This window comes from Solea senegalensis, linkage group LG18, assembly GCF_019176455.1.
Source record: "Solea senegalensis isolate Sse05_10M linkage group LG18, IFAPA_SoseM_1, whole genome shotgun sequence".
NCBI lineage: Eukaryota > Metazoa > Chordata > Actinopteri > Pleuronectiformes > Soleidae > Solea > Solea senegalensis.
In genome coordinates, this window is record NC_058041.1 from 8380772 (window position 1) to 8452557 (window position 71786).

Sequence of the window (71786 nt, forward strand, 5' to 3'; positions counted from 1 at the left end):
CATCAGAGGACAGGCAGTGGGGCTGGAGGGAGCCATAGCGCTTGAGAGTTAGTTAGAGGTCTTGTGTGTGTGTATGTGTGTGTGTGTGCTCAGCACTACTGCACACAAGACACGGTCCGTCGTCGAAACGAAGCACGAGCAAAATGGTGATTTCACTTGAAAATCTTTACGTGTGGTTGTCAGTGTGGGAACACAAAGCTGAAACACTGAAAAGTTCAAATATTATGAGGCCACACTGTATCTGCAAGGGCAGCCAGTGAGATGTGTGACGGAGAGCAAGGAAAGGAGGCCAGCATGTGTGTGTATGTGTGTGTGTGTGTGTGTGTGTGTGGAAGACAAACAAGCGCTGCAACGTAGGCTACTGGCCCTCTCCTGCCCTCCTTTTTGCTGTGCGCTAACCCTGCTGCCTCTCCTCCTCTTCCTCCACCTCCTCAGCCTCCACAGAAGTTATATAATGGTGAACTCCTCAGCCTTTGTTATCTCACACCAACCACACACTATGCCTTGCCCACTTGATGAGAGACAGAGAAGCAGAGGAGGGAAGAGGAGTGAGAGCACAGGAGGCTGAGGAAAAGAGAAAGTGGAGCGGTTTCGGCAGAAACTGTCAAGAAAAAGATAGAAAGTCTGCGTGTGATTTTCCATTCTATACATTATTGTCATTATTGTAGTATTATCACAGTTGGACATGTTGATCTTGGGCCTGGGTGGTTGTGCACCATTCACCTTACAAGTGTGTGTTACATTTCAGACTCGCCCTCTCCACTCCAGCTGGTTTTGACTTCACAACGACAGGAGAAAGAAGTCAAATCCTTCCCCTCTTGACTTTGCAATGGAAAACGCACTCAAAGAGAGCAGCTACTCACATGTTCCTATGCCACCCTGCTGTGAGAAACACTCTCAGCACCTCTAAATTATCCAGTAGTATCAGCAATGAAGAAAACCCTATCTAGCGTTCAGTCAATCCTCCTTTATGTACACAGCCAGTTGAAGCTTGCAGGAATACACCCACTCAGGATTTGGGCACAAATGTATGTAATTCAAAGCCCCTTTGGAGTCATCTGTCTTGGTAAATGAAGCTCTGTTTGCATCCAGAATGGACTAATTGTGCAATCAGAGCTACACTAGCTGTCATACACTAGCGAGACATGACTTTTCCTTTGCACTGAATGAGGGGGGTTATGCCATCTGTTACATCACAAATGAGAGGGTGGAAGGGGCCAAGAGCTGAGTCATGACAGTCCCGCTCCTCACTGTTCTGCAGGAACCGTCTTGAATGAGGGGCAAAGTGAATGAGTGACGCGGCCTCTCGTTTCAGCATCACTGTCGTGATGTCCCGGAGCAGTGAGCCACTGCCCCCCAACTGCTCAGCATGTCAGTCATCACTGTGGCCAACGGCAGCATCTGAAATAAGAAATGGCAAGGTTTCAGACATCGCAGCAAAATCAGGAGGTAACATTTACTCTGAGTTTAGTCATCAACTCCTCTTGAGATTTGGGTAAACACACACACACACACACACACACACTTCATGAAACACTGGGGCCTCACATTTAGGTAACAAAATCATATTTGTGGGCACAGATTCTCCTTCATACTCGGAAACAAAGCTACAATTAATCAGACGAGCACAAGCCAGTTGCCACACATCAGTTTTAGTTCCAGAACCTCTGGGCTCCTGGGGTTTGTGGGCTACAGCGTGTGGTTTATTCCTTTTTCTGCACTTCACATGTTTGACTTGTGATGTGGGTATCATAATGCAGTGCACATCTCATCCCACAAGAGGTCAGTAAAGTGTGAGTATTGGGTGTCATTTTTCTCAAACCTCCCACAGAGTGACACAAAATACAGCCACTCTTAATGTTTGTAATGTTTCTGAACAAGGAATTAAGAAGGAAAGCAAAACAATTAATCAATTAACAGTCAATTGTTCATTAGCTGTAACAGTAAAATCATCAAATATGTTTTAATTTTAGTATTACATTGAGAAACCATCAGTAGGAGATATACTGTGGACCCAACATTAATGCTATATACACACACGTATGTACATACATAAATATTTACAGTAGGATTTACAGTATGATCCACTTCAGAGAACCATATTTATTTATGTTAAAAGAAACTAATTCAAAGCTTGTCCTGCGCCTGGAGGCAATAAAAACAGCCCATCACAAAATGGACTTTGCCTCCACCATCTGTCCAAGTGGCAAAGCTGCAGCATGGACGACAAGAGGAAGAAATGAGCTCGTTCATGCTGCAGTCATTTATTATAACTTGTGTAACTAGAATGACGATCAATGGGGACACACTCTGATAACAGTAACTATTTATGTGCCATTTAATTAACGATTTTGTGATTGTATCGTTTGCATTTGAAACCTAAATACTAATACAAACCTTCCCAAATGCTGCTGGTGCCACACACTGTAAATGGTTACTCACTGGTAACACAGGTGTTTGCAGACCTGCGTGGAACACAAAATGAACAGAAACACAAATTCTTACAGGCAGGTGAATTATTATTATTATTGTTGTAATGATAATGGAAAGGAGAAAGAAGATGGACAGTTGCAGCAAACGGTTGGAGCATGCTGTGTTCTCCTTTCTGATCCACACTGAAATTCAAAAGGGTTTCAATTTGGAATATTGGTGTTTTAAAATCTTGTGCCACTTCCCTGTCTTCTTTGTGGTGAAAAACCCCCCAAACAACTTTGTGAGGCGGCCTCTCAATCCCTGTCTTTAATGATCAGGTGAAAAATGTAAAGAAAATCAAAACAAATCTCAGCTTTAGATTGAATCTACAAATGCACTTGGACAAAAAGTGTTTGAAATGAATGCAACAAATGTACAGGAACACAACGACACTGTTCATTTTTGTCACAAATAACAAGATCATACAGATGTGACAGCTGCAGTTTATACCATGACGCGTTTGTGCCCTGTGCAGCAAACAGGAAGTACCTCCTTCCGGTTTTGTTACAATCACACAGTGAGGGGGAAAGGAAAGTAAAGGTTCTTTGTAAAAGTACCACACTGAAAGCAACCACTTTCTGTGTGTGAATCACAGTCATTAATCAGTCATTACTCAAACGTCTGCCGACGCAGGTATGTGTTTCCTTTTTACTTTTCTGTATCTGTGACTGAAAGTATGATGTTCTCCCTCTCATTTCCACTGCTCAGGTGAGGGCTGCTGGTGAGGACCATGGGTTGACCAAAGGAGGAACATGGGTTGACCAAAACCTTGTGAAGAAGAATGGAGCGAACGAGTGATGCCGACAAAACAGACGTGATCTCTCAAGGTAAGGATGTCAAATTCCAAAACCTCTCCAAAAGATGAGATCTGATGAGAGGGAAGACTACTGTATGTTGTAATAAGTAGAATGTCTTTGCTTCACTCATCACACACTGCAATTACACGTTTGTGGAACACAGTGTTGACGTTTAACGGTGTGGTCAGTTCCCCGTCTTCAGGCTTTGGTGGAACATTTGCATCCCACCATCACAGCTAAGAATGGAAGCAACGTGGTTGCTCCCGTCATCTATGGTCCTAATGCTGGCAACATAAACATCAATGTCACCTCAGTTTGTCACGGTAGGTACAGTACAGTATATATATGTATATATATGTATATATATATATATATATATATATAGTAAAGTCTAAATGACTGGTTCCCAAAGATTAGTTAAAGATTTATTTTGGGTCCTCCGCAACCTTTATGGTTTAAATAACATGCATAAAATGAAGTCGTAATACATTTACCAAACATCTCTTGGGAATGTATTTGTTTAGAAATGTGAAGTTATATTTAATTGTTACAGATGAGGCTGTAAATGAGTTTGCCATCTTCATAAAGTGGGTCCACTGGTCTGAATGGTGACACGGGTTTTGACTCTGCTTCTCTTTCCTCCTGTTTTGCAGAGTGCAAGGCTTCATCAAAAGATGACAGCTGTGCATCTCCGCAGCCTGAAAGTGAGCATTTCAAACAACCCATTACCCCAGAACGTAAGAATCAGACATGCTGATGGAGCGCCTCGGTTTTCACAAAGTCCAATTCCACTTTTTCCTCCTTCAGACACGACGGTTCCAGAATGTCAGATGAAACTCAGAGCTGCCCTGGTGAGGAATTTCAGCCACCTGGTTGAGGCGGATACAACTGAGGCAAAAAGGATATCTCTGGACAAAATCTACACGGAGCTCTACATCACAGAGGGAGGGAGCACTGAAGTCAATCAGGAGCATGAAGTGAGACAGATTGAGGCAACATCCAGGAAACACGTGCTGCAGGAAAAATCTGTCCACTGCAATCAACTTTTTGCTCCCCTGCCAGGACGAAACCACCAGGTAAGAACAGTGATGACGAGGGGAGTAGCCGGCATTGGGAAAACAGTGGCCACGAAAAAATTTACTCTGGATTGGGCCAAGGAGAGAGCAAACACCAACCTGGACTTTGTATTCCCGCTCTCTTTCCGAGAGCTGAATCTGATGAGGAAGAAAAATTACAACCTCGTGGCGCTTCTTGAAGACTTATTCCCTGACACAAAAGATACAGGAATCTTCACCCATGGTAAGAACAAAATGCTCTTCATCCTGGATGGTCTGGACGAGAGCCGCCTATCTTTGGACTTCCACAGATGTGAAATAATGCCCGATGTCACGCAGCCAGCCAGAATTGCCGTGCTCCTGATTAACCTCATCCGGGGAAGACTTCTTCCTTCGAGTCTTGTTTGGATAACTTCTCGGCCAGCAGCTTCCAGTCAGATCCCCGCGGAGCACATTGATCTCGTGACTGAGGTCCGCGGGTTCAACAACCAGCAGAAGGATGAGTATTTCCGGAAGAAAATTGATGACCAGAACTTAGCAAACAGAGTAATCATGCATGTGAAGTCCTGCAGGAGTCTTCACATCATGTGCCACATACCCGTCTTCTGCTGGATGGCGGCGAGAGTCCTTGAGAAGACGTTGGCATCAGCAGACACTAAAGACTCGCCGAGGACTCTCACAAAAATGTACATACAATTCTTGTCGTTGTATGTGGAGAGCACAAAGAAGAGGCTGCCGCAAAGAAGAGAGTCCAATGCCGACCGCATCCGAGCTAACCTCATCTCACTGGGTCAGCTGGCCTTCAAAGAACTTGAGAAGGGCCACTTGATCTTCTATGAGAAAGATCTGGCAAACCATGGTATAGCGGTCTCACAGGCTTCCATGTTCTCAGGACTCTACACACAGATCTTCAGTGAAGAGCTGACGCTGGGTGAGCAGATGTTCTGCTTTGTGCATCTGAGCATCCAGGAGTTCTTCGCCGCATTGTACGTCTTCCTCATGTTCAACAATGAAAACATCAACGTCCTGGTGAAGAAGCCGTCTGTTTCGAGACGTTTGTTTACCAGAGACTCTTCAGAGCTCATCCTCTGCCAAGAGGCGGTGGAGAAGGCGCTTCGATGTGAAAATGGTCACTTCGACATCTTCCTGCGCTTTCTTCTGGGCCTGTCCCTTGAGTCAAACCAAACTCTGCTGAAATATCTAATGACCAGCAACAGAACAAACAAAAGGACAAGGACAGAGATCATTAAACACATCAAGCAGAGGATACAGTCATGTCCATCATCGGATAGATGCCTCAATCTCTTTCACTGCCTGAATGAGCTGAACGACCGCTCCCTTGTGGAGGAGATCCAGAACTACCTGAGTTCAGGCAGTCTCAGAGAAGCCAAACTCTCACCTGCGCAGTGGTCCACCCTGGTCTTTGTGTTGTTGACGTCAGAGGAAGAACTGAGTGTGTTTGACCTGAGCAAATACACTCGCTCTGAGGAGGGACTTGTGAGGCTACTGCCTGTCGTTAAAACAGCCCAAGTGGCAAAGTAAGTGTTTATCTCAAAAGCAGATATTGCTCCTGAACGAATGAGGCAAGAACTTTGATGAAACCTCAGAGTGTGTGAACAGACAATCATTTCATGTACCTATAGGAGCAGTGATTTTACCTGGGTGCTAATACTTAATACTGTAATAGTTGGGCATTTTCAATCTGCAGGATATGGAGAATTAATATTATGGAGAATTAATATTTCAGTATATTAATACTGGTGTATTAATATACACCAGTGCCTTACAGTACAACAAGAGGGTCACCAGTCCATCACAGGGACACATATAGAGACAAACTCTCACACCTACAGTCAAATTAGAGTGTCCAATTTATCTAATGTGACTGTGGAGAGTTTCTGCAAACTGTTCTTCCCTCATAATGTTTTTTTTTTATTGTTCTATTGCAGTCTGAAAGCATGTAAACTGACTGTGACCTGCTGTGAACCGCTTGCATCTTGCATCAGTTCGTCCCACATCAGAGAGCTGGACTTGAGCAACAACAACCTGACTGACTCAGGAATGATGCTGCTTTCCGGCGGATTGAAGAACAGCAAATTGGAGACACTAAGGTCAGAATCCAAAACAATAATCCCCAACAGCCAATAAAGGTCAGATGTTCTCTGTTCATGTAGACTGAGGAGCTGCAGGATGACAGAGCACAGCTCCAAAGCCGTGGCTGAAATGATCAGCTCTGTTTCCTGCCAGCTGAAGGTGCTGGACCTCGCCGACAATGACTTTCAGGATGAAGGTGTTACGAGGATTTCCATTGGACTGGGGAGTCCGCTCTGCAAACTGGAAATACTCAAGTGAGTGCCCCAGAGTGAAATTCCATTCCAGATGAATTATTTAAAAGCAATATACAGTACAGAGCCAAACATGCAAACTCACTCGCCCCCGCCGTCATGACCTCGCTGTGGAGATGAGATGTCTTTGTGTCCTCTCTCCCAGTGTGTCCCTGTGCAGAGTGACAGAAATAGGCTGTGCTTTCCTGGCGTCGGCCTTGAACTCATCTTGTCTGAGGGAGCTGGACATGAGCTACAACCACCCGGGTACCTTAGGCCTGCAGCTGCTGTCTGCTCTGAAAGATGACCCACACTGCAGCCTGCAGAATCTCAGGTACCTGCGCTGCTCAAAAATGAATGAATAAATAAATAAGTGGAATGAATTATTTACCCGAATGATCATTTCACAGATAAAATGTCATACGTGTTGGCTGATAAAGACGTAAAGGGTGACACTTTTATATTACGGTACAGTGTGACAATATGAAATAGGGACACAATATTAAGTAGTAATAGTTCGGCAGTAACAGTGGAAAATGTGCATGGGACATAAGGGAGACTAAATATTACGTTTATAATATGGAAAGTGTACATTTTTATTCACAAGCATTTGTGTCCGTGTGACGGTAGATTACAGTTATTATCCTTTCAAAACCTTTACCTGAATATTACATAAATACTGTGGTATTAATGTAATGTTACTTCCTTATTGCCACACTATTACCATGTGGGAAACTGCACGAGACAGTACTACTATGATATTACGACAACATTAACATAACCTCCAAATAATCACAAAGGTTTTTCCACAACATTACCTAAAGTGAGATTAGCCACTATAAGTATAATTTTTCTGTAATATCAGCCTAAAAACAGTTATGTTACGTCGATGCTGTACTTCAGTTACCAAGCTACTCCTCTCATCTGCCTGATTTGATGAGAATTTAACATTAGAAAGAAAAACGATGTATTTGCAGCATCAATTAGATTTTTTATATAAATTGACAAGCAAAAAATAATCAAATTTGATTATGTTTTAGTGTTGAAGAGTGTGGTGAATCCAGGATTAAGCCAGGCCCAAAGAAATGTGAGTAACCAGAGTTTTGTACTTGCGCTGCTCAACATACAGTATTCACAGAGCAATAACTGGGTTTCATCAGACACCAGGAAACTCACCCTGGACCCAGACACCGCACACAAAGACCTTTCTCTCTCCGAGGGAAACACCAAAGCAAAGCGTTGGATGGCACAGCCTTATCCCGATCACCCAGACAGGTTTGATTACTGGAGACAGGTGTTGTGCGACGAGGGACTGACAGGACGGTGCTACTGGGAGGCAGAATGGTGTGGCAGAGCTTTCATAGGAGTTGCCTACAGAAGGATGAACAGAAAGGGAGAGGGTCACGACAGCTGGTTAGGCCGAAATGACTCCTCCTGGGGCCTGAACTGCGCTCAGGGCACTTACAGGACTTTGCACGGAGACACAAACACTGCGTTAACTGTCCCCATCAGCTCCAATAAAGTGGGGGTGCTTCTGGACTGGTCAGAGGGGACGCTGTCCTTCTACCAGGTCTCCAGTGGCTCACTCAGCCTCCTCCACACCTTTCACACGGCCTTTACAGAGCCTGTTTACCCAGGGTTTCAGCTTGGATGGGTGGACTCCACAATCCACCTGTGCTAAAAAATAACCCCCAGGACAGTGAACCACAGCACAATCCTACTGTTCCTGCTCTTTTGCTCATCATCAAAGTAACATGAGGGCAAATTTAGCCCTATTCTTTATCTGTGTGAAGACAGAAATGTGAAATACACGGTTTAAAAAGAAAAGACTTACTTCTCACAGTGTTTTGAGTCCAGAACTTGGTGGATGTTACATTATTTTGTTGTCAGAGAACTTTACAATTTATACCGGTAACGCAAAAAAGGGTTTCTCACTCTTCTACAACAATATGGAAGCAATCGGCGCAGCAATATAATAAAAATGTGTTTTGATGAAACATGTGTGAATGTAAATAAAGGTTTCCTTCAGTGAAGACGAAAGAGCAAAATGTGGCGTTTTACTTTTAACCTCATTTTTATTAGCAGTCCCAAGAGGCAATAAAAAACAAATCAACAAAAAAGGAACAGAAATTAAGATTACAGTGAAGACAATGGGGTCTATCAACATCTGTGAACATAAAGACGGAAGAGAGGGCACCACACACACACACCAGTCACTGCTAATAAAAAAGAAGAGTGTGAGATAATGAAGAGGACTGAAGTTTATGTCATGGGTGTGTGTGTGTGTGTGTGTGTGTGTGTGTGTGGTGGCTGATCCCTCTGTTCCTCAGGAGAAATTCACCAGGACCCACCTGACATTCACTCACACCTCTCTCTCGCACTCTCACACACACACAAACACAGACAGACAAAGATCACAAAGTCAGCCTTAGTCTCTCCAGTAAAAGCCATGATTTTATATTTCGGCTATTTGTGACAGAGAAACCAACCATCAACAAACCACAGCTGTCCAGGCAGTTCTTTAAAATCGTTATTTTCTATTAATTCTGTACAGATTATATATTTTATTTACACACCGGACATCGCCAGTGCGGAGACAACTTGAAAAGTTTGCAAACATTCGATCTGATGTCCATTTATCAGCCATCCGCTTAGATCTGTCTGCTGGAAATCGCATTTTCTAGACAACCATTGTTTTTCATTCATATGAAGTACGCAGCACTACACACCGTAAACAAACAGAGTCATCCACAGAAACGGATTTCCAATCTCTCAGGTGTCGGAAGTCCTTTGTCCTTCTTTCATCCTTCTAACTCTTTATTTATTCTGTAACCGACCTTTCAGTGCTGCAGACTTTAAGCTTTCACATCAGAGGAATCACATCAGCAGTTTGAAATGCACAAGTGGCTCATCCATGATTCAGAGGCAGATGTTCGCATCGACAAAGAAAGACGACTCAGCCAGAACCAATTTAAATCATCGTCCCAATTAGTGTAATAACTGCTTATCAGTGTTTCTTAATATTCAGTATATTTGCAACTGAGCTGACATTCAGATGCCTGAACCTGGAGCCACACCATCCATCGGGCAACTAATCCCCATCACATCTGGAAAGAAAAAAAATAATAATAAACAAAGGTCGGAGGAGTGCGGGGAAAGGATACCAAGGCCAGGATTAAATGGGGGCAAGAGACAGAAAGAACAGAATATATTTAATTCCACTTATATCTTGTAAGTCAAAGTCCTTCACTCTATTTGGATTCAATCATATAAAAAGTGTTTGCTTATGCACCCACAACAGCCTTTCAGTGCCGGTAACAGACAGCTGTTGCCATCACTCACTACGTCTGCTGCATACATGCAATTGTTCACTTGTGTATTTACACATGATTATACTCTCTCTCTCTCTCTCTCTCTCTCTCGTCAGTTATTTTGCTCCTGCTGTGATGGAGCAGTCGATTTGAGGCAGAGTAAAGCTCTGTTACCATCAGATCCTCTTTTTCTTTCTCTTTCTCTTTCTCTCTCTCTCTCACACACACACACTCACACAGACACACACAGTATCAATCACACCATGAGATCCACCAGCTGGTCTGTGGCAGACAGCAAAGAGAGCTTCAGTTTGTTAGATTTAAAATAAACAAACAAACAAGGTAAAGCGCTTTCTTTCGATTATGGGGGTGGGGGGGTGTCAACCAAGTAGGGTTCAGTGAAGGAGAGGGTCATACAAGTGACTAAAGGTAATTCTGGGGGGCCTAGCTGAGAAGCTGGCGAATCTCCTTGTGCATGTGACACAGGAAGTCCACATACGACGCCCCCCCACTGCAGCTCTTGTCCTCGACCAGGAAGTGTCTGAATATCAGCTCAGATCTGTCTTCTTGTTTCACCACCATCAGCTGCAAGCGAAAGCACAGAGAGAGCACCGTGAGAAAGACTATTTCAAACCAAAATATACACCACAGAGGAAATTAGCAAATGATTACATCTGGCAAACAAAATAATTAATTAACAGTCAATAGAGCTCCGGGAGCTGACAATGACATGCCATCCTGTTATTCAACACCAAAGCAATGCCATTTTGAGGGAAAACTTATCAGGAATTTGAAGATGCCAGGATACTGCAGGACCCTGAATAATGTCCGCACTGGCTGTTTCCCTATTCGTGAAAAGGACCCAGGAACATTATAAGGTTCAGACACATATATATATGTCTTATCTGCATGGATGACATATATATATATGTTCACAATGAACACTTGACAGCTTGAACCAGCACTGGGCCATTTTTCTTTTTACAGAAGCTGTTTGTGCCACAGTGTCGTGTCAACAAACTAAGTCATGTGACATCTGGAGATGACGGATGATTTAAGACATTTGGTCAATGAACAAAATAGGATTTCTGAAAAAAAAAAAACCTTTTTCCCATCAATACAGTTCCTCAGCTACAGGGATAAAAATAAGAAAGAGGAGCGAAAATTCATTTCTAACCAACAGAGGTAATAATAAAAGAGGAAAAGAGAAAACTTACCTTCATGTATCGTGATCGCTGTGCTCTGAAGGAGTCGATGATTTCTCGAAGTCTCTGTGAAAAGGGGTTGTCCAGCTCTGGTAGACTTGTCTGAAACACAGAGCAGAGAAATTCCGTAAGGACACTTAACACAGGCCTTAATCTGTATTACAACAACAACACAGATGTTCTTCTAATATCGATAAGCTCGAAATAAGGGGAAAAAAAGAGCACATTTACCACTGTGCTACCAGAAATACACGTGAAGGTAGGTTTATAAACAATAACGCTGAATTATCACCTTACACCAACTAAACAGTAAAAGTAAAAGAGGAGAACTGGGCAAACAAAACAAAAATAATGACATTACTGGAAAAGAATCAATCATAAAATATTCTTTGTATAGCTGCGTCACTACATTCCTACACTTGATTTCTTTTTTCCTTCCTCCTTGTATAGCCGACTATCTTCTTTAACATCTTCTGTTATTTTGATTTGATTTTGCATGTCTACCTACTACTGGTTCAAGAATTAGCCAATACAAAACAATGACATGTAAATAAATAAAAGTTCATTAAATATACGTAAGACAAGGTACTGACATGAAGGCATTAGGAACATGTCTGACACTAACACATAAAATATTAAAAGCACCATCAGGATGAGACAACAGAGGTCAACAATCACATGTGGTAAGAGTGTAAATCCATGTCTTCTCACCATGCTCGGATCGATCTGGCTGAAGCTCGGCGTGCCAAAGATGTTGACCAGCAGCTCCTGCTGAACGCTGGCTCCCACCCACAGGAAAAGGTGGAGACCCGTCTCCAGGAGGTAAACCCCTCCTTTCGACAGCCTCTCCTCCGAGTTCCTCACCGCTACTGGCAATGATCCGCTTTCAAGCTTCATCTGGAAAGTTGTGGGGCAGTAAAAACGTTAGATGAATATGTTCACCTCGAGGTTAGTGTCCGATCAGGTACACTACAAGTATGAGACCTCCACAGCTTGTTCTCACCAGTGGCAGCAGGCGGGGGTAGAAGAAGACGTGGGAGTCTGCAACGTCCATGCAGCTGATCATCTGCCTCAGGTAAGCCCGGTCGTCGAGGGAGACATCGGCTCCCGGCAGCAGCACGTCGCTCTTCAGCACACAGTTCAGATAGACCGGTAACAGCTTCATACACTCTGGCAGGATTAGCTGGAGGACAAACACGTACAAAGGTCACAGATCAAGGCGACCTCTTCAAATACCGTAATAGAGCTGTGATGACAATGTTTTAATGATCACTTAATCATGCACTTTGGTGCAGATAGACTGCAGTCTGTGCAGGCTTCGAGGTTTCAACATATAACAGTTTTAGCCTTTTTAAACTGGCTTCCAGAATGTTTTTAAATAGTCTGCCTGGCTCCTATAAACATTCTTTTATCCCAGTATAATCCTGTTTGTACCCTGAATTCCTCTGACAGACCTTTTAACTACTCAAACTTCAACATGGGAAAACAAAATGGGAAAGAAATTTTGAGGTGAGAGCCCCGAAACTTGAAGTCCCTGCCAGACGAATAACAGGCAGTCGTATGTATATATATGTATCTATACATATATACATATACACACACACATATATATATACACTTCATGCATGTGACCATTACTATGAGACAGTAAATGAGTCTTAAGAGCATGTATGGTCCATTCTTGATTCATGTAAAGGTTTATTTAAAACCAACGTCCAAAATGTGAATGAAAATAAAAATAAAGTTGTCTTTCAGAATTTTCTTAGGTATTTTACAGTCTTGATCATTCATTCATTTGTTGGTCAAATATTGGAGGAAATTGAAGAAAAATTTTTTTTCGTTTCACCCATCTATTATTCTCTATTTCATCAATTTTTTATTGAATAATTTATAGTTTATCCTTTATGAAAGAATTCAATAATCTCATTCGAGAGGCTTGGAAATGGCAAGACTTTGCAGAAGGCCTGACAAATATTATCCAAGAATAGATTGCTATCCAGCTGCAAAGCCTATAATTGGTAAGTTTTCAGAAAGCTGGAAAGTGAAACGAATTGCATTTTCTAATAAACCGTATGCAAGTGAGAGAGGTCTCTTTTGCAAGTATTGAACCTTTCACAAACACTGCGTAGATTATCTGAAAATCCAAACCACTTAAAACCAAAACAAAGGGTTGTGAATGTGACGTCCGCTGCGTCTGTATGTGACAGGTGTGTCGTGTTTTCAGTACCTGACCAGCTGACGAGGGGTTTGCACAGTTCTTCCTGTAGCAGGCCAGGATCTGAGCACACTGATTGATCAGAGTTTCTCTCACTGCTTTGGTGGGGTTGTTCAGGATACCACGGAAAGCTGCCACACACACAAACAAGTACAGTAAACATCACCAGAGCCATTTAGAAATCAACAGAATATTAAAAAGTACAGTAATAGAAATGGCTTTTTATAAGTAAAGTGTATTGCACTGAACAAATTGGACTTTGAGGAACTCCGTGCTGCACCGTGTGAGCCGTCCTCACCATATTTGGAGAAGAAGTTGATGATTGTGTCGGTCTCGCAATTGCGGTAGAGATCGGCCAGCTGAGAGCAGCAATTAACAGCCATGTTGTGAACCCGGAGACGCCGTTGTCCGCTGCAGCTGGTGTAAAGCACAGCACACTGCGGGGGGAAAAGGGAGGTATTTAATACAAATGAGTTAAACATGGTGAGTTTTCTCTATATGTTTTATTTACAAAATCTAGTTGCTGTTGAAACTTTCTAGGATAAAAAAACCTGTGGTGATTATAAAGATTGCTTTGGCTAGAAAGACAAATGTGCACACCTGCATGAGTGCCCCCGTTTCCTCGCTGAGCTTGTCGTCATGTTTGAACTCCACAGTGATGGCCTTGTCACAGTCCAGGCCCGCCAGCTCCACGTCTGTGGTGTTACTCATGAAGAAGGAGCCAAAGAAGTCGGTCGCCCGGATACCTTAAAGGAGCGGGGGGGGGACATTGTCACATTCCTCTCAATGCATTGATGACTGACTGACTGACTCATTTACTTATTTGGTGCAGGTCTCACCTGTGCTGGTTCGCACCCTCATGACGGCGTCGAACCCTACCGGGTTCTGAACATCTCGCCTGAGGTCGTTCAGGAAACGCTCCTGATCTGACTGGGCCTGAGAAGAACAAAAACAGCAGACACAGCTAGTTACAGTACACGACTACACTCGGTTAACACACGCAGGTCAAATAAACTCATGCAGGGGTAAAACCAGGAGTAGCTTCAATGAGAATGAAGGAGAAAAAACTCACCTGGAAATAGGTATATTTGTAGACTGAACCTCCAGTGGAGACAGGAACCACTGATAACGTGGCAACATCCACATACTGGCTCGGGAAGAGGAAAAGATCGACACAGCAGCCCTGAGCCACACACTCTTTAGCGAGAGTGTTGTAGAAATTCACCTGGGGTTGAAACAGCGACTGAGGATGACAGAAGAGGGAGAAGACTCAGAGTGTAGGCCTTTCATTTTTTGCCCCATTAAATAAATGTTACAAGTTGGTATACTCATATTTACCTTCTCCTTATCTGTCCCAATCAGCTTCTTGTCCTCTCTGTTTTTTAGTTTTCCAGGAGCCTCTGCGATGGGCAGCGAGGTGTGAAACACAAACAGCTTCCCAGCACAATCTGCAGCCTGACAAAATGACACACAGCATCATTCAAAGCGTTAGTCAGCCGCTCTGTATGTCACTCTTGCACTTTCATTTTCAAAACCTTTTGAACCTTTGCTGCATGAAAGATGTTGAATATGTTTGCCGTGTAGCAAGAACCTGTTGTCAAGTATCACAGAATAGGAAATCAATTTAATCCAAAATATTCCAGGAACTTTGCCAGAGCCAGTGATTAAAAAAAGAAGTGTAGATTCTATGCAAAGGCCATTAACAGAAAATAGTAAATAAATAAATAAATATTTTTATTTTATTTCTCACGCCATTAAATGATTTCTAATTGTTCCAAAGTGATTACCTTCAGTGCCTCAAGTCCTGCCTGGATCACAGGTCCAAAGACTGTCTCAGTTTCCCTGGTGTCTGCAAACATCTCTGGGATCTGGTCGAGTAAACTGGAAATCACAAACAGGTCATTAAATGAGATCATTTTTTTCTGCGCATAGTCACTTCACAAATTCGTTTATGTGTGAGGAGTGTCTGCTATACCTCTCGATAACTAGTCGGCTTTCCTTTACGTTGACCAGGAAACCATCGAGCAGGGGTACAAACATGTCCGACACGTCCGACACCACCAACATCTGGGGTTGGGCCATAGTTGACTTGACGTTGTAGAAGTGCAAAACCTTGTTGTAGGTGACAAAGCCCACCCGCACCACTGAGTCCATTTCTGGGTTCTCCCTGGAGACAGAAACAGAGGAGGAAATGGGAGAAAGGTTAAGGTTACTTGTCATTACATGACGTATAGGTGAGAATAACATTCTACAAGAATAAACATTTCCTTTATTCTAGCCCCGTTTCTTTCTTCTCACAATTTGCTTTTTTAATCCTCTTAATCTATTCATTTGATTCTTTTTCTTTGTTCCCACTTTCCTTCCTAAGTGCATCCTTAATATATTTCTATTATGTCATTCCGAGCATCCTCTAAGACGATTCCAGCAGTCCTTTCATTAGCCTTTCCTTCACTTGGTTGAATTGCTTTCTCTGTGTTTGAGTACCTGGGCAGGTGGTCTAGAAGAGTCTTGAGTTCCTGGCAGACAATGTGGACCATGCCGCTCTTTACAGCATTGTAGGACACATCGATAAGGAAGATGAAGGCTGGAGGCTGAGGGATCTTGTTGTTCTGGTAAAGAGAGGACAACACTTCATATAAATAAGTGGAAATCACTGCAATATAAAAGCTACACAGAATCTGGAGCTGGAATTGTATTTTATGCTGACTTTACTATGGTGTCTGATTCAGTAAGAGCCTGGTACGTCAATAAAAATCAACTTGGAGGCAACATTTATATTTTGCTTTGATAAATTGGGTCCTTTATTCTGAAAGAATTCATTTTCTAATTAATTAATTGCAATCACCAATCCAATCCCAGTTTTTCATAAACCCGAAACATTTCTGCAACATAGGATAACAGTGTCTTTTTAGCTGCTCTGCACATAATCTTTCAGAATGACGCCCATTAAATTAAACACACCTCAATTAAGACAATAGCCTACAGGCTTTGCTTTTATTAGTCCATTTGATAGCAACTAACTGACACAAATTAACAGAGACCACTAAGTGCTGCTATTACCTGGGCCATCCTTCTTATTGCTGATGGCTGTATTATTGACTGTACGATTCTATTCCATCATAAAACTCATGACAAAGCTTCTGTTCCAGAGAGAATCGATGTAGGGAATTCAGTGACAGAACCTACCTTACAATAGTCAACAGTGGCCAGGAACTCATAGCTGCCCAGCGAAAGCTCTGGCCTGTCATAGCAGTCCATCCTTTTACCAGTGTGGTCCAGATGCTGGAAATAATGCGGAGGCACTATTGGAAAACAGAATGTAAATACCAGTCAATTTGGAAAAACACAGAGCAGTTTAATTCATTGCACAATTACACGGACACAGACAAACGCTCACCCTCTGTGACACAGCTACAAAATCCACACTGGAAGCGGCGACCTCCCTCTATGAACTGCATGTATGGACACATGTATGCCTTGCAGCGGTTGCAGCGGATCGGACCGCCTTCGCCGTGGTCCACCAGGTATGGAGGAGTCTGTGAATATAATTACAGAAACATAAAGTAATGAGAGGCCCAGATGGGTCTGCCATTTTTAGACTTCTCTAGTTTAGTCTAGGATCACTGGTTTTATGTCCTGGTAACGTGACGTCGTTTCAATCAATATTTGATTTACAATCGAGATCATGACACGACACCCCTACTGGTTACACATATGATAAGTGCATGAAACAAGTCCTGCAGCCCCTCCCAGATTTATGATTTTTAAACAAGATTATCCAAATGGCATACAGGAAAACTGTGATAACAACCGTGACACTATTCTCTATCTTCTTTTTTTTTTTTAATAATAATAATCTCAGGGTCTACACTGTCCAAGTGTTAGGAAACCCTCAACAGAAGATAAAGCTGTAGAGCACACAGATATGCAGATACACAGATATAAACATTTAAATCTATTCAAAAATATACCAAAAAAGTACCATGCATTTTTTATTTTACTTTGCACAGTTTTTCTCTGGTTGTATAATAACAGTATATCAAAAGGAATAACATTCATTTAATAGGCCTTCATCTACAAAACCAGAGACAAAAGTGAGTGAACAGGGGAGGGACTCACCTCATCTGGCGGCAGCGTGGCAAGGGGTTTGATGACGGCAGCCATTGGCACTTGAGACTGCTTGGCCATATCAGCTGTACAAGGCATATTATACGCGGTGCAGCGAATAAACCTGGGACTGGAATTCCCTAAATACACAGACACACACACATAATTATTCCATAAATATCACAATCACTACATGGCACCATTACAAATAACAGGTTGTGGGAAGGAGGCAGCCTCAGATTAATCTGAAGTTTAAGGGAAAAGTAGCATCTTTAAAGAAGTTGCAACCTACCTTGGTCTTTGACCTGAAAGTTGGTGGTGACCAGAGGTGGAGCCTGCCCCCTGACCCCTGTGGTGAATGGCTCAGTGGACTTTGCCTTGTCATCCTCTATTACCTGGATCTGGAAACAACACGGGGAGAAAAATCTTAAAACATTTACACATACAAAATATGCTCATGTATGTGTATAGGACGCACCGTCCTCTGGATTCTTACAGTCTTAGAGGGCTGACCACACAGGAGAGGACTTTCGCACACACACAACACACACACAAGACATTTAGAAAATATGTCAACCTCGGTGGACAAAAACATGCATGGTGAAGCCATGACTAAAGTGGTATGTGGTGCAAATTCATGTTAAAGCCACGTAGATTCACCGATGTGTGAGGAAAAAAATGACATCCCCCAGAAAAAGGGCAGGATTTATCAGGGCATGCTATTAATCCAAGGGATTGTGGGTAGGTCAGAATGCTACAAACCAACATGCAAGACAGAAACGGATTAAGAGGGGGGTGGCTGTTTGAGCTTAACAAATGACAAAATCAAATAGAGGGAGCTTTCATTTTTCAAAACTAAGTTGACAGTGAGAGTGCTATTCATTTTCTTTAAAACGTTAATTTACAGTAGGGTAGTGTTTGGACAGAAACTATTTCATCTGAGCATTATTGCTAATGGAATATGGAAAAAGAGCTAAATAAATCTGTGGTGCAACTATCAATGCATATTATTACCAGTCCTCCAGGACAAAAATGATCATGGATGACTACAACATGCAAACATATGTCTATCATCGTGTTCGGGACAGGAGATCTTTCATGTTGTGAATATGACCAACTTTAACGAGGTTAAAGGGGAAGAAGAGGACGTGTAAACTGCAGGTTAATGAAAAGCGGGTAGAGATGACAGGGTGAAGCAGAGGAAAGGTCAGGCACACAGGAAACTTACTGGGCTGGGGATAGCATCTGGATCTATTCTATGTCGTGATTTCTGCACAGCCGGCATGTCAGACGCTTGCTTTACATTCAAAAGTTTGTCCACCAAATTGTGCAAAACAGGACAAGATAAATAAATGAATACAGAGAGTGAGAAGATAAAATAGTGTGAGAAGCGAAACGTCAGTAATACTGAGCAGTAAGCAACAGTTGTTATTCAGACAGAAACTGGTCAGTAGCATCCATTATACATTAGCAGTATTGTAGAGTACATGACAGTCATGGACAAACAGATTTATATTCTGATACAGGATTCTGTGAAACTAAAGCTGGGCAAAATAAAAAGAAGGCACACAAATGTTGTGTCTGTCTGAGATCATCTGCTGAAATCCACACTGCTGTGTTTTCATGCTGGTCTGAAACCCTGTGTGTCGTGTCTTTTCATGAAGTTCACAGAGTAACCATTGGAAGTAATGTCTAATTGAATTGTATGCCTATAACTTTATACATAGTTGTTGGTGGTGTTACATTATACTGTAAGGTAATTCTATATTGTTTTAATCTCCCCTTAGATAGATATCAGGGTCAAAATATTACAAATGGCCCTTTATTAAAGCAATACACTACCACTACAACCTCTGTGTTCATTTGAATCAACACCTCCATCCTACAAGTAGACTTGATGCCATAACAACTGTAATAGATTGTATTAGACATTATAGCTGTACCCAAAAAAGTGACACTATGTTTAAAAAGTCATGGTTGAGCCATTCCTCACAACAAGACTGTCAAAAAAGATGTTCTAAACACAAGTGGGCAGAGATCAACAGGGTTCTGTAAAGAAGGACATGTGAGATGAAGCTGTAAATGTGTTTTTTTGCTCACCGGGCTAGGAATGGCATCAGGGTCAAGTCTTTTCTGTGCAGCTGGGGCAGGAGCAGGTGCTGGTGCAGGGGTTCCATAGTTTGGTTGCCCAGGATAAGGGCCTGCATAGCCAGGCTGAGGGCCTCTTACCTGCCCAAAAGCACCTGAAGAGAAAAAGAAAAGAGGTCAACAAATGAAAAAAGCTGATATAGGGTCCACTCAACGTTAGTCTCCTCACCATTCTGCTGAGGGGGGTAGCCTCCCTGCATACCAGGCTGAGGTGGAGCCTGCTGCAAGGGCCCAGGAGGGCCCAGTGGTCCTGGAGGTCCTGGAGGCAGGTGGTTGCTTTGAGCCATGGATGTGGGAGGCATCTGAGCTCTGAGAGGAGGTGGACCTGAGTGATAAGGGGATGGTTGGGATGGAGGGTGCTGCTGTTGAGGTGGCATGGGGCCTGGGTATTGGCCAGAGGCAGTTGAAGTGGGAGGAGGCCCTGGAGGAGGAAAAGATCCAGGCTGAGAGGAAGGAGCGGGTGCTCTGGGTGGGAAGGAGCCCTGGACAGGAGGAGGAGGACCAGAGTGGAAGGCTGGCTGGCCAACAGGTGGAGGTGCTGAGGAGAAGGGGGGCTGGGTTGGGGGAAAGGACTGTTGTGGCTGGGACACTGGGGGAGCGGGAGCTTGGCTGGGTGGAGGCACGGGACCAGAGAAGGAGGAGGGAGGAAAGGTCTGCTGAGAAGGAGGTGGTGGTCCAGAGGAGAATTGCTGTTGTGAGGTTGGGGGAAGAGAGGAGCTGAATGGCTGCTGAGCAGGAGGCGGTGGTCCTCCATAGTATTGCTGTGAGGTTGCAGGGCCACTGGGATGTGGTTGCTGGGGGGCAGCAGATGACGTAAGGGGAGGGGCTTGGGTATAGGTGGGTGGAGGGGCGGTTGAGTAGGGTGTACTGATTGAAGGCTGAGAGCTCCGAGGTGCAACTAAAGAGAAAAAGCAACTGTGTTTTTGTCTCATAGTTTGACAGGGCTCACATTCACAACACACATCTTCAGACCTCTTTTACAGTAATTTAACGCCACATGCTAGTCAATATTATTGCATCGTTATTCCAGTAAATTACTTTACATTCCAAAATAAATCAGTCCATACCATATCCTGGGCCCGCTGGAGTTGGTGGTCCAGAAGTGATCTGCATCCCGGTCATCTGGTTAGTGACCTGGTGCATTGTGGGTTGGGGCCCGTATTGTTGGGGGTAGCCAGAGTGTGGCCCCGACAGGTTTACCGCTCCTTGGTTGTAAGGCTGAGACACAGCAGGCCTGGGAAAACACAAATAATTTAAACCATTCAACCATTAAACTGTCTTTAAATGGCAATGGAAGGCCTATTTTCATAACCTTCTCCAAGTGAATGTGTTTCAATTGGGTTTGAATTGGGCACATTTTATTACAGAGAACAGTCAATAAATACATAATTACCTTGGTGGTGCTTGTGTCATAGGTGGGGGTCCATTTTGCATGTTTCCTTGACTGTACTGGTTGTATGCTTGAGGCGCCGAGACTGGCGGGGGTCCGGAGGTGGGAGGACCTCTGGTGGGACCTGAAAAGTGAGGACAACAGATCAGACTCCAAACCACTCAAAATATGTGCTGATGATCTTTCGGATGTGAAAAGTCTGGCACGGCAAGCGGAACATACTGTAGCTACAGGCTACAACACATTTTTAGCTGCTTATATTTCCATTTTTTGCCAACTGGTGGTAAAACCACTGGTTACAAACTGAAAGTAGACATGCACATACATGTATTAAAAAGTGCATTATACTCCTGAGGACACAAATGCTAAAAGCAATAGCCAACCTCTTTTTAGCTCAACACTTGCATATTAACAAATTATCAATGCAAACGTTAACTGAGCAAAACAAAAACCCATACAGATAAAGGTCACCCGCCCTCAGCAAGTTTATTTTGTCCAATTTCACAAAATTTAAATGATTATCCAGATTCACACCATAGATATGTTGATGTTCATAGATATTAGTCTACGGGTACCCTTTTTTTTTGTTTGCTCTATCTCACAATGTTGGAGGAAGTAGAAAAAAATTGTATCCACACACTTAAATCAGATCTGCCAAAAAAAATTGAGCACAACAATTTCAAGAAAATCAATTCAGTAGCTTTTGTGTTATCCTGCTACCGTCTTGGCTAAGGCAATGAGGCTAGTAAGGCCTGTGCTAAGGGAGGTCAGTCATTTTAATGAGACAAATGTGCTGATCAAGGCTGAAAATAAAGATGAGTCACAAGGCTGTTGATTGTGTCACTATAACTGAGCTCAAAACCTCTGTGAGTTGGCCATTTTTATTTTTTCCAAATGGGAAGATTTGGCTGCTTAATAAAAACATTAAGAACACATTACACATTAAATTGACTCAAAAAGATCTTCTATTTTATGGTGAAAAAGAAAAAGGGGACACATGGGCAAGAAGAAGGCATGTAGCTACAGAGGAAACGTAAGCATTGTTTATACTCGTGGGAGACACTGTGGCATAGATCTCTGCAGACACCACACACCCTACAAGTGGTCACAGAGGAATTTATGGTCGGCTCTCTCTGCACATCAATATGCTACAGACGAATCAGGATAAACAGGAAGTCTGCCAATCACTTTGATGTATATTGTGTTTACACCGAAATGGATACAGTGAATCATGTTCATTTTCAAACACTGAAACATTTTAATTACACATGAGTGTTATTTTCACCTCTAATAAGCAGCATTAAAGCAGTAAAGGGGATCTGTAATGAATGAGGAAAGTCTGTGTCTCACAGTGACTGATGCAACTTACATGCAACTTATGCTTTCTTAATTACACCAAAAAACTAAACTCCACCACTCCTGAACCATGTGATTGTCTCTCTTGTCCATAAAGCTGCTAACAAACAAAATTCTGTTCAGACAGTATTGGCCAAGCAGATTTTGATGCATCCTTTGCATGCAGCGTGCATGTAGTGTGTGCCCAATGTGCCTGCAGTGATGCAGAGATTTCTGGTGCACACAGCCTCACACCAGAGTTAGAGTATAAACCAGGCTTTAATGCCTGTCGAGCACATGGAGTGTGAAATGAGCACGAAAAAGAGAAGGCAGTTACCTAAGTCAAGAGGAGAGGAGAGGTCAGAGGCTGGGTTGGCTGCCACAGCCTTAGAGGGAAAGCTTGAGAAAGGAGAATATTCTGAAATACAAGAAAAGGGGGGAAAGGAGGCAAACACAGAGATGTAGGGAAATATGAATATGAAGAAGAAGAGAACATCTAAAATAAAGACCACACAATTACAACTGTGTATTTTTTTCTGTACTTAATTAAAATTATTCTCTGCATTTAACCCATCCTCTACTAAGAACCTTCCTAGAATTAAAAGCTGCGGGCAGCCACTGAGCAGCGCATGGTACCCAAGCTCTTTGGACGTGGTGTGGACTCGAACCGACAACCCTCCGGTTACATGCCCAGTTCACATTCTACTTGGTCATGGGCTGCCCTTATATTACATATATATGTATGTATGTATGCATGTATATATATATATATACACATATATATATGTATATATGTGTATATATATATATATGTATGTATATATGTATATATAATATATATATATACATATTATATATACATATATATATACACACACACACACACACACACATATATACATATATTATATATTTGCTGAATAGGCCTTTGCAAAGGGATCAACACACACTTGGAGATTCAGTATGTTTTGTTGAAAAGAAAACAAACGTTAACCTACATAAGACTGCAATAATTCATCGATTATTCAATTATCAGGCAAATATTTTGATTTGAAGCCAATGTTGAGGTTAGAAAAACACCAATAGACATTTTACATATTTTAAGTACTAGATTAATCAAGAAAATAATCGACAAATAAATGTATTGCAAAAACCATTGTTTGTTGCAGCTCTAGTGACCTGATCAGATACAGGTGGCTTTCACTCTATGAAATGGAGGTGAGCTCATCTGATAGAATGACAACTCAGGGTGAACTATATTATAACACTAATAACAACAGCTTGCGGCAAAGAAGGAGTTGTAGGGAAGTAGACAATGCGGTCTCATTAACAAGTCTAGTTTAGGCTAAGACAACAAGAAAAAGGAAGTTCAGCATTTACTGATATAACAGGATTTTTTTTCTCTACAAAGATCAGATAAGTGTCTAACTATACTCATAGTATACTTACTTTTTATAGAGAGTGTTATTTTCTGTGTAACAAAAGCAATTTTAATGAAGTAGGTAAATGAAGGTAAAATATATTCCAGGGTATGAGCCACAACTCTGACAGCACAGATCTCACAGCTGAGATGACTTGGTGTTTATCTCTTTTGCTCATTCAGAGTGACACTTGCTTGGAAGCTGATTTTACCTTGCGCTGGAGCTCCAGGCTGGTAGGCTGAAGCAGGGCCATTGTAGGGTGCATAGGGCCCAGAGTATCCACCATCCAGAGGAGCGTAGCCAGGGTGGCTGTAGCCAGGCTGTGGCTGGCCATAAGGAGGGGCCATTGGAGTGTGCTGGTTTACATTCATCCTCAGTTCATCCCTAAATCTGGACAAAATTGAAACACAATGGTCAAGTGTTTGTTCACCAGTCAAGGCTACATTTATTTAGCCCATTTCCAGAACATAATTTCCTGAGATTAACATGGCCTGTGACATGAATAAATTTCCTGTGGTAGTTTGGTTTCCAGTGAGCCTAAAGTGACTGGGATTCAAAAAAAGCAGACATAATATTGTTGCCGTTTCAACTGAAAACACAAGGACCACATTGGAGACAGTTCTGAAGACATACTTGACCCCTGACTGAGCAGCATGTCATGCACCTAAACTAACAAAAAAAACATCATGTAATGCACTTTGAGCCAACACAAGTCTAAACTCTTAAGGTTTCTACAATTCCATACAGTAACATATTAAACTTTCTTATGACACTTCTTGGGTCACAGGCAACACCTTTATTGGCTTTCTGTGTTTGTTTGGCCACACCCACAGGTTTCTTCTAAAACACTCACTACTGTGTTTATGCACATACTGAGCAACAATAAATGCTTTCATAAAATGGGCACAGGACAAAAACCTTTAGCCAACAACTATTTACATATTCCACAAGACTAATATTTTTTCCAGATATGGGAATGAGTTAAAACTCTGACTGGAGACAGTGTTAACTGGTCTCATGGAAGTGCCAGGTCTAAATGTTAAGAGGCCCTAACAGAGTGAAATTAGACACATTTCTATCCAACAGACAGTTTAAATTGCTATTGATTAACATTTTCTTTAACAGCTAAACATGCTTCTTCGTCTGTTTGTGTCATTGTAACATCCTACTGTCCTCATTGCTAGTCTTGTTATGTGTGTTGTATCTATGTTGATTTGTAAGTATTCTCTTTTGACTTTTTTTCAAACAATGTAAACTATGCACTTCTTACATGTAAATGTGTAACTTATATATACACATATGTGTAGGAGACCATCGTGAATGTCAGTAATGTTCGTCAAGTCCATGTGTATGTTTTTCACATGTCAACTTTAACCTTGCTAACAGATAAACACGACTGGTGTCGTTGATCCATTTGGCTTGTGGAGACTGTCTAAACCTCTATGACAGAGTGATGAGTATCATCTAACAGACAAACACGGGCTAAACGAGCGGGGCCTTTAAATAATTCAGCAGCACAGGTGCCACAACGAGAAATACAATCGCCGGAGCCGTACAGCTATTTAGTATGTCGGGCCTACGAGGTGACCCACATCTGCTTCCCTTTTGAGGAACCGGGTTAGCAGTGTCTGAATCCCTGGTTGACAACAGCTATTAAAGAGGAAAATAAAACGCCAGCTTCGTCGCTATTAAGTTTGCCACCAAGAAAAAGGCTGACAACGCTAGCAGTGTGTAAACAGGAACAGACACCAGTGCCGCATTACAGTTAGCTCACTGACTAGCTAACATTAGCACCACAACCTGTCAGCCACGACGTTACAAACAGCACATGAAATCCAGCCAACTGTCACAAGTCTTAAGAACGTGTTCGGTTCAGTCGTTTAACATGCCATGGTTATTAAAATCAGATACCACTCGCAGTCAGACAACCTGAACCACGTCGACAGCGGGAGCGACTCAGTCAGCTGTGGCCGGATCGTTACTACCGGACCGAGTAAAAGTTAGCCCACCAGCTAAGCTAGTGAAACCACAGGTATTCCAAGGAGTAATGCTAGCCGTATCTTAGCATTAGCTAGCATGAGCTAACGTAGCAGGATACAGGCTCCCCCACGTCAAAGTAGACGGTTATGTGTCACACTTTACCTCGTCTCAAATCGAGACCTACCTCCGAAGTGTTGTAAGTAGCAGAGGTTATCCTCTGTCCGGGCCAAGCTGCGAGACCCGGTGGCCGACAAACTCTGAAGCCGAATTCGTCCCGGGGTGTTTTTCACTAATCCCTTCTCGGTATCAGGAGCGGACAAACACAGCGGAACTACTGCGACGCTGTGCCACGTCCACATCCGGAGACAGCAAAGGGACTTCCTGCACGTTCACCTCCTCTGCTGCACCGGAGCCATAGATGACAACAAGATAATGATATCATACGAACATTAGATAATGGTATTAATTTAACAATAATTTATATTAATATGAGATAATCACAATTACCAACACCAAGAATATCAATGTTAACTGTTTTAGTTCACATATACAGTAGGGGCTGTGTTTATATTTGTAATGTATAGGATTAGAATTGGAATAGTCTATAGTAACAGTCTTTCATAAATATTATAAATATTTAACAACAACAATTATTTATTGTAAATAATTATTAGTCTGTATATAGAATTAGTATACAAACATAGCTGTTTACTTTTAGGTATTTGATTGTATATGAAATACAAATAATTGCTTATATTTGTGTAGTACTGAGTTGGATATGGGGTACTGTTTGTAAGAAGGTAAAACTTTTCCTGCTCTTATTTATGTATGTATTTCATTTGTGTTGCTTGTGTAGTGTATTTGTGTTGCTTTTTGTTATCAGACCAGTATAATATTCATTCATTCATTCATTCATTGTCTGCCGCTTTATCCTCCGCATGAGGGTTGCGGGGGAGCTGGAGCCAATCTCAACTATCCCAATCCCAGACATAGGAAGGTAACCATATTCTGTGCAGCGCAGGGCCAACACACAGCCGAACAACCATTCACTCTCACATTCACACCTACAGTCAATTTAGAGTGACCAACTAACTTCTATATGTTTTTGGACTGTGGAAGGAAACTGGAGTACCCAGAGAAAACCCACGCAGACACAAGGAGAACATGCAAATTCCAATTTAACTAATTCATTTTCATTCTTTTCCATTGAAACAAATTTGTCTTACATCTTCTAACGTTTCCCAGAGACTGGAAACAATTAGGATTAGTTGCTGCCTCCAATCATATATTCAAATAATAATAATTATATGATAAAGAGGGAGACATTTAAAGCGGCCCAACTGCACCGTCACATAGAAACCAGCTCATGCCAATGTGTGCAGATTTGTCTATATTTTCATGGTGCAAATGTGAAAACATAAGACTTACAGTTAATGGGAATTATAGCCAGAGTTTGTCAGTGATAAGTGATCTTAAATAAATAAATAAATAATTAAAATGTACTATTCATCACAAATGTGGCATGACTCTGATCAGGGGATGATAAGTCACTTTTTCTTGAAAACCAGAGGTAAAGCTGATGCTGATTGCTCAGAAATATGTTTCTTGGAAGGCCACTGTGGTACAGCTCCCTCGAGTAGTCTCTTGAAAGCTGGTAAACTATATAGACAGTAAACGAAGAGAAATTCCTAAAATATCTCGGCTACAGCTCCCTGTCAGCGATCTAAGATTGGGGTGCCGTGGGTAGATGAAGACAAATATGTGTGTCCTGGCTACTGTCCAGCCCGGCTGAGCTGGGGGTCAAAGAGGGAATGGTGCTGGCGGTTATTTCTGGAGCGTATATCAGCAAGCATCCTCTCCTGTAGAGCGTGCATGAGAGTGACATGGCAAGTGTTGAATACAAGGGAGGATATACACACACACATACACACACACTTTTGCCCCTTCTCACCCTCCTGAGTGCCCACCCTCCAACACAGCTGAAAGCCAGATGAAAGCCAGCCACCCCCTGTTTGCTCATGGGTGGAGTGATTCCCTGTGGCCACAGACAGAAGCCTCACTGATACTTGCTGGGTTCGACGAACTCAGAGCAACATATACGCACACGCTCATCCACACAGCGGGCTGTGAGCTGGGATGGTAGCGGAGGAGATAGTGGTCTCCCTTACAGGAGGAGCCCCCTGGGGCTTCAGGCTGCAGGGAGGAGCAGAGCAGCAAAAACCTCTACAGGTGGCTAAGGTAAAGTGAAGCCTATACAGTATTTGTGTTTGGTGTGTGTGTGTGTGTGTGTGTGCGTGCGTGCATGCAGGCGCGTGAGTGTGCATACAGTACGCTGCGGGTGAGACTTCCTGCCAAGGCGGTAACATGAGGAGATGGGTCTCATAGAGACTGCACCTGTTAATTGAGGTCTGCGGCCTTGATGGTCAGTTTTGTGGTTTGCTGTTGGTAATGCCAGCTTTTTATTAGAAATGCTATAAATGTATTTATTCAGTCAGGATAAAAGTAGAATATAAAAGTTACATTGATTGCAACAAGAGCTTAAATTTGTAGTAACCGGATGTACAAGATGTGTAGAAGGTAACATAGATAAATACTAGGTGTAGTTGTCTAACTTAACTATTAACTAGTTTTAGAAAAAGATGAATGAGCATCACTGGACTGCAGAAGGATTAGATTTGACAATTAGTTCTACAAGTGTCAACTGCTCCCTCAGTGTCTGGTCTTATCGCTCATGTGTTGAATGCAGCCACATTTGCAGTTCAATTTTACCCACACAGTTCAGTGTGTACTACACATTAATGCATTCTGATGGTAAATATGCAGTCAAACGGAGGTTTCTTTGAGAAAGGTAAATGCACATTACTTGTATTACACTGATGTGGTGTTCACAAACACACAAGGTTTCCCATCGTCACATAGCCTATGTGCACCAAACATAAAATGTGACAACTTAAAGCCCATTTCATGCCCATTTCCATGTTTGGATTCTCCCAAATCTTTTTTATGTCTGTGTTTATATTTGTTGACAGACATGGATGTTGTCTCTAATAAGAAAAGCTATTCTGGAGAGGAGGAATGTGACCTCGCTCACACGTACTGTTAAACGTTGGCCGGGCCACTCATAAGCTGTCATAACCACTGATTCAAAATGGGGGCTCAGTGGCTTTGACCAAAAAAATATACCTTTCTTTATTCTTTATCCAGGATCTAGAAGAAGATAAGGTCATTGTTAATGCGTCCTGATAAGAGTGTGTGCTTTCTGTTGACAGTGTATGTTGTTGTGTATTACAGGTTGTTTGTGTGTGTGTGTGTGTGTGTGTGCATACCTCAGATAAGCCTTGTCTAGAATGGAGTGCAAAGTAGAGGATCAGAATAGCTTATTTAAAAGGACCTGGAAGCTGAGCATGGAAAAAGGCTACACACACACACACACACACACACACACACATCCCGGTCCATTAAAATCTTTTAACCTAACATATAATAACCTAAATTCAGTGAGTATCATTATTCTCATTAGACTGGCTCCTGTCTTTCTTCATCAGTCTAGGAATGTGTTTTATTTTGGGTATGTGGTGAACATATGGTGAATAACATTCATACCTCTCGGCCAGACTGGTGATGCAGCTGTTCGACACCACTCTTTCATGATGTTCACTTGTGTTCCATGTGTACGTGTGTGTTGGCACATAAACATTGTCCTTGTATGTGTCGGTGGAATGAAATGTTTTGGTTCGAGAGACACTGATAAGGCAATATAGTGTATTGCAGTTTGTTAAGTAGGTGCTGGTACACACTCAACATTTTTACCGTCATCAGCAGCGATAAGTGTAAGGAGACAGAGGGGAGGGCCTTATCGTCTTCTTTTAGAGGGTCTCACCTTCCCTTCCATCAACCCCCCACACACCCACATGCTTCCTGAAAGATCCTGTGACATCATCTCTCAGCGACCTCCTGCAGCAGCTGCATGACTTCATTAGTTATTCTGATGCAGTGATTTATTAGATGCCAGCTGCTGAAAACTGTTAAGATGCAGAGCCTTACAGGTCATTCAGTGGGAAAAGAGGCCCTCGCTGACGTCACACTACACCTGTGGGACTTTCACAAGAGGTTTAAAGAATAGCCTTTGACTTTTCCATAATGTCAAATATTTAACGTCACAGTGCAGTACTTACAGTAGCAAAAATCTGAATTTTAGTTTCCATAAATGTAAGACTCTGTGGGTGTGGTTTCCCTCAACTTAAAAATGTACTTAATGTGTCCTCTGCTATAAAAGTTGTCATATCCATAATGGTGTCATACACTCGAGTATAAGACACTATGGTGTGGCCCAAAAGGTTGAGAAAAATCTAAATAGCAGACAATAAGTGTATTTACTTTGCTGGTATTTATCTCTGTGTTACTTAACTCTTTCCTCTCTGCAGGTACGCAGACGCAGCAAAGCCTGCAGAGCTGGACTGAAGGAGCACGATGAGCTGGTTGCCATTGGTGACCAAATGTGTGCAGAGCTCAGCCATGCTCAGGCCATGAGTCTCGTAGATGCACAGAGTGCTACACTCAGCCTGAGGGTTAAAAGGTCAGAGCACTGACACCCACAAATTCTCTTAAAGTTTTATGTTGTTTAACATAAACTGTATGTGTGTTACCAGGTCTGGATTTCACTCCTCATCTGGTCGCTCTGCATCGCCTCGCTCCCCCATGAGGGTTTTGTCTCCCCCTGCTGCCCCGTTAGCCTCCCACCAGCCTCCCCTGCTCTCCCCTCCTGGCATACCAAAGGGCATAACTTCACCTCCAGACAGCGAGGCCTACTACGGGGAAACAGACAGCGACGCAGACACACAGGCACTCCCTCACCGACGCCCGCGCCGCACACCTCCTCATGCGCGCTCACCTGCTCGCTATGACAACCAAGAGGAGGAGGAGACCTCAGAGATGAGCGGGTGAGACATGAAGACCTAATACTTTTCTTTCCCCTTAAAAGCTGAAACGAGTTACAGTATTTTGTCCACATCCAACTGTCAAACCTTTGAAATCCATACTGTTCATGTTGAAGTGATTGATTTCTCTGTGCACTACATGTTTGATATGGTTGTACATTATGTTCTCCACATGTTTTGTTGTTTTTAATACTTCTTAAATCTTAAATTAATCCTTTATTAGTCCCACAGTGGAAATTCCTTCTCTGCATTTAACCCATCCTCTACTAGAAACCTTTCTAGAATTAGGGGGAAAGGGCAGCCACTGAGCAGCACCCCAGGATCAATGGGGGTTAGGTACCTTGCTCAGGGGTACTATTTTTTGCACTTTCACGTGATAAAAATGATTCACTATGCCGTGTTCTCTCATCGCTCTAAGGTACGAGAGCGCCACAGATCCAGGTGTTTCCCTGCAGGGTCAGTGGGATGCTCAGTTTCTTCCCGGTGTCCCTCGCAGAGAGCTGATCTATCAGCCTCTCCAGACAGAGTGGGCCACACCAGCACACACTCCACACACTCTGACCCCTCACACATCAGACCAGGGGCTGGTGGAAGCAGAGGGAGAGGTTGACAGTGGCTTCCAGGAGGCGGGCGGCTGCGTTGGTCTCATCTGCTCGCCACTGGTGTCTCCTGAACGGGCGAAAGAGGCGATGATGTTGGGCTCCAGCAAACAACTGGTGCCCATGGTAGGACCACAGCAGACACCTGTCAGTGACGAACTCTCCACCTCCTACAAGGAGAAAGCACGGCAAGCCAGTGAGTATATCATCATTAAACTGCAGTACACCAATATTACAAGAAAAGGAACTTATAAAATAAATTTTAATGGTTGATAAAGAATGATTTTCAGATTGACTTAGTAGTGGAATAACCCAAACATCTATTAAGTTGAAGAATGTGAACATATCTGCTGAACAAATATGGTCAAATATCTCATATGGTCAAACATCTCAGTTTCTTCTAGACTCACATGATCTCTCAAACGGTTTTCCCTGCAGTTAAACTCAAAACTGTAGCTAGATCACCCCCTAGTGGTAAGTTTTCCTATAACTGGAGCATCCTGTTACATTTATTGGCTGGTGGTGATTGAGTGAGATATACCAGACATATCCCACTGCATCTCCTCTGTCACTATTCTGGGCACTGGCTGTATTTGTAGGCATCGGTGCCTCTGATTGACAGATTGGACATGATTCTGATTTAAGAGTGTGTGTTCCTGTGTGTCACGTGACAATGTGTAAATTGTGGGACATATGTGATTGCGGAGAGTTTTGTATTCATCGTTAAATTTTGCTGACTCAAAGTTTAAGTCAGTACAAGCAACATGCTAGATTTGTGAAGATTTACAGATTTCAATATATATGCATTTTGAGGCTTTTGACAGAATAATTATTCTCATCTCTTGTTGATCTGAGACATGGTGATGGACTGTTTTCAATACTTTCCAGTTGCCGACCGAACAAGGAAGGAAAATGTTTTGCATGTGTTGTTGTGGAGATTTTGATCATCAGGTGAGATGACCAATGATGAAGTAATGAGTTAAGTTGAAAGGCTTCATTGACACATATAGGCGTTCTCTCTCGTTCTGCCAGCGAAACCTCGAGTTAATGTATACGACTGCCTTGCTTAGAGGCTACAGGTCAAGATGTCGGCGCCTTCCTCTGCTGATGCCGAGAGTCAACCTTGGGAGGACTGCATTCCATTGTGTTATCAGCCTTTTCTCAGCAGATTTCGGAGCAACAATGATACCAGAGAGAATTTATGGGAACCAAGGTTGCACAGAGTCCTTATTGTAAGAATATGTAATTTGTGAGTTACAGCTGGTCTGTAATGAGGTTTTAGGTTTCTATCTAGGAATGTATACGTTGTTAATCTAAAGAAGGCCAAGTAATAGAGTTTTCCCTTACAATCCCCTCCCTTTTATTGATTTCTACAATCAATAAACCAGGTGAAACATGTAACTCAGGTGGATCACTCGCAGTAAGTGAAAATAGATACCCTAAGATGTTCTTCAACAAAAAACATATACACACAATCAAATCAAACAAGGATACAATCATATAAAAGTGATTCAAAAAACCCATAAATCACAATAAATCATACATAACATCACGCAATTTTTATTCATAGTCTTCTCTACTATATGAGTCATGAATTCCACCTTCCACACTAACAAGAGACAAACTATTATTATTATTATTTATTATTTATAAACGTTTATCATTTATTTAGCCTTTATTTAATCTGGTTTAATCTGTCCCACTCAGATCAACAATCTATTTTACAGGGGAGACCTGGCTGAGGTCGCCGCAGCACAGTTGCAGTGAAAATCTGAATTCATAGATACACAAAATTAAAACTTGCTCGTATAAAACATTTGCACTCAGACATCCTGCACTCCAAAATCTTCACCAGAGCTTTGACCATGTTCAAAGTTACTGGGTTCTGAAGTTGAAGGTCGGACTGTAAATTATTCCAGGTATCAGGTGCAGACGTTTTCTTTCCCCAGTTCAGCTCGAACTTCAGGAACAACAAATAACAATATATCATATGTTGTATATTTGAGTTTGATGAAGACACTGTTATGACAACCACAACAACTACAGTAATAAATGTGAAGCCTAAAACTAAACAAATCCGTACAGTTTATACTCTTTGATTAGAGGATATGTCCCACACAAAATTAAAAAATATAAAAAAAAAATCAATGTTTTTATTAAGCTCTTACCAAAGAAAGAAATGTTAAGCTGTAAGGTAGCGATGATCACAGCTGATCCAACGAAACAAGTATGACTGACTGAGCCATGACTTCATATGAGTGACTGCAGCAGTAGTGGTGATAAATAAGAAGCTGGAGGCCTAAAAGACTTTTGCACAGGCTTTACTATAGGATGAACGATGACAGATGTTTCCAGGGAACTGCCCTTTCTCGTGTTACAAACACACATTGGCTGCCAGGGCTTGGGATATTTGATTTTAAACACTGTTGCTGTTGTGCTGTGAGTCCGTGTGCACAAGCGGTCGTTAGGTAAGACGTGTCAGCAGCATCAACTAAGAGTTACGACCGCGCTACGTCTGCAAACTATTGTTGGCTTTATGAACTCATACACAAGCAAACACACACACACACACACACACACACACTGAGTGGCACTGCTGTTCAAATACCTTGGTGATGAGGGGTCTTCCTGTCCTTGTGTGTGTGTTCGGAGATTGGACAGGTGTTTGATGCCTGTCAGACAGACAGGAATAGTGGGTTGACATCATGTGTTGATTTAAGCTGCTGGACAGAGACAAAGGTCTTTACATGGACTCTGACTCCAGAGGGGAGCTGGAAGACACAGATCGCAGAGCTGAACGCTGCGAGGGTGTGTGTGGGAGGGTCTGAGGGAGGTAAAGGCAACACACACACACACACACAAGCGCGCACACACACACACACTTGTGAAATGAGGGACCTCACATCGCTTTCAGGTGCAGATGTAGATGGACACACAGTACCACACACTGTGTACGCAGGTAAGATATCACACAGATTCACTCACATTAAAGGTGATTATTTTTTTGACAAATGACCTTATTTCTATGCTGTGTCAGCATCATATAATGTTGAACATCATCACCTGTCACTTTTGTACTCCTAACTGCACTTAACTGACTTTCTGTGATTGTGTATCTCATTTTGTCGTTTCAAAATTGGAATAGAAATTGCATACGTTGATGTGTCCCCGTCCTAATTTGCTTTAAATACGTGTATAAAACAGTAATATATTTATTAATATATATTTATTTTATGTACATATACAGATATATATATACAGTATATATCTGTATATGATGTTTGTATTATGATGTATGATTTTTAACCATGGCTTTCAGGATGCTAATGTTGGTCTGTTGGTGCATCGCTTTAGTCAAGACTGAAATATTTCACCGGCTAAGAGATGGATTAGGGTGCATTTTTTTTGTCAGGCCCCAGAGGATAAATGATGACTGTGATGATCCGTGAACTTTTCCTCCACTTTGTTTTGTAGTGATCGTGAACATGACAGTGACACGGCAGCTTTTTGATGGAGCGCCATGACGTTTGCCACATACTGTATGTTCACGTCCCCCTCACCATGAATTATAATTATATCAAGTCAACATTGTAAGTGGGATTATTATTTTGTTACGTCTTGGTAAATTTGACAGCATCAGACTACAGCTATGTTCGTGTGAGGTGAGCCAAGATACTACAGAGACGCAAATAGCATCGGACTAAGCGGAAATGCACACACACATACACACGCGCAGTGACTGTGACAGCAGGAATTCTTTGTTCTAAATCCACAACACACACTCCCGTCTGTCACTGCTAATCCTCACTGCATCTCCTCACTGTGATAACACTGTATAAATCAACACCTGCTCACAGTTTTGTTGCCATTGTTTGCCGCCTGTGCCTTTTTATGTATTGATCAAAAAACCCATTACTGTATATTTGTTTTCTGTCTCTCTCCACACATTAACTTTGGTCTCTCTGTCTTTCCTCTTCTTGTCTTTGCAGAGTTGCAGCGTGGGGAGAGTTTTGTGGAGAAACAGGTGAAAGAAGCTCGTACTAAATGCCGCTCTATTGCGTCCCTGCTGACTGACGCTCCCAACCCCAACTCAAAAGGGGTGCTTATGTTCAAGAAACGCCGGCAGAGGGCCAAGAGGTACACACTGACCTGCTTTGGTAAAGCTGAGGGAGACACAGGAGGGGACACAGAAGGGGAGACAGGAGGAGAGACTGAGGAAGAAGGAGGGAGTTCCATCCTAAGTGGCTCAGAAGTTGACGAGGAGGGATTCTCAACGTCCTTTGACCCGACGGGGGACTCTGGTTATCTGGATCTGCTGGACAGGAAAAGCTCAGCCTGTCCCTCAACTACACCAACCACTCCAACAACACCTAAAACCAATTTCAGCCCAGGGCTGGACATCTGGAGCAGATCCTGTTTGTGAGCGGCGAGCGTCTCATCAGCGACCCAGCGGGGGAGCTGGGCCGCGTGCAGGACTTCCTGGGCCTCAAGAGGATCATCACTGACAAACACTTTTATTTTAACCAGACCAAGGGTTTCCCGTGCCTCAAGAAGGCTGAGGGCAGCAGCAAGCCTCACTGCCTAGGAAAAACCAAAGGGAGGACCCATCCCAACATTGACCCAGAGGTGGTGCAGAGGCTGCGGGACTTCTACAGGCCATTTAACATGAAGTTCTACCAGATGACGGGGCGTTTTTTTGGCTGGGACGACTGAATGTGTTCCACAAAGACACTGAGGACTGTTGGATATACAAAGGTTTTGACAAAATAGTCATATTTCATGAAATAAGTCATCATGTCACCAAAAAAACAAGATTCATGTAAATATTCTTATACTCATCCCATCAATATCTGGTAATCTATTGGTTATAAGTCTTTGTTTTGCACAAAGAAATGTTTCTGTTTTATTATGTTGTCTCATAGATTTATGATTCTTATATTTTTCTAAAGTTGATGCTCTATTTTGGTGAAATAATTCCTTTTAATTTAATTTAATTTGTGTGTTTTAACATTGCACTGTAGCTCTCTTCAAAAAAATACAGTGTACAGTATATTCAGATTATGTTAATATCAAGAAATGTAACAGGCAACAGATTACAATGCAGATTTATGGGTTTATTAATATGAATTGTTTTACTATGACTTTATCCTTGTGATATTGTAATTTTTTTTGACTTTCATAATGTTACTGCCGACAGATATATTTTGACTTTGTAGTCAAAGTGGTAGACTTTTTCCTCCACAAACAGTGTCCTTGTTACTGTGGCACAGAAATAATGGCCGCTGCACTAAACCCGAAGCAATATGTGACTGTTACAGGAGAGAGGGATGTGTTCCGTCTCTCCTCAGCAGCACCCAGGATATATGCAATGTCTCACAGTTACATTTTTCATCATCAAAGCTGCCTCTAATCCACAATCACGGGGACATTTTCAAAGGATGATTGAGTCGTTGAAGGATTTTTCGTCATCTCTCGCTGCATCTGAGGAAACTTTTCCTTATATTAGTCTTTGAGAGAGAGAGAGAGAGAGAGAGAAGTATGGAAGCCAGTGCTTCTTGAAGAAGATGGTTGAAATCACACTGGGGCTTTGGATAAAAGCTCTCACTGAGGAATTTGATGCCATACTTTAAACCTACGTAGCTGCTTTCAAGTTTTCTAGCGAAATAGTGTATGAAAAAAACAAAAAAAAACCTTAATGTATTTTTGAAATGTATTTATTCACACAAATGCTATGTTTGTATTTTTGAATAATTCCATGGTGTTTATTTTCTCCCCATGCCTTTTGGAGTTTGTTTTATACTGAATACTAAAAACATGCTATCGTCGTTTTAATTTCAGGTTTTCCGGTTTTAGTCGCAGAGCTGAGATTGTATCATTATCATTATTATTATTATATCAGTTAATGAAGTTACAAGGCAAAGACAGCACTGACTGTTATTCAAGCAACAGCGACTTGAGTGGAGGGAGGGAAGAGACCTCAGGAGCAAAAAGTGTGACTCAAATTTCCACAACATGCCTTGTGAATTGAATGCACTTCATGTCACTGGTCTCCTTTGCCTTGACGCTGTGTGTGTGTGTACTTGAATGTGTTACCTCTTTGGGACCTTTATGGCATAAACACTGAGTTTGTCAGGACCAGTAGTCCTCATGGTGACCAAAACCTAATCCTAATGAGGCAGAACCTGATTTCTGAGAAACTGGATAAGTTTATGGCTGAGATCTGAATTAGCGTTAGGGCTGATCATTACCCGGTTATAGTCCAAAAAGGTTCATACTCTCTTTTTCCTGATATACTTGAGCTTAAATTTCATTTAGTCAGTAAGTAAGTAAAGTAAGGTTGTTTACCTTGACATATTTCAGCTATCAACTGTAGTCTTCGTCAGGCGTGTCTTGCTCAGCTGTTCCTGGCGACTATGCACCGCCCCTCTGTCTGACGCCTTGTCGTTGTTGTTGTAGGAGTGTGAAAAAGAAACATCAACACAACAATGATGGACTGGGAAGAGGCCAAAGTCATCCGCTCTGAAAGCAACAAACACCACCTCTGGATCAGGGAGGCCATCGAGATCCGGGAAAAATGGGCCCCAAGGACAATCACGTCTCCTGCTGTCTGACAAACCTGTATAAGGAACAGCTGAGCAAGACATGTCATGGTAACATTACGTGACACTTCTGATGATAGCCAAAGCATATCAAGGTAAAAAACCTTACTTTACCTGTCTGACTAAATGCAATTCAAGCTCAAGGGTTAAGTGGTTATGGTTAAGGTTAGGGGTAAGGTTTTATTTAGGCTGTCCAAATGAATGGATGTCAATGCAGCGTCCTATGAAGAAGAAGTGCTGCACAAACCTGTGTGTGTATGTGTTTGAACCTGGAGAGTTTGAGAACAACGGCTGAGTAATTGTTCCTAATTGCTGTCTACTTGTATTGTGAGCCACTGTCCTAAAGCAGATGTTATATATATATATATATATATATATATATATATATATATATATATATATATATATATATATATATATATATATATATATACACACATATGCTTTTGGAAAGTGGCATTTTGTTACCAATATATCTGTGCTGTTCTGACTGTCGTTGACTTCCACGTTTTAGGGTTTTTTACAGCACACATTGAATAAAATAAATTATATGCTATTGATTTATTTTGTGCTGGCCTATTTTTTGTCTGTTGTGTTTCTCATTACAGTGACTCAACCTCAGAAATGAATGCATGAGAGTACGCACGAGTGTGAGTGGATGCCAAATCCACAACACTAATGAGAGAACATTACAGTTCGTTACAGTCCTGCTCACACATCTAACAAGCTCAGCTTCCTGCTGTATTGCAACCACACGTACTGTACTCTGTCCTTATTGCCCCCACTGTTGCACTCTTATTGTTTCTGTCATAAGAGCAATTCTCTTTAGATCTCGGGAGCTTGAAAGCCTGATTTGAGTTGACAAAATGCAGTTTCAGCCAAAATGTTACATGAAAGTAATAAGTGAATTTATTTAATAACAGCTGTTCTAGGATTCACAAAGTGGTTAATAAGAATAAGACTGAAAAAGAGAAAATGTGCAAACATGAACAACAAAATGGTGGTCCTATATACATAAGACACCAGAATAAAGAAATAAAATAAACATTCAGATCTGCTGCATTAGTTAGACACACACAGTGTTATTGCAGTGGCTGAAACACGAGTCTGTTTATCATGCTGAGCCTCAAAAACAAAATGTCTGGTAAGTTTTTGTTCAGGCATGAAGTCATCCCCAACACACACTGACCAAAGCAAGAGAAATGCAATGCATACATTCTTCATTGTTCAGAAAACAATAACAAAAAGAAAATGTGCCAGGATTGTGAACGCTGCGCCAACATTTCTGAAAGGAAGTCCGATCCAATCCAGCTTTATTTATACAGCACAGAAATCCACAAAAACAGAAAACATTGCGGCCGACCTTAGTTTTCAGATGCTCTAATAATCTAATCCCTCAATCTGATCATCCAGGCTGTTAACCAGGCAATGTAATCCCTTCTAACTGAATGATCAGGTAGTTTTACTCTGAATTTAGCCGGCTTTAAAGTCTAGATTAATATGTTCAGTGGTCGGCTTGCTTTAGGGAAGCAATTTGCCCATAAATACATTGAGAACTAAATCCCTTTTAAAACTCTTGAAAACTTCTAAAGAAATGGAGCCGGTGTAATAATTGAATGCTAAGTGCTTTCACATAGTGTATGTTTAATTTCACAAGCTTTTAAGCATGGTAAATGATTGGCTCATATTCAACGCTCCTGGGAAGTTTTCTGATATACATTATGCATGTACATGCTTCTCTACTTTCCGAGCACTCCTAACTTCCCCTCATGATGATGAAAAACGTCGAACCTTAAAAACCCATTCAAGCCTCAGACCCTCTCTGAATGCCCCGAAAGCAAGAGGACATGCTTGTGTTTTGCAAGAGTGACTGCCCTCTCCGTCCCGTCTTCACCTTTTTCCCCTCCACACTCTGCTGTACCTGTTTGTTTTTCTTTTGCTTAAGGAATCCCGTTGGCCTTTTCCTCCCGAGAAAACCCTGTCCACAGATGTTTTAAGTGTATTTACGCTAGCCCTCCTCGTGCTAAAATAATGTGACTTCAACAACCTGCGCAGGGCCTTGGGAGCAGACGGGGAAGCGGAGGCTGATAGCCATTTGTTGACTTGTTCAATTTGCTTGTTATTCCTTCCTTAAGGGGGGGGGGGCGTGGGGAGCCTCTTCGTCAGCGGTTACTCACAGTAATGAACAGAGACAGTTTTCATCCTCCCGCTCAAATCTCCGAAGGGCGGCTAACTATGAGAGAGAAAATGCATCTGCTGCGGGACGGCACACAGACCACCACTGTCAGAGAGCATCCAGCTCACTTTCGCTGGCATGGACGTGGGGAGAACTTCGAGTCTATTGAGTGAAAAACAGCTTGTAGCATGTGGTAGGTTTGTTTGAGGGCGGGGCAAGCTGCTGCAGAAAGACAGGCATTTCTGGCAGCCTTGGAAGAGTCTTTGATCGGCCTTTTCATTCTTCTTGAATTCCCCTTTTTTCGTTTTCTTGCTGATTTCATTGATATGGCATCACAGACACACACTCACATACAGTATAGGCTGCATGTACACAGTGAGCTCGCAGGATTACGGCCTGGTTTCAGGGGTAGTGTTGGGATCAGGTAAGGGTTTGGTAAGTAGTTTTGTTGGTTAAGGTTAGTCCATGAGTGTCCACACAAAGAATGCAACACCGGCTTGTCTTTCGTAGGCTGTGTGGACCAACTGTCAAGCAAACCTATCTTTGTGAGGACGTTCTGACCTTGTGAGGACAGTTTGGCTGATTCATACAAATTTAACCCTTAAAAGTTCCTTTAATTTCCTGACTAATTTGTTCCTTGCAGCAGAAAAGCTCACCCTCCCAAAAACTGCTGTAAAAAAACATTAATATGTTTTTCTACTTTTAATGAGTCAAACTACTTCAGCCTGAAAATATACTTATCAAATATTAATACAATTTTGAGATTTTAACCCTTTACAGGCCAGTATGTTTGCACAACTCCACTGTTTTTTATGGAAAAAGAAATAAATAAAAATAATGACTAATTTGTTCCTAGTGGCAGTAAATGTCACCTTCCCAAAAACTGCCATAAAATACATATCAAGGCCTTGTGGACCACTTCATTCAAAAAGGTTTTGCTTGACCAATTGTCAAGCAAACCTATCTTTATGAGAAAATGTTGACCTTGTGAGGACATTCATTTTGGCTGGTTCATACAACTTTAACAGGCTTTTTGAGGATTATGACCTGGTTTTAGGAGTTGGGGTTAGAGTAAGGGTTAGGTTTAGGCAATTAGTTTTAATGGTTAAGGTTAGAGTAAGGACCTAGAATTATGCCTATGAGTGTCCACACAAAGAATGCAAAACCAGCGCGTGTGTGTGTGTTATGTGAGATGATGTAAAGGGATCTAAGAGATTGCTTTGAAGAAGAAGGCAGCAGCATTGAGAACAGAATCGTTGGTGCATCGTTCCCCGAGTGCACCCATTTACATACATAGATCCAGTATGTGGCTTCGCTCCTCACGCACACACTGACCCACCGGTTTCTACACACGAACACAGTCACCACCCACTTCTACCCTGCGGAGGGACATGAAGGAGATCAGACCTCTGTTTTCCCTAGATCTCAGAAGAGAAGCCCTTAATCCCCGGCCTAGTACGGGCAAATACCTCCGGCAGGCACGCTCCACGCACAGCCTTAATCAAAACAGCCAAGTGGGTGACTGGGTTGCACTTTCATTTTCAAGTCTTCTTCATTGAGAGATCTTCAAACTTTAAAAAAAAAACAGCATTTCAAATCTTATCAGGTGCTCTGTGGTCAAATACCTGTGTTTTATGCTGCAACATATGCATTTATGTTAAAGGTTAGGGTTTGAATAAAGCATAGCACGCAACCATTCAATATACGGATTCATATGGAGAGAGGAAGCCACGTTTTTCTCAGAAAAGTATTTTTCTTCTGTAGTTTATTTGGAGCCACACGTCAGGTTTTCCTCATTGTGACAGAACAGAGAGATTGTGGCCTGCTGAATGCATACCGGGAAAAAAATGTCGAACATTTCTGCAGCCATTGTCGGTTTTAAAATAAAAGACCTTCTCATGAAAATGACCAATTGTTCCTCGGCGATGAAAAGCCATGTCACTAATGCCTCGCATGCCAGTAATAAAACCAGGCACTGCTCTTTGAAATGTCACTTCTGGGCCTGGAGTACAGCAGACAACACACAAAATTAGCAATTAAGATCAAGTCTGGGAGCAGGACTCTTTCCAGACATGTGTGTTTTGACTTCGGAGTTTTCACGCATCTCTCCTTCGGAAAACCTTCTTTTTAAAAGAGCTGCTGCTTTTCAAAGGGCCGCTAATTGATCCTGACACATGATTAAGGATGTGTTCATGTTAAGCTCAAATTTTCCTTCCTCTGGATGAAAAGCAGGGTGACAGGACTCTAAACAAGAAGGCCAGATTGTCTGAGGGGTCGAGTCCAAATATGTCCCCTGGGGAGAAGTTTGCCCTGTTAGTGGAAGTTTTTTGGAAGCTCTGCCACTCAGCGCTGGAACTTCTTAGTCACACGATCATAGAGTTCATCGGCGCGGACAATGAATATCAGGTTTTCTGAGGTTAAGGAACACCAAGCGAATGTGTGAGGCAAAATAGTCGCTTTTTTGGTGAAACAAAGACATAGTAGACAGGTTTAATGCATTGAGATACTATAGTATAGTGACGTAAAGATCACTCCCACTGTTTTTTTATGTAAAACTAGAGTTTTGAATGGCACTTATTTGCTTTCTTGAGAGATTCAAACCCACTCATCGCACTTATATTAACACGTATAAAGCTTAAACATCTTTAGCATAGTTGGCCATTTTAGGAAATGGTCTCATTTGCTGGAATACCAACACGTCAAGGGGAATTGCTCGCATGCTAAATATAAAGCGAAGGCCCGAAGGCAAGTGGCTTAGCTTTGCATTAAGACTGCATGCAGGACGGAAACAGCCTTCAAGAATACACTGACCAAAAGCTTGTTAATTTAATTGTGGATTATCTGCTACTTGTCAAGAAATAGTCACAGCTCATAAGTCTCCCTGAAACCACAAATTGTCATTTGAACTGCAATTTGAGGTTTCGTGGGGGAAAACAAGCAATGTAACGTCACATTTGCCAAAACGTCTGTTCTGTTCTTGTATTTATTTATTTTTCTGCGGTCTGTGGGAGGTTGTGATTTTCACGACAAGAATAACATATAGTATTTATTGTTTTTTGTTTTTTTTTCCTTATTTCTCACACATGTTGTGAAATGGCTGCCGCGTGAGACTCTGTCAAGTGATGTTGGGGAGTGGAGTAAGAGACTGAAAGTGGCAGAGAGAAGGTGTCTGATAAAGAAGCGGGGAATTAGCCAACGTGGCCTGAAACAAAATGGTCTAAATAAATCATTACATGCTTGTTCCTTGTCACTGCACAATCTCTGTTTGCCTTATGAATGATTGAGAACGTGCCCCTGCTGGTACCTCCCACTCATTACAGACATTGTCCCGTTACACTCGACATAAAACACGCACGTCTTCAAACCCGTGAACCCGCTTCCTTTGCCTCAGATTCACAGAGCCAAAAACCCTTCAGTCAAATAACAAAAGACTATCAAATGTTTTCACCTGTCAGCTCGTATTCAAACCCCATGGATGGTATTAGTCACGCAGAAACAACACTAAATTCCAAACGCTGACATAAAAAGGAGGCTTTGTTAATAATTGACGCTGTCAGAGTGCCACAGTGCTGAGAGAAGGGACAGCATGCAAACACCACGGAAAGAAAAAGTCAAGGCTCCACCAAGTAATTATTTATCACCCGAGGCTATAGCCGTGCATGCAAAGTGTTACTGGAGAAAGCCAAACATGATGAACTATAGCCTGGAGGACGGCACCACGAAGTGTTACGGGCCAATTCAATATTTCATCTGGGACTGGGTGTTCTGGTGGAGCAGGACGTGGCACACTTGGGACTGATGCAAAGAGAGACGCCGGGCGGTGGGAAACCTGAGCTGTTGGGTCTCTGCCGCGGCAAAGGAGGTGAATTTGTCCTTTTGGCCGAATGAATTTCGATTTAGTCGGTCCCTTTTCAACCTATTTTGGAAAAGAGGTTGTTCTTACCGGGAACCCTATGACATATAACACTGTGTGTGTGTGTGTGTGTGTTTATTCAGCGTCACTCCCTATTCTGTCACGGCACCCATTTCTTCATTTAGCCTTTTAGCTTCAGGTTTGTCTTGCGCTGAATAATGAGGGGCCATTGGAGGTCATTTTGAGAAGTATGTATGTATGTATAAACCCTAGCTGCTACAAACAGTGGCCCTTGCACTCATGAATATGACAGCGGTGGCAGTTTGTTACCCCTTTCCAAACGAATGTGTGGCCAGAGAATTCTGGGTACAATCGGGTGATGGATTTGTTTCATGGCGATGCCCGGTAATCAGCAAGTGTGTATGAAGCAGAGACGGCTCCCCAGGCATGAGCAAATAAACGCCCGCACAAGGCCCCTTGAGGCCAAACAGTGCTTAAAGAGTCCCAAAGGAAGTCTTTTTTCTTTCTTTTAGACATATATTTTATGCCTACTGTAAACATACAGAAAAGTAATATTATGTCAGCGAAACTACAAATCCACGAGTGTGGTAGATTTACAGTTCAACAAAAGTCGACAGTATTGGTCGGGGCCATCAAATTCCCGACCAAATTCAGCCTAGGTCACCATAAAGGCTCGGTACGGCCCTGATTTGAATGATCACATGTGCTGTCAAGTGTTTCTCCACACAATGACTGCTGTAAGGTTTGCTGAGTGTGATGTATCGCCGGCCGGCCTTTGGAAAACAGTCGTAAACCCTGTGGACACTCTTTTCTCAGCATGCTTTGAGGTCATGCTGGTATTGAGTGAGATGTAAACACAACATACTTACGCTACAGTAGTTATACACTTCTTCACTGGCTGAGAAAAGTACGTTAATGGAGAGAAATGGAGTCAGTCTGACTACATTGGGATATTTGATATACCTTTGGTAATCTGTAATATATGGCACCGGGCTTTTAGTAGTTGTGCCCTGTTGTTGTCCTTTCAAAATACACAACAGTGGTACAGCTGCACAGATGGAAAGCAAGAACCTTCCCTCCGTGTATTATGAGCTCTTGCGTGACGATACTGTTCTGTACTGAGTGTGAAAGGGAGAACGTTGGCATTTGCATCTGTATCTGTTTTTGTGCTGCACAGTTTATGTGTGTGTGTGTGTGTGTCAGGTACATGATCCAGGTGGACAGCAGCAGTGGGGCTCAGGTGTCCCGTTACAGGCAGCAGCAGGTGAGCGAGGCCTGGCCGAGGTCACCCGCGAGGACCCTGCCCTGTCGTCACCTACCTCCCGGGCTCCGCTCCACGCTTGCCCTGTCATCGTCATCCGATCCCGGCTCTGCACGCATGGGAACAGCGGCTCGGCAGCACGACAATGGGGCTCCTTTAATTATCCGGGACGGTGTCCGCACTCAAGTGATGAGGGCTAAAATGCTTTTGCACCAGTCATGAGACGAGCAGCTCAGGCATTCAGGCGTGCGGCCTCAAAGGCACGGTGATAATTGATCACGTTGTCGAGGAGTGTATGCGACACAAAGGCCACGTAGGTGAGTAGTGTTACTTTTAGCTCACATTACCACAGTGTAAAAGCCGCACAAGTTGGCATATTTACAATACATTTGCCCATGTGCACTCTCTTACAACACATACCTGGGCTAAACCACACCTCAAATCTCCAATATCTTGTCTCACAGACGCCACGTTTGCAAAAAGCTCTGGACAGAAAATGCAAAATATTTTTTTAATAGTTAGATATATATATATATATATATATATATATATATATATATATATATATATACATATATGTATGTACATATGTATATAGCTATATCTATAGTTACATATAGAGAAGCTTTTACACCAAAGTCCAGTACAGGGCACTTTGATTCCGTCTTCATGGTTCCTTAAAAATGATCCTATACTTTCCTAAACTCAAAAATAATCCCTCTTCTCACTTGATGTACCCTAATATTAGTAAACACTTCCATGATAAGTTTATGATATAAATTGAAAAAACTGCATAAATTCCCCCCAAATAAGGAGGAGTACCGATTATTATGCATGCTGGTTGGTATAGAGAGAGTTTCTAGGGTTGTGGTTGTGATTTTCTTGGAGAGCAGGTCGAGCGGGTTCAGTGTCATACAGAGGATACAGAGGATGTGATGCTGCAGGACAGGTACGAAGGTATTAGCATAATGACTGACCAGGTAGATCTCCAGCAGAGGTGCGTTGGCCGTAGTGTTACAGCAAACAGTGACTGAATGATTGGTTTGGAGACTGATCTTAAATACTGCCAACAGGTGAGGGCTTGATTGATAGAACAGGTGCACAGGAGGGTTGAGGGCGCGACCTGAAACCATGCTTCATAGACACTCTTTCCCGCTCTCTCTTTCTCTTTTTGGTTCAGTGTCTGACTACTTTGACCTTCAACTCATTTAGGGCATGTACGATATAAAACACTGCATACAAAGTCCCGCTCAGAGACATACTGTACTCTTAATGTGAGACAGGGTTCATTTGTTTGGCCTTGTTTCTTCTTTCCAGATAACAACAAAGACTCATGAAGGAATTCAGTGTGTTATTACACCCAGGGGTTATGACTTGGAGGGCGAAAGAAAAAGCGGGTGGTGAGGCATTCTTTTACTGGTGCTTTCTCGACTCATGCAGTCAGGATTTGGTCCATCACAGAGTGAGAGGTTCAGGGAGATACTATGTGGGACAAATTAAACAGGCTTTATGCGCTGGATCTTAAAGCATGGGCTCTTCAGCTCACCAAGGAAATTGAGTTTGTGACCGAAAAAATGCACTTTCCTCTTAACCCCCCCTGACCAGCCGTCACAGATACACAAACTTTCCCTTTGAAGGCTAAATGGGCAGAAACGAGGGAGGATTGGCTGTTCTGGGGAGTTATGGACGCGCTGATCCTATTACCCGTCCCCCCTCTGAAAAATGTGTCTGCGGGGCCCAGGAGCTTTTAACCTTTCGCTGCTCTGCGCTTGGATTCATGGGGGTTTGTGGCGCTCTAGTGTTAATGTTGCTTTTTTTGTCAATAATGCACTGCTCACCGGAAAATGAAGGAGGCATGTGCTTTTTAACCAGGAGGTAAGTCCGACTGTCTTTCTGTAAGTGCAGGAAATTCCCTTTGTACAGAGAAAATCAATGAGGGGGTTCCTTTTAAAACAAGAAAACAGAAGAGTGAGCGGAGCGTTACACTCATAACCCACAACAGAAGTGTGCAATGACGCTCAATGCTACAAGCAGTTTTCCTCAACCAAGTGTAAACCAAAACATGTTTTTGTCATAATTAAAGTAAGGCTATAGTGCACCTGTAAAACATGTTTATCAATGGGAGTGTGGAGAAATTATAGAGCCCTTCAAGCCAATGATCAGCAGGAAGTCTGACAGAGACATCTCAGTTTGAAGACGTCAAACTGTGATTCCGGAATGTCTCGTTCTGGATTCCGGAGCGTTAAGAGACACAATGGAACAGACGCAGAGCAACTCACAAACGTGTTTATTTGATAGGAGTGAAAATGTCACATAAATGGGATTCGAAACAACACGTGTCTGTGTTACAAGTGATCGCAGCAACACAGCATTAAGGCTGCTTTTTTCCCTTAAAACGTACACACTGTACAGAGGCTATAAGAATATACTGTATAGAGTGTCTTTTATCCTTTTCTCAGCACAACCTATAGGCAATCTGATGAAAATATATATTTTTTTATATATACACCTGAGCAAAAAGTACTCAGTTTGAAGTTCGCTTGGCTCATTTTTATTTACAAAAATAAAATAATTAGGAAAATATATGGAAAAATACTTTTTTAAATATGTGATATAAAATTAATTTTAACTTTGACTTTGAAGATGTGACCTATAAACACACAAATCCACTCCAAATAAGGAGTTTTGTATTATTCCCACGACAATTTACCAAGAGTGCGCCTGTGGCCCAGATTTATGCCACGTGAGCACTAAGGGTTAAAATGTACCAAAGCTGGCTACATTCACATTATACTGTATATATTTTACAGTAGGTAGCAGAGTTTTGGTCTTTTTTTATGATGCTCGGGTATTAAAAAATGTGTTCAACAACGTGACATAATCTGGAGAGCCGTAACATTTTAAAACAGCTGGTTTAAGGAGACCGAACATTTGTTGTTGTTGTCCAAACAAAAACCTGGAGTCTATCCCGTGACAATCGCACATCGGCCGTGCTGATCTACTTGTGTGGCAGTTTCGCAACTCGCCACACACCTCCGCTAACGTGTTAGCTCAAATACCCCAGGAAAGCTCTGAAAACAGACATTAAAGCCGCCTAAATCCCCCAAGTAGCGGTGAGCTTAGCGTGGTCTCTGAAAGGTATCCAACCATTTATGTGAAACCTAAGCACTTCTTGATCAAAGGGTTTCAGACGACTGCAAGGTGAATGAGGAGCCTTGTCAAATTCTCACTTGATTACCTTTTTTCTAGTGTGTGTGTGTGTGTGTGCGTGTGTGTGGAATGAATGTCTCTACTGACAGAAATCTTTCACCAGGGAGCGCAGATTAACACATCAAATCCCGCCTTTCAATCAATAGGGAGGTAATGGAGCGATTGAAAATACTGCACACTGCCAGTGCACGGGGTAGATTTAAGTAGCATTCTCTGTAGTCACTGTGCAAGAACCTCACAAGATAACACAATTAGAGACTTACTCTTTGTCGAAATGTCGAGATCCTGTAAATGGCTGTTGTCTGATCATTAATAGGAGACGATCAAAAGGTTTTATATCAACGTTAGAGGGAAAATCTGCGATAAGCCATTATTGCTGTGGTACAGTGGTGCTGTGGGGCCTCACCGCAAGAAGGTTCAAGGTTTGAATTCCAGTTCTTTCTGTGTTATCTACTTCTACTTCTAGAAACTTGCATGTATCCCCTTTAAGCAGTCTAAATATAGGTCTATAACTTTTTTATATTACTGCTTTGACGACACTTTTAGAAACATGACACAAACAGCCCTGAAGAATATTTCTCCCGAGTCATGAGCTGAAGCTGGCTCAGCTCCTGACAGTAGCCGCAACAGGTCCAGTTTGTATTTGCACAAACTTGACCCCCCTGACCTCTTCCTGCAGGCTCACGACCCTTCTCACTGACCCGTCAACAAACTAATTTGTCAACAGTGACCTTTCGGGTCTGAGGCACTTGCGCTTACTGCAGCTCTCCTCTTTTTTTTTTTTGCAGACATCGTTCTCTCCTCACAATCAATAAGAAAACTTTTGAAATACTTAAACAAGAGGGAGAAAGAAAAAAAAAAAAGAGCCTCGGTGCTGACCCATAAATATTAATGCACGCTGCTGCCTCTGTTTTATGCATGTTCGATCTCAAAAGTTAATGTGGTGTTTAACAGCTTGTGCTAAACTCAGCACTTTAGCATACTTGTCATATCGGCGGCATGGGCCGACTGTAGCAGATCTCGTATCATTTTCATAAAGTGGGTAATGAGGACGATTACACATGTCAGTGCACAGTTTGTGCGTGCCGGGAGTAGAAAGTATAGTTTTATTTTAATGTCACTGCTTTTCATGTGACATGGGCACTTTGATTCTGACTCCCAAACATTTGCACTTGCGAGACAATGATGGTCTACTCTCTCAGCCTTGTTTTAATAATTCTACACTGGTGAGTTAGCACTTAGTCTTTAACCCTGCTTGCCTTGGCGTTTAATGGTCAGTAGATGGATAACACATAATAGCACACAGAGAATTGTAAAAAAGAAATAAATAAATGAATGAACTCTAATGAGAAATGCCTCAATATTTCGGAATTCATTGTTTATTTTTTTCTGATATGATATGTATTTATTAGATTGGATAATCAATAATCAAACATTTGGTTAAGTTAGGTTAGGTTAAACTTTGATTTCACATAAAAACATAATAGTACACACATTTAAACCTATTGTTAAAGCAAATCAACAGCTAACATCTTTAAAACATGTTAATGAATCTGATTTTTGGGTAATCCATTGTATTTTCCCCTTTTATATACTATAATATACACTTAATGTCATATCTCTTTTTGCTTATACAGTTATAAAGTGCTATCAGTAATGAATTGATTATAGATGCTAAGTTAGAGCACTTTGAGCGCTTTAAAAGTGCTGTATAAATTAAACATATTGTTATTATTATTTAATACAGTGATAGACTTGAAACCAATTCTTGCCTATTTCAAGCCATTGGATTTGCATCATCACTTCCAAATCGTGCCCAGTCTGCACAGAGAGTGCTGAGAGAGTGGGTTGGGTTTAGTTTTGTTAAGAAAACAAAAAAAACGATAAGAATGAAGACAGGAGAGAACATCCATGACTGGCTCATGTACTTCATGACTGATTATGGATCGTGTAATGAGGCCAAAATCCAGCGAGTTAAGTCCCAGCAGGAGACCAGTTGCAGAAACAGTTTTTCCCATATTAGGAGCAATGAAAGTAAGATGATTTAGTTCCTTGTCTTCATCATCTTCATTCCTGCACAGTCATGAGTTGGATAGAAAACAAGACTTGACACCAGTTACTTGAAATGATGACTCCTCACCTCTGATTTGTTGTGCTTGTGGTCACGCCGGGCATGGTTTCCTAAAGCTGAGTGTTGGTGGTGTAAGCCCTTATCAAAAGCAGAATACTTGCACACACACAGCAACATGTAACTCGTGTCGCGTACGCGGCGCCTTTGTGCCTCCTTGGCATTTGCCGCTGCTTTCCACAGCGGACGGAGAGCGCCTGCATTAGCGCTGACGCTACTGCGATCCTCTGAGGCCTCGTTCCTCTCATTCACTCTTTCCAAGCACAGCGAACACAAAAGCGGCATTTCAAATTTGTCAAAGCAGCAGAGGGGACTGTGGAAAAATGTGATAAGACAAAACAACTGCACTATAAGCACCGGGGGCACAAAGGAGACTGTGGAAGGTGGAAAGACAGACTTCACTGGGCTTCAGTCTTGACAGATTGCATTTTCTAAGGCGTTTCAGAGACTAAATTGCACAGGGATGCAATGTGTAGCACGTTATTGAATGGCTTTAATTAAACTATTTCTTAAACCAAGCTCATTTAAAGTTGTGTGACCTTTGTGACCTTTAGCAAAATAGAGCTTTAATGTTTTCTATTCACACAAGTGTAGAAGAGTACAATAAATACATGCTTGTGCTCAGCATGTATTGTATTGCATGTTAAATTGTCAATTAATTTCAAAGTACTGTATCAATATTGCCTTGTTTTTGCAGTAAATCTAGTAAGAAACAAATTAAATAAAAGCTTGAAGAATGTTGAAGTCATCCCTGTCAATGCCAAAACAGCTGGACCTCAAAAATGACGGCAATTCCTCCACAACGTTGACATTCCAAATCAATGCAGTGAAAGTACTGATAAAAAGGTCATTTCTGCTGGAACTAAGTCATCATAATAAATCAGGGACTCTTTGTCGGAATGAGACGCGACCTGAAGTTATCGTCATTTAAAAGGCAAAAATGCACAAAGTCGTCAGCGTGAACATATGGATGCAGGAGGTCAAGGAAAGGCGAGGAGAACATTAAGAGGCATTCAAACATTCATAGGTGCAGTTTTGAATGTGTCGCTTGATGGAAGAGAGTCAGAGCAGGCTGAGAGGCAGGACTCTGGCACCGGCAAACAATCCATTTGTTCATGGCACAGGCGTTAATGGCTGAGCACCTCTGAGCCAGAACACATAAGGGAGCGCTTTAATCAAAACTTGCATGCATTACCTCCACAGATCTAGGCAAACATTTGCAGAGAGTGGGCAGGAGGTGAGCGTGAGCCAGTTAAGTCCCTCAAGCTTGGAGATGATGGAGGGAGGGAGGGAGGGGGGGGCTGTAACTCCAAAAACAACCCGGGTCCCTGTGCTTGGACCACATGTCGAGGGGAAATGAGGAACGTATGCAGTATCAGGATGGTGGCAGGCAATGGAGGTTTGAACACGGAGGTGGGATTAGGTCTGTCAATAGACCACAGTGTGGCTGATCCTGTCAGAACTGCACCGGGGGTTAAAGACCAGGTAATCAGACGCACACACACACACACACACACTTAATGCTGTGTGGGTGCAGGCTCTTGCAGACCTTCCTCTGGTGGCTTGATGAGGTGTCTTCGCTGATTAATGCCACACAGAACTTTGGAGGTCATTTCCAGGACTTTAATTAGGCCAGGCACTAACTAAATCACACTTGCACAATTGACTTCTCAGTTGAGTATCTTCAATTAGGCTTAGCTGAAGGCCTGGAAACCTGATTACTGTGTTTACTTGAGTAGCAGTCCCAAATTTAAAGGTCAAGAGGGGACAATGGCGTATCGGTTACCCACTGCAGATACAAGCAGAGCAGAGACAAAATGAAAAGTTATGCAGGTCCTTTAGTAGTTGTGAGAAAGGCAAAGGTTACTTGGGAGACTCATGCTGAGGCCAGACACACCCAAATCAGATTAAAAAGCCAAATCCTTGCAATCTGAGCAAGTCTATGGAGAGGCTGATCCCATTACGACAATGGCCACTCCTCCCTAAAACCTACAGGAACTGGCTTTTTATGGCCTCTAATTAATTGACCATCAAATCTGCCCACCAGCACATCTGTGACATGTTATCTTCTTTGCTGATTCATGGCTCTTCCTGTTTGCAAGGGCTTTGTTCAAATACACCAGGGTTTGTTTCGTTACATGACAGAACAGAGATGAAGGATCTGTCATGCCTGAGGCCAGGGGAAGCTGCTCACGGAGGAAATGAAATGAAGGCGTTCTTGTTTGCTGTCAGTTCTGTTTTTTTTTTTTTTTCATGTCCAGATTCCAGAGTCGCACCTTTTAATTATTATTTTAGTCACTGTTTTGTTCTACCACTGTACTTCAGCCTTTGTGCTCCTATCAACAGTGTTCTCACCAGGAAGCTGTTGTCAGCAACAAAAAAAAGTTCTAATAAACTAATTGCATGTTACCTGACAAGCAGCTAACTGCAGACAGATGATGTTAGCAGCTAGCTTGAGAACATAGTGGAGCATTTAGCAGCTAATGAGCTGATATCTCCCTCAGGAGTCGGTGGAAGGCAAATCAAAGCTAATAGGAGAGTAAATCCTGGGCTTAAGCGTGATCGGGTGAAAAACAGGACAGTCCAGCGTGGCCACCCCCACCCCCAGAGCCCAAAACATTCCATTCACTCAGCAGCTCATAAAGTTATGCTATGAGCGGAATGTAAGTTCATGGAGGTAGCTGCTGTTAAAAGCTGCAAATTTTGTGTAAAATGACAAAGAATTAAATATTTCTTTCAACAACACATGTTAGTATAAGCATGTGCAATTTCAGATAGCTTTCATGATTCCTCATCCTTATTTATTTTTGCTCCTGCTTCTCTGCGACTGACCACCAGATGTCCTCGGACCTTTCTTCCTTTTTCTGCACACCTGTCCTGCCCCGCCCACCTACACACCTGTTCCCATTCCCCTCATCAGCGCTACTGCAGCTCAGTTTCCAGATTGTTGTGTTTCCACAGACTCTTTGACTCTTTCTGTAACTCAGTCCTGAACCCATCACCCCAATTTCCTGTGATCGTTTGCTTACAAGCCTTCAAATGAAGCTCGTTCTTCACAAACCCATCCAAGAAAATAATGTAAGATTCCTTCTCCTTCTTTTATTATTATCTTAGACCTAATGTGGACCAATGAAGGTAGCAGCAATATCATTGACCAGATATGTTGTTTGTGATCATTTGGCAAAATCATGATTGATTCATTCTCATCCTCAACCTAGTTTTGGCACTATTTTCTTCTTGCTTGCTTGTCCACATAGTAAGACCTCATAGTTTCTGCTGTGCACATGTGATAATTCCTCTTCCACTCACTTTGCACACACTACATTCAAGTGCAATTTAATCCCCAAGAAAGTTGTGTCACGCTGAAGATGCCTCAAGTGCCTTTTCCCTTTACTTTTCATTGAGATTTATTGCATTTTTAGCACAAAGAGCTCTAGCAGAGAGTGACAGCTAATGGAATTGTGAATAGAAAAAAAATATATATTTCATTCCAGTTTCTGCTTATCGTCTCCCCGCTGACTGCTCCTGCGTTAGTCAGCACTGCTAAGAGCAGACTGATGAATGAAAGCTGCCGCCAAGCATCACATTGGATTAAACCATGCGGGTGATGAATTTGGCCAAAGTACCCATGGTGCCTACCTCTCTCCCCCTCTTCCTGTCTCTGTTTCCATCCCACGCCCGCTCGCAAGAGTTCATCAAGTCCCTTCAAAGCTTTGTGCGGTCAAAGGGAACATGTTTTCTTTCCTGCTTTCACCATTTTATGAACGACCGCAGTGTATTTCCCATGTCTGATCACTCTCTGTGTCTCTCCTCCCTGCCTCCTTTTTCCTGTTTCCTTTCTTCAAGCCATCCTCCTCTGCCAGTGATGGCCTAATGCTCAAAGTATCTGGCTAATGTTTTAAATGTGCAGTTAAATACCCATACTCTGGTTACAGCCATTGTCTCTAGTAGATGCCATTCATTATTTACATAGAAAAGAGGCTTGGGAGGAGCCCGGGTGGAGAGAGGGAGCAGCAGATGACAACAGCAACATTAGTCTGATCACAGAGGGATATTCTATCTTGTTGAAGAGAAAGCGTTTCATAATGTGCCATTGTGGGATGTTTTAATGCAGCTCAGAGGAAAATACGTTTGAATTGTTGTTGTTATTGTGTGGCAGGGAGGTGGGCGGGCTATGATGGATAAAGGAGGAAACGAGATAAACATTACAGAGCTACAAATAACGTCTGCGTGGCAGATTGTATGAAAAAGTAACTGACAACTGTCTTCTCTGCGGAGATTTGCTGGTAGATGAAGGACTGGTTCAGTTTTGTGTCTCCCCATGTAAATAGTCAAACCTTGGATGGGCCTCTCGAAATGGAACACCATTGAATGATGTCATTGTGGAATTATGCATTTCAGTTTTATACAGAACTACAGCAACAAGGGATGGTGATGATGAACCATTCATTGAAAGACCCAGGTTTGGGACCTGGTTGGAACAAGGGCCTTTCTGCGTGGAGTTTGCAGGTTCTCCGGTTTCCTCCCACAGTCCAAAATATGCAGATTTGGGGATTAGGCAAATTGTACACTCTGAATTTACTGTAATGGTTGTTTGTCTCTATGTGGCCCTGTGATGGACTGGTGACTTATATCAGCTGGGATTGGCCCCTTCACCATGACATAGTGATAGCGCTGTGACTGCCAGATAGTAGTTGAGTACAACCATGATGCTGTTGCTTGTGGATCATCACTCCTCTGGATGTAAAAACCCTCTGCAGCCTGAGTTACAGCAACTGTTTCGTCAAGCAATGTGCATTGTTTAAAGTTTTAACTTAGAAAGAGATGTGCAAGATATTCTTAACAAGTGACTGATTATCCATTATTAACTCATTCAAATAACAGCTAAGAAAAAAATGCATAAACTTTGCAACAAACCCCTACGACCTGAGACAGTAGGGTTTTCATGTTCTTCTGTTTGCTTCCCTGAGTCTAAAGCCCGGCGGCTGTACCTGACAAAAGACGCCCAATTTGAAACCATCGCTACACTCTTCGTCTACTTCTCCTGCAAACATTAACAGAAAGATTCGCGATTCATCATCTTCTGCTGTTTACCACCGGCACATGCTCATGATGTTGCCAAACCCGCATTGCAGCTGGTGATGTAGCTGATGGCTTGTGTCATAGCCAAGGATTCAATAGGTGTCGGCATCGTTCACTCTGAGTGCATCCCCCTTAATGTCTTAGTCAAATGTATTAGATCCATGTAGCACAGTGTGATTTATAATGATCTTATAAGATTGCTGATGTCTCACAGTCTGTGGGAGGCACAAGAGTAATGATAATGACTGTACCTCTAAAACGATTATCCCGGTCAGTAAAATGATTCTCGATCGGTGGCACAATTGGAAACTTGAATTGTATTTTGGCCATTTACCTTGTTTTGCAATAACACGTGTCCTCTGTGATGTCTGGGAGTTTGAACTGGAAGACGAGGACAAATGAATGACAAAGAAAACCAAACAACATGGTGACGGAACGCCTGCGACATTGTAAAGTTGAAGGTTAACGGGCAGGTACTCGTGTTGATGTGGACTCCTGGAATTCCAATAAAAGTCATCATGTTTTTTTTTTTGTGTGTTCAGTATCCTGTGTTTGGACAGTGAGGGAGGAAGGCCCGCTGAGATCTCTTTCTCCAGCAGATGGAAACTTGTGGGTCCATTAGGCTGAGATTCACGCTTCAGCAGGTTCAGTCCAGAATGCTGCAGAATCTCTTGATTCTACCATGAAGAGAAAATTACAGTCCAGACATCTCGTTTACAATTCTTAGGAGTTTGCCGCCAAAAGCACATCCTATTTATGGGATAGTTCTTTTCCAAGGAGGTTTTTTTTTTATTTTTTACTCTCAGATATTTGTGGCCTGAGAGTGGAGAGATGATGAATGTGTTGTACATTCTCTTGCATTTCCACAAACAAGACATTGTTGCGCTGTTTCGTTAAAAGTCCATCAACCAAAACAACAAAAATGACATTTAGTTCTCAGGCTTTTTCTCCTCACAATGAGCTGTTGTTGATCCACTTTGGTCCCCATACCCGTACCCTGTTGAGGACCCCAGCAGGTGTGAATCATCCTCATGCCCTGACTCCCCCCACTTCTGCTGGTTGTGAGCCAGTAATGGGACGTAATGGGGCATGAAGTGAGAGTCTGTCTGGTAGGTAGGAATAGCAAAGGGGAATAATGCAATGCAACGCGGTGATGCAATCACAACTCAGCCGTTGCGGCTACATTGCGGGGGATTGAATATGCTTAAAACCAACATGTAAGAATTCTTCGTTCTATCACAATCCATGTGGCTTTTTGCTCGCGCTGAATGTTGTCGTCTTAGAACTGCAACACTGCGGCGCAGTAAAATCCAAGAGGTTCATCTTATCTTTCCTATCTCTGGCTTCAATATTGAACGGTCTCACAAATAGGACATTTTCTGTCATTGCTGATGATGCAGATACATATGTACAGTATTTGTGTGTGTCTTAGAGGGCGGTCACGTTCATTTGTTTATCCTCAACACGCTCAAATGCGTGTCCTTTCATTATGGTGATGATATCATAATGAAACCTCTCAGCAGATCTGTTTAAAATCAGCCGAATATTGCCCTAATCTGTTCTCAATAAAGTAAATGTTTGCCTACATTTCTATATTATCAGACATGTCGTCATAGTTGTTGGTCCCCTGAAAGGAGAAAACTCAGCAAACAGAGAAGGGACTGGGAAGCAGGAGGACAGCAGTTTGTTTGAGAATCCTATCGGCTGTTGGAACTCCTGCATGAGCTGCTGCTGTGAGAGAGATAATAGTTTTGTCCCTCCTCCAGGCTCCCTGTCTGCTTCTGGTAAAGCTAACTGGCCCATTTATGAGACACCAGGAAAGGTGGGGGGTGGGGGAGAGGGGTGTTTTGGGGGTTGGATGAAAAGATTGGAGAGAGCTTGCTTTAATTCCGGCCTCGGGTGCTGAGCAGTGTCATACTGCCTTGATTTGTGCTGGCAGTGAGGAGGCGGCGGCACTATTTCATGCCTTGTTTTGTGGTGGTGGTATAGTCAAAGTGGCCGTTTTTATCAACCTGTGTGTTGCTCATTTGCAGTCATGTGCGCGATTGTACTTTCCAGCTCTCGCCGGTTGGTCGGGAGGCAGCAGATAGTTACTCTCTTTAATGCCTCTAATGCACCTCGCGTCCCGTCAGTCCCGCGTCTCGCGAGTTACTGTGATTCACTGTGGGGAAATGCACACTGAAATGACAGCTGGAACAGAGGAAGAATAATTAGCCAGACGTTTGATGGAGACAGAATGTAATAAACAGAAAGTTTTGTGGGCATAATTAGCAACGGTGCCAAAAAGGTTTGTTCAGTATAAATCCCAATAAAGAAAAAGAAAATACTGAAAAAACTACTGGACCCAAGTTGACCAGTGTATCGCCACCATCTTCTCTGCTTTATTAACATACACTCAGTGTCATTAATAAGACTATCCAAGCAATACGCTTCAGTCAGGTTCTTCGGCAGTGACGCAAGTTCGTATAGTTGGGTGTGTGTAGCAGTGCAGCGTGGCCAGCACACAGAATACCTGTGGTGTTTCGTCTCACTGAAAAGAATTGGGTGGTGCGGATGCTCCGAAACAGAGAGGTTAGAGCAGGCTGAGGTCCAAAACTGAGGCTAACTCTCACTCTGGCATCGAGGGTTGGATTTCTAGTACAGCATGTGGAAGTGCTTTTGGCTTGGAGGAGCAGTCGTAGAGGGGGAGAGACAGAGAGACAGAGAGAGACAGAGAGAAAGAAATTGAACAACCGGTGGTGAAAGCGGCCTCTGCACAAGGATAAAGGAGCTGCAACAAAACACATTACTCTTCATTTTTGTCACATCCACCTTGCCAGCTACCATATGGCGGCGAAACAACAAGCCGCGGAATCAAGACGAATGCAGTCAAAAGGAGAAAGTGGCGACTAATTTGTAACAAGCAGCATGCATACAATCTTTTATATTTAGTTTTATTCACCTGGTTGAAGCATTTCAAAGTTTCCCTCTATTGTTATCTTTGTGTCCTTGATTTGATGTCACTTCATGGTTTTACACATAAGCCACTGTTGAAATGCTGACCTTTCAGAGCAGCTAGACCTTTTTTTTTACCGGCTTGACCTCCTCCCTGTGACACAGCCGGCACTTGGGGCTATGAAAGGCCTTCAGCAGTGCTCAGGGTTATCATCAAGTCCCTCCACCCACTGTCAAAGCTAATATCAGTGTCACAAGGGTGTGCAGATAACCATCACTTTCCTCCCTGCTGCAAACCCTCGGGTTGGTCCCTGGAGTGGAGGCTCAGCTGTCTCCTAAAGCCTGTTTTTACTTCACCCCTTTGCTTTTGTCACAACATTTTCATTACATAGCCCTTAATAACTCCCTGACTAAGACTAAACACAAGGTCAAACAGGATGTTACGTGGACAAAAAGAAGGGGGGGGGCAGCACAGATAGTTACTCTCTCTAATGCAGTTAGCGCCGCACCAAATTCATCTGAGCTGCAGAATAGAGATATAACGTGTGGTTATGTATGTATGAATTTCATGTTTTGGGTTTTTATTTTGCAAACGAAAGCACCTCTGCTCCTCCTACATCAATGATGAAGTCCCAAAAGCTGTTCCATGTTAAAGTTTAGTAAACAGTGGCTAAAAAGTGAGCACTCAACTGCACTAAAGCAAAACACTAAAACCCATATTTAACTCTGGAGACACTCCAGGTCCCAGTTCTACTCGCACATACAAGCTTATACTGTCGCTGTAACTGAGAGGAGAATCTGTCCAGAAGGAAAGCAGCAAAAAAAACACAATATCTTCACAACTCGTAGGTTATGAGACAAAGCGACGGACAACGACATTCTGCTTTTGTTTAGTTTGATTGTTGGGGCAAACATACATAAACCTGAAAAAAAGCAATACATGAAATGGCTCATGTTCTACTTTAAAATACCCCCAGGACTTGAGGTCATTGACATTTCTATTAGCATTTAGCTTGCAGTTATCTACCCTCTTAATTAGTTTGGTTGTTTTGAGTAACCTGAGCATCTTTAAGCGTCGGCCTAAAAACTCAGTTTTGGCAACAGTGCACGTGTCTAACTTAGAAAAGCTGCACCAGAGCAATAAATAACAACATATAACTGGAACGTCGTGCCTAAAAATACAAGATCAACAGAGAATTTTCAGGTCTGTTTGTGGAAATTCTGGCATTTTTCCAGTTTGAGAATATTATTTTTTTTTTTTGCAGGAAAATAAAGAACGGATTTCTCATATTTCTCAGATATTCCGAACATTGGCTGAAATTGTGTTTGTTCACGAATTCCAGTGGAGACTGTTTAGCCCTTTGTGTTATCACAGCCATTTGCATCCAGAGCGCTAACGACATAGATAAACCCTAGGAAAAATAAAAAAACTAATGGCTACGGGGGGAAATGCCAAGGTTTCAGATTTTATTAATTTCCAGCGATTATGAGCACTGTTGCCTCTTGGATCATTACAAAAGAGATGGATGGAGAGACTGGGACGTTTTTCCTGGCTCACATTAGGAGTTCAATCATTATCGATGTAAAGCCGCGTTGCCCCTGCTGTCCCTGTTGTCTGAGGTTCATTTCTCGGTGCTGCTTGTGCCGCTGCCACCTTTGCGGCACGGAGCGCAGCAGAGAGATGAAACTGACTAAACCTCATAGTTGTGTGTGTGTGTGTGATTGTTTCCCACTCATTAACTTGTTTACGAAGACGGAGAATAGAAACGGGTGTCGGCAAATGGCGGGACACGTTTTGGATTGAGAATGAACACAATTTGCATTGATCAGTGCTTAATCCATTGTATTACAGTGTCTGGTGAGCGAAGCTGGAACATCACTTCAGATAATATTTGTGTGTGTGTGTGTGTGTGCAACAAAGCGAACATTTAAGATTGTCGACTCCCATGGCAAATCTGTAAAATAAAGTCCACAATAAAGCATGCAGTTAAAATAATTTTGCGGCCGCAATATCAAGCCACGAACAATGACACTCGGCTTTATTTGTTAGGTGTTTGTGTGCAGCCTTTTGGATAAGACCGAGACCATTTACACAGAGCATTGTCTCGTGGGTTTGGGGTTTGCAGATGAGATAAACCAAAGTCTGCATCACCGGCCACAAATGACTTCACAGTTGCCAGTCACATTTTTTCCCATCACACACAGCTCCTCTCTTGTCTTCTACAGAGGATTAAAAGGCCCCATTGAGCAAATTAACATATTTTTCTAACATTTGCAAACCAAATCAAACATGGCGAAATGGGACTTGCAGTGGAATATGGGAGGCATTTCCTTTTGCAACAGCAACACAAAGGGGGAATTTGGTCCCCCATTAAAGCAGACATCAAATAAGCAAGCCTTGTCTTTTGCACGGCCAGATGCCTCAAAGTTATGGCACACTGCGGTGACATTAGTACAGTCCTTTTAACAACTTCCAAGCTGCGTTAAAAATACTTGCGACACACTATTTATAGAGCCCTTCATGGCAAATGAGGAGATCCAGTATTTTCTTGATTGCACTCTAAATATAACTCCTTGGATATTTATCGTAATGCCCTTGAGCTTTTCCTAGTGCAGATAACAATTCTTCACTGGCATGAGGAAGATAAGAAATACCTTAGGGCACCTGCTCCAAGGAGGAGGGGGGGTCACTCACACACACACTCACACACACACACACACCCCTCCCATGTGTAGGTCTCTGAATAGCCTTTCGTACCTGCTAACATCCCCTCTCCTGTCCACAACCACAATTAGATCAACTTTCAGTATAAAAGCCCTCCTTGGATTGTTGGCCAAGGCAGCAGATGTTACGTTGGCCTGTTCACGCAGACATGCTTGATCCAAGATGATTGGCTGTAATTATGGGCTGTAAGCCGATAGTGGGGGGAATAGGAAGCCCATTGAGATGTCAGTCCTCCCAGTGAGTATGAATGCGTTCAGGCACTGTCACGGGTTCAGCTTCAACAGCATCAGAGCTGACAGAGGAGAGAGAGAGAGAGGGAGGAGGTACCTGTGGTTTTAATAGAAACACCTGGAGATGAGAAGTGGGTTAAACAGTGAGTGGTCTGTAAGTGTGTTCGAGTGAATCCAAGCTTTGTTTTTTTTTTAAAATCCCGATCATATTTATACATTTGTCCTCAGTTTCATGACTGTTTCACAATGTTTTTTTAATCAAGTGAGATATAACCGGTTCATTCATGAAACTGATTTTGAACAGCGCAACGCCAGGTGTTTCCCTCTGCCACAGTCTTTATGCCGAAGTTAAGTTTAAAACTAACAGTGCTCTTGCTGTGCCTTCATATGGATGGTAAATGGTTTGTATTTGGGCCACACGGTTGGTGTAGTGGTTAGCCTTCTTGCCTTTGCAGCAAGAAGACCCGGGTTCGAGACCTGGTCCTTTCTGCATGGAGTTTGCAGTTTTCTATCACATCTTTGATACCCATTCACACGCTGCCGGCATGAGCAACATGGGACACATCGGCATGTAGACTAGCGGAGACGGGAATCGAACCCACAACCCACAAAGTTGAAAGAGGAGTCGCTCTACCACTGAGCGAGTTAATGCACATAATACAAAAATGCTTTCATGTTCTCATTTACTTAAGAGGATTTCTGTACTGTGAAGTGTTTCCTAAATAAGCTGGATTATGTCTACTCTGTCCTATTTTATTTTCATCCATCCATCCTCTACCGCTTTATCCTCCACACGATGGCCATGGGGGGCGATATAGGGCGAAAGGCGGGGTACAACCTGGACAGAACGCTGGTCCAGAGACACACAACCATTCACTCTCACACTCACACCTTAAGGCAATTTAGAGTGTCCAATTTACCTAATCCCCATATTGCATGTTTTTGGACTGTGGGAGGAAACCGGAGAACCCGGAGAAAACCCACGCACACACGGGGAGAACATGCAAACTCCATTGTATTTTCATAATATAATATAATATAATATAATATAATATAATATAACATAATATAATATAACTAAAGTATAACTGTATAAACTGTCAGGTTCAAAGCAATATATTGTCTCCATATGCTGTCAAAACACAAAGGACCAGTTTCGTAATTATTTATATATTATTTATACATTTAAATAGATTTTTTCAGCCCCCCAAAAAAAGTTCAAAACCTACTGTATATCGTCTGTTTTATCATCTCCCTTCTTTCTTTCGACTCAAATTTAATTTAAGCAAATGACTTCAGCAACTGTGTGAGTATGGATGGAAAAGAGGGAAATTAAGGAGTAAAAGGATAAGAGAGAGAGAGGGAGAAAATATGAAAGGGGAGGGGGGGGAACAGAGAGCTGTATGTTGGGAGGCACCTAATTGTCTGCTGCAGCATGTAATGACAAGCTTACTTCACATCAATCTTTCATTATTAAGAGCTATTTCTGTCTCGGTGCAGGAGGCAAACGGATTCACCCTCAGGATGGCACTGAATTAGGAGGAAGATACTGGTCGGAGACTGTTGGCTAAATGAACAACTGGAAACAAGGAGCAAACACATGTGGAGTTATATGAAGTGGTTTAGCTTCATTAAAGTGCAAAATTGCTCGTCTTGGCTCTGAAGTTTGCTGGTAGCTCCACAAATATTCTATTGGAGATGTTGTATCTGGCCGTGGACTTGATATGTCTACCAGTGTACTGTAGTTTGTCTTCTCGTGAGTCAATACAAGTCTCACTTTTGACACTTAAATTATGACTAATCACCCAAACATTCCAGTATGATCAGATCCATATGTCCTAAGTTTAGGGCTCAGTGCACTTTACATGAAGAGTTGTCATTTTAATTGCCTGTATTCCTTCCTTTACATGGCCAAGTCAATGTCCAATGGGTTTCAGCCTGTTTCACATGATGCTTAGCTTTGAGAACACTGCCCCCTATCTTTGAAAATTGTATAGCAACACGTCCTTGTGAGTCTCTGCTTGTGGTACAGATGGTAGATGAGAGAAGAGAGGACGAAACTTTACTTGAAAGCCTACTAATTCATTTTCAACTGGCCAGCTATACGTGTGAATGAGTGAAACGCCGACATTGGCATGAGTGGGTGAGAGTGAGTGAGTGAGGCACTGTGCCGTTGCAGGCCGGACGTGGAGCTGAGGAGGAGAGAAGATCAAGAATGGGTAAAAACAGAGGGAGGGAATAATAACCCCACTGGATAACGTATGCTTTGACTGGAGATGATTACCTCCTCATCACTGTTCCCTGTATTTATCCCACACCACCCTGCACTCTCTCGCTCTCTTCAGCTTGTATAGCTCCTCTCCTCATCCTCTGTCGGCTCTCTGCAAAAATAAGCTTCAGTCTCAGAGATACATGTTCACTTCTCAAAAGTCCTGAGGAGATTAGCGCTTTGAACTGGCTCCATTTCATCCTCAGTATTTTTCCTTGAATTTAAAAAGGGGTAAAGTACATTAGATGACAAAAAAATAAAGTTCCCTTCAAAGTAAACTTCTAACTTAAAAAAAAAAACTTTAGTTTAAGCTACCAGAGACAGCTAAAGTTAATCTGGAACCTGGATTCAGTGATAAATCTAATCCAGCTGTTAATAAGAGAGAAGAGAGAGTTACAACATCACATGTTCTTTAGTTTGAAATGTTACTGTAAATCAGGCTTCTCAAAGGTTTATCTAAAAAAGGATTGATCAGAAAGACGGAAGAAGAAGCCTTTCCGTCACATAGGCTATAGAGGAGCAGTGGTTAAGTGTGAACAGTCATTGTGGTCTAAACAACGACATTAACCTTGGTTACCGGCCTTTGCCCAAACAGAAAAGCCCTTGTTGTTCTTCTGCAGCACACGGCGCCCTTTACTGAAAGGTGCTCTGCAGCTGTGCAGCACTATGGTGGCCTGTGATCTCCATTGTATATGCATATCGTCGGGGCAGAGACTGTTTTCCCAGCTGTCTTAGGCACGCCAGGCATGAGAGAACGGCAGAGCAGTGACGGATCCGTATCCCTGAGGATTAGCATGCAGAAGACATCCTGGTGTTGAGCAAGAGCAGATTTAAAAGCACTTTGCTGATAATCATGCAACTCTGAAGTTACTGGACGGGTGGATGAGAACTTAGAAAGATGCAAAGCTTCTTTTGGTGGAGAGAGGTGCCCTGCTGGAGGAAAGAAAACACAATCTCATCCCTGCACTCTTTGAACTGTAGGAACCACCTGCTCCGCCTTAAAACAACTCGTCTGGCCTTTTTTTTTTTTATCATTCCGCTGCTTCACTACTATAACACATGCTCGCACAAGGAATCGTTGCATGTGTTGCTCAAAGGGAACGTCGTAGATGTTTTTTTCATGTGGTCATCCACATGCTGAGTATTACCGGATGTCTGTTTGTGACAGGAAACATCCCGTCATACATTCTCTGTACACGTGAGAGACGGCCTGTTGTTTGCAACAACATGATGTTGAAAACGTCTTTCACTCGGTAGAATGCAATTCTTTACGAGCCTGTAAATGTAACATGAGTTTATTAGTGTAGGATTATATAAGTCGCATTAATGAGTGAACTTCTCCCTCTGTTGTGTTCGTCTAGACAGCTCACTCGCTTACGATACGGAGGCTGTCACTAAGAGATATGTTCGTCAATTGCGTTCATCTCAGCAGGCATCGAAAGCCCACAACAGCAGCCTCCGTCACGCCACAGGTGGAGGATACGCTGGGAAATGGCGCCATTGTCATCTCTCCGTACCATCTGCCTCACTTTTTCTCCAGCACCCCCGTTCCACTGCCACTTGTTGTCGCCGTGGCGCGGCAACAATGGGCTGTCACCTTGTAATGAACCCTGAGGGTGCAAGGCACTGATTTAAAGTCCCATTATTGTCACAGTTCAGAGAGACTGTAGGAATGATGGCTGCGGTACGGTGGCTCGCTGGCTCCGGGCACAGATGGTGCTTTTTCACACAGCAAATAGTTACTAGGTAAATTGTTGTGCGCGAAGCCTGTTGGACGATAAAAGTGAAAGTATGCACGGCAACAGATTGGTGTTTTTTTTTTTGCTTTTCTCATTCTGGCTCCTTCTGGTCAGTAAACCTCTCCAGGAAAATGAGTTATTTCTGAAGAGGGAGATAAAGCTGCAATATTCTGCATCACTGAAGTAGAAAATGAAAACAGACATTAAGATTAATATGTTACACAGCTTTTTTTTTTTTTTAAATGCAGGTATGTTATGAAACGCCTTTTGTTGGAATGAAATAAACAGAACACAACTTCTGTTCTGGCTGATTGTGTTGACTCTTGTTGCCCAAAGCTGCCCCAAGTCTTCACTCTCTCCATGTGAGCTGTGTTTGAAAAGGCAGCGAGCAGCATGAGGCCGAGGCGACTGTGTCCGCTCATGTCACATGACTCTTTTCATCTCTCCATGCTGCCATTATGTCAGGTCGGGAGGTGAAGGGCAACACAGTGGCAAAGCATGCTGGGATACATGGACTGTGAGTCACTCCCGTTGGCGCTTGCAGCTCTTGAGGGTTGCCGGTACTTGTTGCTAGGGTACGCTGGCAGCTGCCTCGCCACTGCGTGGTAACCAACCTATGGAGCATTAGTTCTGGTCCGACCCCTGTAGGATGTTATTCAGCACCTGCATTTGAATTCTTCATGTGTATTCAAATGGAGGACTATTGTTGCTAAAGTCTGTTTGAAGAACGTCACCATGCACCAAAGAGTGAAGAAACACTACATTTCTGTACATTTATATCTGTCACACATTGATGGTGCTTTTGAAGTTTTCCTGATTGCATAAAGTGTCTAAAATCAGTCCAACATTTGGCCATTTGTTATGTATTAGTTGAGCAATATAGGTAAACTTAGCACAGTAGTAGTATTATTTAATAAAGGAACCCCTATAACCATGCCTGACACATGTCCGACATGTCTTTGTCGGTTTGTCAGTTACACTGTTTTTTGTCTCCTTTATTTCCCAATCATATTCCTAGCTTTTTTTAAATGGATTTCTTTGTTCTACCTTCTATCTGTTAGTCTGAAATTCTTACTTCAACTTTTTTCAATGTACTTAGTCATTGTTTCAAACCAAAGAAAAGTCACGGGGTGTGTATTCAGTTTTACCAATTCACACAGCACTAAGATGAAGATATTTTTAATGTGACTTAATTACTTATTCCTTATGCTTTCTTACAATTGGCTAACCCGTTGTTAGCAATAGCAATATAGCAGTTTGTGATGTTCACAATGCACATTGTTTTTTTACCATTCTGGACTGGCAACCTGTCCATGGTGTAGCCCGCCTTTCGCCCTATGTCAATTGAGATTGGCAGAAGATGGATGGATGAATTATAAATTAGTTTTCAAAAATGTCAGTTTGACTAAAAAATAGGGATTTCAAGTCTGGGACAGGAGTTGCTTTATGCCCAAAGATACGTCCATGTCATCACAGAGTTGTCCATAAATTTGATTATTTGTATTTAAGAACGATTAGTGAAAATATCTAGTTTTGCAAGCATATATTCTTCCCTCTGGTAAAATGAGGCGTGTCTTCTGACTACTTCTACTAATCCTGCTAACCTGCCAACAGTTCACCAACAGCACCCTCCCTGTTCACGGTCATGTCCTCACCCTCGTGCTCTGCCCACTATCCCAACCTCTCCGTGACTGCTCTGACCTCTCCTTGTTCAAATCACCCCTCAAAACTCTCCTTTTCTAAAGTGCTTTAAATGTTTTATGGTTTTAACTTATTTGTATGTCTCTTCTTTTCTCATGAATTATTAGTATCTCAGTCTTTCATGTGCTTTTAATATAACGTGACTTTGAGTTTGTGAAAAGTGCTATATAAATGATATGTATTAATATTATTATTAAGTGCAGGTGTTTTTGCTTAAAAGGAAGCACGCTCAAGATCTGAGCCAGAAGAAGAGCCCACCAAATTATCAAGTTAATGCTGCTCTTGGCCCCTGGTTTGTCCTTAATGTAGACAAAGTGATAATCTCTGGACAGCGGTCCATGCTGAGTACACACTTTGAATGAGGTTATGAAAAAGAGTGGTGCATCCTCTACAAGCCAGCTCATCAGGCATGCTGTCCCAGCTGGCATGGAGGCAATATGAAGCACATAAACCCTTCTGATATTAATGACTCTGTCGGGCTGAGAGCCTCTGATGCTATTCGGAGATAGGAGCTAAATGTCCCCGAGTACTGAGAACACAACATTATATGCATCCATATAAATATCCTCTCATCTCTGCAGAAGACTGCCTGTCCTTGGGTTCCCATGAAAATCATAAGAGGCAGGCCTCCTGTAACTCAATACCTAGATATTGCCTGCAGTGGTGGCGCCGAGAGATGAAATGAAATCAGAACAAGGTGATGACAATGATGCCACTTGTGGTCGAGTTAGAGACTTAAGCATCCATTCCTCCCATAGTTCAACCCCGCCTCCGATCCCCGCCGCCCCTCTTTAGCCTCTCCTTGGCACTCCTCGGCATTATTGTAATTATCAACTCACAGGATACAAATTACTTACAGCAAGGCAAACAAAACAGTTATTACAGCAGATGGTATAACGTGTAGCTCGGTGAAAGATGAGTGACCAAAAATAAAAATAAAAGAAAATGATATAATGTAGTTTTAAACATCCAACCCAATCCTAAACCAACAACTCGTATTACAAAAATAAACATGCAGGTAAATTATATCTAGGGGAAATTAAAAAATGAATTGTCAGTCTCTCGGGAAGGATAGTTTGAAGCTACTGGCAGCAGCTGGCTAAAACCCCCCAAAAAGACTCATAACATTGTATATGAAAATAAATAAGAAAATAAATAAAAGATTGGCTTGGTTGCAGAGGCCAAACCTTGTTCAAGTCAGCTGCTGAACTGATGGATTAGTGCACACTAGTTAACAATGACCCAATGACTTGACAACTCAGGCCAAACTGCTCAAGAAGATTTAAAAGGCTAATCATAATATGATATTGACTTAATCCAGCTTTGTGACCCAATCTGAAGCTTGAAGCCTGGAGCACATTAAAGACCTCGTTGTGAAGGCAGACTCCAACCTGATTTCTATTTGTGGCATTCTACTTTTCCCAGAGGACGGTGAAATCAGAATTAAACTCTTTCTGCAGAGTTACCATAAGGAAAAGCTGCAGTGGACAACAGAGGTCTAGACGTGGTTGGGCATCCCCAGCAGCCAGGCCCTTAATCAGGTCTTGAGACGGGCCAAGAGGCTGTCATCTCTTGGGGGTCCCAAACGTCCTTTAACAGCCAGATCTGTCACACACCTGCCACTGTCTTTTAAAGGACCTGAGAGGCAGTCCATTCACTGGATCTGTGTCCGATGAGACCAGCTATCAGCCCCTCCTGCAGGACTTCAACAGCAGCATCAGTGTCAGGTTCCCCCTTCAACAGCACACTACACATGCTTGAGGGGGGGCAATCAAAGGCCACTCCTCAACATTAGGGGAGACTGGCCTGAATTTAACCCTTGCCGGTCTTATTCTCAAGAGCCTTGGACAGAACTTCGCAGCAGGCAGGTGTCCAATTTCTCTGCTAGTTTACCCTCTGAACTGTGAGGATGGATGGAAGGGTAGTTTAGCCTTTTTGTCAAGACCTCCAGGGACGAGTAGCACTGGAACTGGATGGACCCAGGAGATTCTTGATTTCATTACATGCCTGTTAGGAGTTTGGCTTTGTTGTCTGGCCGTCCCTGTTGTTTCCTGTGTGGGAATTCCCACAGCAAAGAACAGAGGTGCTGAACACCATAATATTACTTATTTGAGACAGAGGGTGACACTTCACATTGCAATACAGACACTGTAATGGTATGGTAATCAGTTTGTAATATAATACCATCTTCTTTCTACAGTATAACCAAGTATTAGCTGTGTGGGTGACATAAGGGAGGATGAATTTCAACTTAATGATATGGTAATTATCAGTTTTGATTTACAAAACATGTGAAGGTGTTACACTGATGGCCGTCTAAAGTAATTCTCATTACCAAGCTATTACATTAACATTACTTTGGGAGCAAAGTGGTATTTCTGTAACATCATCTCCTTATTACCACATTATTCCTGTCATTATTTTTAAGATGGAAAATAAATTAGAAATAAGATAGAATTGCCACATAATTATCTCCCCATTTCAGACTGATTTGTTAGTGTACTATGATGTAAAGCGATACCGATACAGGGTATTAATTCATTAGCACAATGTTAAGAAGACTCGAGCCAAAAGCTGTCTTGGAAAAACGTCTCTTGTTGTCGTCAGATTTGATCATTTTTCATGCCAAATTCATGAAAATGTTGGAAAACACATGTCACAATATGGAAAGTGAAGAAAATGCTGTATACCCCCCCCCCAAATCAGATCTGCTCCAAAAGTGAACAGCTTCTCTCTTGGCCTATTGCCCACTCTCTTAATAAGTTCCAAGACAATCTGTTCCAATAGATAAACAGCACTACAGACATCCTCCATAATGGGCTGAGGTTAGAATATTTGCATTGTGAGGGATCATTAGACATAAAGTGAAAACTATGATCTTTTGCAATTTGGATGGAATTCAATTAAATGACTGTGTCTATAGTCCAGAATGAGCTCTTATAAGATCAGATTGGGGGGGGGAAAAAAGTCAAAGGAATCATTACCAGCTCCTATTGCCAACAGCACGCAACACTATCAGTACAAGCACATTTCTGTATTAGCTTCAGGCTCACTGCTCTACTTGTGTGGATGTGGTGTGTAGCTTATACTACTCATGTGCCTGTTTATTTTGTTGTCCTTACGGCAAAATCTTCTAAAAGCACAGGCCAATGTCAAATTATGGGTGACAGACACAAACAAAGTGTTAAACTCGGGCTTGTTGCTGTATTTAAATTGGAATGTTCTGGTCTTTGTGAGACCAAGGCCTTTGAGCAATGCTGACAAATCCCCCCACTGGTCGGCTGCAGATGGCATAGCAATCCACCCAGGCAATGAATAAAAGAGTAGGTGTTGAGCCCAAATATCTCAAGTGGAGGTCCAGTTACGGCCAAGCCAACAAGAAAACTACACCCAGAATGAGCAGCACTGTAAGTCACAACTAAAAATGTCAAACAACAACTTCTCTCCCGTGATCTTCACTGTTGTAGACCAGTGTTTTGGTTTTATAATGCGATTACTGCAAGGAGTCTTCGTTCATGTTTACTCTCGCCCAGCGAGCTGCTTCGTCATTCCGATAAACAAGTCTCGCTTGCCTCCAGTCACGTTGAACAAATCAGTACACGCCGCTAATTGAAAAGAAATTGATGGTCTCAGTGGGTTGTGTTCAATGACTTCTCTGCAATCAGATAATTCGTCTGTTGTCCTGGAGGCCCTCGATGCACTTGGCTTTGGTTCAGTGACCAAGTCAGTCAGACTCAATTTGTGTTATTCTGGTGTTTCTGCATGCAGAAAGCAACAAGACTTCACTACTACAAAAATGCTATCGTCATCTCCTCATTTGGCAACACACTTGGGCCTGGCAGAATTGATCCTGTACATGGCATAAACAGACGTGTGAGAGAACTTGTTACCTCTTTAGGACCCTTTGGCTATAAAAATTGGAACTTGTTGTCCTTCTGAGGACCAAAACCTGGTCCTAAAAGAGCAGAACCAAAGTTCTTGGCAACTATTTAAGCTATGGCTTATACATGTGAACTGTGATTAACTTAGGGTTAGGCATTAGTTATCGTTTAGGTCAAAATGAATGAAAGTCCATGCAGCGTATACGCAGAAGAATAACTGCACTAACCTGACTGTGTGTGTGTGTGTGTTTTACTCCCAACATTAAACATGCCATTTGTTTCCATTAATAAAGTTAAGTTATAGCTTTTGATAATAGAACTCTTTGTGAACATGCAGTGTTGTGGTCCTGCCCTCATATGGTAAAAGCACAGGAAGCGCTGATATAATTCACAAGTCATTGACAGCTTGTCCCATAAGATCAGGACGACTCAGAATTTATGACAAGCCATTATTCTTATTAGTCTTCTAAAAGAAGGCATTAACCCACGTCAGGCATTAGAAAAATTCACTTTACCTAACAAGGGGCAGGACGGAGACGAGAGCTCTACAAGGTGATGGCATAGTGCCCAATTTCATAACTAGTGTGAAATGTATTAAAGTGATAAATGTGACTAATTGTGTAAGCTCGGGGGAGGCACGGAGGACAGCGGAGGTTGAAATTTTATAGGGATGTGCGTCCC

At 42.4% G+C, this 71786-nt stretch overlaps 3 protein-coding genes across 7 annotated transcripts; 2 read left to right on the forward strand and 1 right to left on the reverse strand.

Annotated features, from left to right (window-relative positions):
* Window positions 1-2965: 2965 nt before the first annotated feature.
* On the forward strand, window positions 2966-8688 carry LOC122759068 (NLR family CARD domain-containing protein 3-like). Of its 2 annotated transcripts, XM_044013575.1 has the most exons (10): window positions 2966-3105; window positions 3181-3299; window positions 3458-3592; window positions 3923-3973; window positions 4077-5862; window positions 6274-6435; window positions 6499-6672; window positions 6815-6982; window positions 7689-7735; window positions 7809-8688. In XM_044013575.1, the coding sequence occupies exons 2-10, from the start codon at window positions 3254-3256 to the stop codon at window positions 8327-8329; spliced, it is 3090 nt and encodes a 1029-aa protein (XP_043869510.1). In that variant the 5' UTR covers window positions 2966-3105; window positions 3181-3253; the 3' UTR covers window positions 8330-8688. The 2 variants fall into 2 exon arrangements, with proteins under 2 accessions (XP_043869510.1, XP_043869511.1); XM_044013576.1 differs by having other exon boundaries at window positions 2966-3299.
* Window positions 8689-8698: 10 nt separating this feature from the next.
* Window positions 8699-26125, reverse strand: sec24c (SEC24 homolog C, COPII coat complex component). 4 transcript variants are annotated; one of them, XM_044013571.1, is made up of 25 exons: window positions 25945-26125; window positions 23992-24170; window positions 22697-22777; window positions 21028-21148; window positions 20702-20868; window positions 19804-20532; window positions 19587-19729; window positions 18715-18783; window positions 17779-17887; window positions 17499-17626; window positions 16777-16915; window positions 16566-16681; window positions 15864-15988; window positions 15355-15546; window positions 15167-15260; window positions 14718-14834; window positions 14452-14622; window positions 14219-14315; window positions 13980-14125; window positions 13678-13816; window positions 13392-13510; window positions 12168-12347; window positions 11876-12061; window positions 11177-11266; window positions 8699-10544 (listed from the first exon to the last, which is right to left on the reverse strand). In XM_044013571.1, the coding sequence occupies exons 2-25, from the start codon at window positions 24149-24151 to the stop codon at window positions 10404-10406; spliced, it is 3759 nt and encodes a 1252-aa protein (XP_043869506.1). In that variant the 5' UTR covers window positions 24152-24170; window positions 25945-26125; the 3' UTR covers window positions 8699-10403. The 4 variants fall into 4 exon arrangements, with proteins under 4 accessions (XP_043869506.1, XP_043869508.1, XP_043869507.1 ...); XM_044013573.1 differs by lacking the exon at window positions 22697-22777 and having other exon boundaries at window positions 25945-26123; XM_044013572.1 differs by lacking the exon at window positions 18715-18783 and having other exon boundaries at window positions 25945-26123.
* Window positions 26126-27731: 1606 nt separating this feature from the next.
* On the forward strand, window positions 27732-35719 carry LOC122759532 (synaptopodin 2-like protein). The gene is made up of 5 exons (XM_044014459.1): window positions 27732-27998; window positions 30185-30336; window positions 30410-30700; window positions 31116-31492; window positions 35286-35719. Exons 1-5 carry the CDS (start codon window positions 27897-27899, stop codon window positions 35717-35719), a joined length of 1356 nt encoding a protein of 451 aa, XP_043870394.1. The 5' UTR covers window positions 27732-27896.
* The last annotated feature ends 36067 nt before the right edge of the window (window positions 35720-71786 follow it).

Bases quoted from the DNA above. Each gene is read 5' to 3' on its own strand.
- LOC122759068 (XM_044013576.1), top strand. From the start codon at position 3,254: ATGGAGCGAACGAGTGATGCCGACAAAACAGACGTGATCTCTCAAG. The intron at 3,300-3,457 runs GTAAGGATGTCA...CGGTGTGGTCAG, and splicing joins AACAGACGTGATCTCTCAAG to TTCCCCGTCTTCAGGCTTTG. The intron at 6,436-6,498 runs GTCAGAATCCAA...CTGTTCATGTAG, and splicing joins AGCAAATTGGAGACACTAAG to ACTGAGGAGCTGCAGGATGA.
- sec24c (XM_044013571.1), bottom strand. From the start codon at position 24,151: ATGAATGTAAACCAGCACACTCCAATGGCCCCTCCTTATGGCCAGCCA. The intron at 17,627-17,778 runs GTAGGTTGCAAC...CTGTGTATTTAG, and splicing joins CTTTCAGGTCAAAGACCAAG to GGAATTCCAGTCCCAGGTTT. The intron at 16,682-16,776 runs GTGAGCGTTTGT...GTTTTCCAATAG, and splicing joins TTGTAGCTGTGTCACAGAGG to TGCCTCCGCATTATTTCCAG.
- LOC122759532 (XM_044014459.1), top strand. From the start codon at position 27,897: ATGGTAGCGGAGGAGATAGTGGTCTCCCTTACAGGAGGAGCCCCCTGG. The intron at 27,999-30,184 runs GTAAAGTGAAGC...TCCTCTCTGCAG, and splicing joins AACCTCTACAGGTGGCTAAG to GTACGCAGACGCAGCAAAGC. The intron at 30,337-30,409 runs GTCAGAGCACTG...GTGTGTTACCAG, and splicing joins CTCAGCCTGAGGGTTAAAAG to GTCTGGATTTCACTCCTCAT.